Raw genomic sequence first — 70,356 nt, forward strand, 5'->3', positions numbered from 1 at the left:
GGCATCAGTTGCTATGTCAAATTTTTGTCTGCAGTGGTCATATCATTCTTCATGGATGAACCTTTTGAATATGTTTTTTGATATATCCTCCACTTGGACAGACTTATGCTATTTGTGTGAATCTTATTTATATATGCATCCCATTCTCTAAACTTTTAGCTCCTCATTCGTAATACCAGGTTTTCTTTATAATTGAGTTTAATAATTTTATGCTTTCTGGTTTGCAGGCTTCTCATCTTTGTCCGCATGGCTGTTCTTGCCCTGTTTCTTGCATGGAGAATTAAACACAAAAACGAGGATGCAGTTTGGCTGTGGGGGATGTCTGTTGTCTGTGAGCTGTGGTTTGCATTCTCCTGGCTATTGGATCAACTCCCTAAGCTCGCCCCAGTAAACCGTGCTGCAGACCTTGCTGTTTTAAAGGAAAAGTTTGAGACTCCTACAGCTACCAACCCTAGTGGAAAGTCTGATCTTCCAGGCGTTGATGTCTTTGTTTCCACAGCTGACCCTGAGAAAGAACCTCCACTTGTAACTGCAAACACCATACTCTCCATCCTTGCTGCTGATTACCCTGTTGAAAAGCTAGCATGCTATGTCTCAGATGATGGTGGTGCCCTTCTGACTTTTGAAGCAATGGCTGAGGCTGCTAGCTTTGCAAATATATGGGTCCCTTTCTGCCGTAAACATGGTGTTGAGCCCAGAAATCCTGAAAGTTACTTTAACTTGAAGAAGGATCCTTACAAGAACAAAGTGCGACCTGACTTTGTCAAGGACCGAAGGCGGGTAAAGAGAGAGTATGATGAATTCAAGGTTCGGATCAATGGGTTGCCTGATTCAATCCGACGGCGATCTGATGCTTACCATGCACGTGAGGAGATCAAAGCAATGAAACGACAAAGGGAGGTTGCTGGTGATGATCTGGTAGAATCTGTAAAGATTCCTAAAGCAACATGGATGGCTGATGGTACCCATTGGCCTGGAACTTGGATGAACCCCTCATCGGAGCATACGCGGGGTGATCATGCTGGAATCATTCAGGTATTATTTTGCACTTTTTTCTAAATACTAGTTTATTTTCACAAATAATCTGGTCAGTTGGTCTTGCATAGAGTTGTTTTCTGTCTGCTTTTAGGGTTCAGTAGCCTGTAAAATTGCAACAATGCCTTCAGTCTATGATGAAGGATGCTGTTGTTTCAAGTCATTTTTCCCCATGTGTTGGTAAAATATGCAAAAAACATAGTTACCACCACAAAATTAAGGTTTCTTTATTGCATATACTGCTGCATTGGCATTCAGAATTTTCAAATTAATGATCTATTCTGCAAAGCTGCATTCTTTTTCTTTAGACTGTCATTCTTGCATCTTCCTCTTGATCATAATGGAAAATTCTAGCACCCAAGAATTGTTTGTCACAAGTTCTTATCCTTTTTTTCATTGTATTAACCTCTTCCCTTGGAGCTCTTCGTCAGCGTCACATTTTGGTAACTATTGGATTCAGTCTGTTATTCTTCTGTAACGTCAAGTCAGATTACTGTTACCCGAGTTTAGTACAATGCTTTTATGTGGTGAGGCCTCAAGCTTCAGTTCCGTTATTTTCTAACTGTCTTATTCTTGTGGAACTTAAGGGAACAGGAAGACAAACTACAAGGTAGAAATCACTGGAATCATGTATCTGTTTTTGTCTGCAGGTAATGTTGAAGCCTCCAAGTCATGAACCATTATTTGGAAATAATGAAGAGGGTGGACCGCTTGATTTCACTGTTGTAGACATTCGTCTGCCCATGCTGGTCTATGTATCTCGTGAGAAGCGCCCAGGCTATGACCACAACAAGAAAGCTGGGGCTATGAATGCTCTTGTTCGTGCCTCTGCAATTATGTCAAATGGTCCTTTTATTCTCAACCTTGATTGTGACCACTACGTCTATAACTCGCAGGCCCTCCGAGAGGGCATGTGCTTTATGATGGATCGTGGGGGTGACCGCATTTGCTATGTCCAGTTTCCGCAGCGGTTTGAGGGCATTGATCCCTCCGACCGTTATGCGAACAACAACACTGTCTTTTTTGATGTCAACATGCGAGCCCTCGATGGTCTTCAAGGGCCAGTTTATGTTGGTACTGGCTGCCTATTTCGACGGATTGCTCTCTATGGCTTTGATCCTCCTCGATCCAAAGAACGCCATGGAAGTTGCTGCAGCTGCTGTTTTCCCCAAAAGCGCAAGACACACGCAGCCGTGGCATCTGAGGAGACTCGAGCTCTTCGCATGGGAGACTCTGACGATGATGAGATGGCCATCTCTACCTTTCCTAAGAAATTTGGAAACTCAACCTTTCTGATCGACTCCATTCCTATTGCTGAGCTCCAAGGCCGCCCTCTTGCTGATCATCCTGCTGTTAAAAATGGCCGCGCGCCTGGTCTCCTTACTGCTCCTCGTGACCTTCTTGATGCATCCACCGTAGCTGAAGCAATCAGTGCCATCTCATGCTGGTATGAGGATAAGACTGAGTGGGGACAGCGCGTTGGATGGATCTATGGGTCTGTCACTGAAGATGTTGTTACTGGCTACAGGATGCACAATAGAGGGTGGAAGTCAGTCTACTGTGTAACTAAACCTGATGCCTTCCGTGGGACTGCTCCAATTAACCTGACCGATCGGCTCCACCAAGTTCTCAGGTGGGCTACAGGCTCTGTCGAGATCTTCTTCTCCCGTAACAATGCATTGCTTGCAAGTCCAAGAATGAAGATTCTTCAGAGGATTGCGTATCTCAATGTCGGGATCTACCCATTTACCTCCATCTTCCTTATTGTCTACTGCTTCCTACCTGCACTTTCTCTCTTCACTGGGCAGTTCATTGTGCAGACCCTCAATGTGACCTTCCTCACGTACCTTCTCATCATCACAGTAACATTATGCATGCTCGCAGTTCTTGAGATCAAGTGGTCTGGTATCGAACTTGAAGAATGGTGGCGAAATGAACAGTTCTGGTTAATTGGAGGAACCAGTGCTCATCTTGCTGCTGTGCTCCAGGGATTGCTGAAGGTGATTGCTGGGATTGAGATCTCATTCACCCTTACTTCAAAATCAGCAGGTGATGATGAGAATGATGAATTTGCTGATCTCTACATAGTGAAGTGGACCTCACTGATGATACCACCCATCACCATCATGATGGTGAATTTGATAGCAATAGCTGTTGGATTTAGCCGCACTATATATAGTACGATACCACAGTGGAGCAAGCTGTTGGGTGGGGTGTTCTTCAGCTTCTGGGTGTTGGCACATCTGTACCCATTCGCAAAAGGTCTAATGGGACGGAGAGGAAGGACGCCAACCATTGTTTTCGTGTGGTCTGGGCTCATTGCTATAACTATTTCACTGCTTTGGGTTGCAATCAATCCCCCATCTGGTAGTAACTCACAGATTGGTGGCTCCTTCACGTTCCCTTGATTCATTATAATGTTGCAGTCTTGAGGTATTGGCAAGATGGTTGTTGTGATGGTAAAACAGTTTTGGCATGTTGCTGGTTCTGCTCTGAGCTCTTTATAGGAATCCCAGAAGAGCAACCTCAGAAAGAGCAGCAGAATGCTAGTCAGTTCTACTCTAATTTTGGGGGAGTTTTTATTCACTTTTATAATTTTTTATTAATTTGGACATCTATGGTTCACAGGTGAGAAGGGGAGAGTCTGCATATGATGGGAGGTAATGTGTTGGGCATATCTGTTTGTACTTGGAAGATGTGATTTTGCAGCCATCTGCTTGTTATCTTTCGTAATTATCAAGTGTGGACTTTTAAGCAGTTTTTACTATGTAGGCATCATTTTAAAGCAATCTGTTCATGTATGTTCTTTGGAACTCTGGACTTGGCACTCGAGCACATGTTTGGTCGATATTGGCAAGTTAATTGATGATGATCACAATGCGACGAGCTAGTAGTAGCATGATACCTATTCTCATGCTTGAGTTCTACCTATTAATGATTTGGCAGATATAGAAGTACATGGTTCATGTCATTTGGTTAGAAATTGTTTAGAAGATGTAGCAAGTATCCTGTTCAATGATAGAGAACTCTCTGATAGATAACTTCATTTGAACCAGCAGAACTGGCATTTTGATTTCACTTAGGGTTTATAGTTATGAATCAGCAGCCTATGCACCCACATCACAGATTTCCTTCTTTCTTGTCTTATCAGTTTACTTTGCTGCCTCTTATGCATAACTTTCTACTCATCTACTACTTTAGTTTGTTTTATTTCTTACCTGCTTTGTAGTTTTCTTTTCATCTGGTTAGTAGTTGAAAAAAAGAGAACCATTGATGATAACATGTTTGAAAATTCTACACCCTGGTTTGCTGATTCATTATTTCAGCTTAGGATGATCTGGTTGAATGGACCTTACCATTTTTTAAGTTGAATCTATTCTTCTTGACATGATTTCACCATGGCAGATTGCATTTCATTTTTCAAAGTGACCTGTGGTTTAGGTGTAGTCATGATCCATCTTGTATGTTGTTCATATAACCTAACTTGGCATGATCAAACAGCCCTGATGAATATAGCTTGATAATAACCAGATTTGTAATACCGCCAGGTGTGATATGATATCAGTGGTATTATTGGTCCAACAGTCTCAATATGTAAATATGGTGGTTTTTGTGTTCATAATCAATTTTAAAGGATCTTTTTGAAACTCAATACATACCTACCGGTATATCATATCGGTATATCGACACTTACATTTATCGCATTCACATAGCCACTCTTATTTTTCTTTATTATGAAGAGAGACATTAGAGATAGTTCAAATCAGTAAGATAGTTTGAATCGAAATTGATTCGGAGCTATTTAATCGAATCAATTCAAAACTGATTAATCTAGTTCAGTTAATCTGATTATAATTTTAAGTATATATATATATATATATATATGTATATATTCTATTCAATTCAATTGAATGGAACCCAATTGGATGATACAATAAGATTTATGAAATTGATCTTATATCATTTGTAAAATTGAGTTTTTGGATTGGTTTAATTAATCGGTTTAGGATATTGAACTCAATCCTTTAAATCATAATCGATTTGATTTGGTTTAAACCAATTAATTAAATTAAAAAAATATTTTTAAATCAGAATAGTTTATAATATTCAAAATTAAATTGGATTGATTCAAATCAAATCGGTTCGATCCGATCTTCGGATTCGATTTGAACATAACAAGAAAGATTTTTTGAAGCTCTCTTTGTAGTGTGAAGACGCAACGGATCTCCAATAAAATCCTGTCGAGAGTGGCTCATTTTACAACCATGAGCTAATGATCCACCAACTCAATTAGAGAGGCTATCGATCGCATCGTCCCCACTGACTGATTGATGTGATCTGCCATGTTTGACTTTTATTCCCGGACGTGAACTTCAAGCAACACAGCTACGGGGTACGGAAATGCTCATTTTGACTTTTTCATGCGTTGACCGATGGAAAGTAAAAGCTGCGACTGTTGGGATACGAAAGGAAGCCTTTCCTGTTCTACCCAGTTCTTGCCGAGGTTCTAATCCTAGTAGCTCCTATGGTGTCACAATCTATCAATCACAGGGTTGATTTTATCGTATAAAAGTTTTGATTATTATATTAATTATATTAATATGTTTATATGTAAAAAATATTAATGTATCTTTTAGTTTTTTGTTAGTATCATTTTTTATCTTTTCGTTCAATAATCATGAATATAATTCTTATTTATAATGGATAAGTGGTGAAGACGATAATTTACCTTACTATATTTTAGATATATCGATCTTACCTAATGAGATTAACACACGACGAGATTAATACCTACGTACCAGTCAATATATTTTTTTAGGATGAATTCTCGGAATTTTTTTATTTTTTATTTTGAGAAGAACTCTTCATTTTCAGAATTCTCTAACAGCATCACTTGCTTATCTAATACCTATAATATTTTTTATTTGATAGTCAATAATATTATGTTACAAAGTTTTAAGCAACGCTAGAAAAATATATAGCATTTTATAAAAACATGATATTTATAATTTTTTTTACACTACATTACAGTGTTTTTATATTCCTTTTATAATATTTTTTTAGTATTATTAAAAATATTATAATATATAGATTGATTCACCCTAGAAAGATAAAAAGGTATTAGGGAAAAAAAAAGGATGCTGTCAAGAAATTCTTAAAAAAAATTCTAAAAAAAATTAAATTTTCTTGAGAGTTTGTATTATTTTTTAAGTATATATTTGTATAAAGAGATTCCAAGTATTATGAAGAGAGAAAGATAAGAGGTATTCCAAGTATTAGGAAAAAAGAAAAAAAGAGAGAATGTTATTAGGAAATTCTAAAATAAAAAAAAACTTTCTTAAAAAAATTAATTTTCCTTGAGAGTTTGTTTTATTTTTTTTTTAAGTATATATTTGTGTAAAAGAGATTTCAAATCATCAACATTTGATAAAATGAGGTCCAATACACTATGATAAATTTATTATGAGTTGAGTCAAAGGCATTTATGGACATCTCATGGTTAATATGATAATCCAGTCAAATAAGGTGAATGGGGCAGTTGATGGTGGTGGTAGTACTTTTGGGTGAGTTGGAAATCCAAGGATGGTGTGGGACCCTCTCTGAGACGCATCACATTCACGCCCTGACCACAGTAGTAAATGATGGATGATCCGAGTAATAGTATATAGGATATTAACTACCCCATTGACTACCCAACACAGCACCCCCTCATCATTGCGGACCCGACTACTCTTTGTGCACGGATCCGCTGCTCCGACACGGAACACCAAACAGCTCATTTTCCAGCTCGGTTCCCCGTCCCACCGCCTTTGATTTCGTTTCATCCTCTCCCCCAGGAGCTGTTTATGAACTAGATTTTCTTCCCAGGCTCGATTTCTAGGGCTTTGACCCGCAGTTTCCCTTCTCTATCAGCGGACAAGTTCAAGTTTTCGATCCAATTCGTCAGAAAGGTGGAGCTTTGTTCTGGGTCTGGTGCAACGATCCAGGGTTACCCTCTCCAACCAGGGCTTTTTCGGGTTTACAGCCGTGGATCCCTTTGGGCGGCGAAAAGGTGTGCTTTTGATACTGTTCTCCCCGTTTTCTTCCGCTTCCGAGACCTTTTGGTCTGGTCCACAGGCCGCTTTGTCCAAGAAAAGCCTCCAGATTCTTTGGCACGGCGTAAGGTTGTGTGTTTTCCGCCTACTCGAGGCTATCGCTGCGAAGTTTGCTCCTTGGAGCTTTCAAGATTGGATCTTGTGCGGGGGGGGGACTTGGTTGTGGTTCTTCATCCGGGCCGTGGTAAGAGTGACCAGCGGAAAGCGTTCGGCTTGATTGCTGTGATTGCTGAGCTTGGAGAAATGACGGACACTATGGATGCGAGTAGCTGGCAGGAGATGCTACGGAGGATATTGCCTCCAGGCACCCCCATACCGGAGGCACCGGCCAACCTCGACTACTCCATCGCCATCGAGTACGATGGCCCGCCGGTGTCGTACGAGCTTCCGAGGGTTGACCCGGTCGATTTGATCCCGACGGCTGAGACTGCCCCTGGTTCACATAGCTCGGTGAATGGCACCACTCCCCCCGTAGTCGATCCAATTCCTTTGCCTGTTTCTCGGATTGCTCGCTGTGCTGACCCCCCACCCCGAAGTTCCCAGACCTCAGGAAGCTCTGAGTCTGTAGATTCAGTCTTGCAGAACGAAGAATTCTCGGATGCCTCCCGCTCGGATTCTCCAGTGTCCACCCATAGCGTGCCGAATGGGCAGCCTAGCCAACCAGTGAACGAGGAAAGGAGGACGTCGGTGGTCACTTTTGAGGAGAAATCAGAAAGCAAGGAGCTTTACAGTGATTTGTCTGGTTCCACTCGAGATGTTGGTGTCACCAGGAGGGAAAAGAGGAAAAGAGTGTGTTATAGATGTGGCAAGAGGAAGTGGGAGAGCAAAGAAGTTTGTCTGGTCTGCGATGCCAGGTATTGCAGCTACTGTGTGCTCAGAGCCATGGGATCAATGCCAGAGGGGCGGAAGTGTGTTAGTTGCATTGGCCAGCCAATTGATGAGTCAAAGCGCTTGAGACTAGGAAAGAGTTCGAGGACATTGTCACGGCTTCTCAGTCCACTGGAGGTCAGACAAATCTTGAAAGCTGAGAAGGAATGTCCTGCAAACCAACTCCGCCCGAAACAGCTCATTGTGAATGGATTCCCACTTAGGCCAGAAGAGATGGCAGAGTTGCTCAGTTGCCCAATACCACCGCAAAAGTTGAAGCCTGGAAAATATTGGTACGACAAAGAATCAGGCCTCTGGGGAAAGGCAAGTGCATCAGCTTTTTCCGAACCCTGCCATCTTGCTTGTTAAGACATGCTAATCTTTTGCCTATGCTTCTTCATTTTGCAGGAGGGGGAGAAACCCAATAGAATCATTAGTTCCAACTTGAATTTTACTGGGAAGCTTCATGCTGATGCAAGCAATGGGAATACTGAAGTTTATATTAATGGCAGAGAAATTACAAAAATTGAATTAAAGGTGCTTAAGGTAGAAACTGTTGCACTCAAAAGCCACCTTTTTGTTGTCAAGCAGCTACCTTCTAATACTTCTTTTTCCCTTTGAGTTAGTTTTCAGTTTAAGTTGTTTCTTTAGCGCTTTAGGGTCATCAGTGCATCCAGACTCGTCACTTTAGATATTTTGATCAGCAATAGCAGTTCAATGTGCAGTTCTACAGGAAAATTGTTGTGATTCATCTAATGAAAATATGCCTGAGGTGCCAGAAGAATTGAGAACTGATTCAAAGTTCCTCACTTAATTCATGCTAAGAGCTACACAAAGAAAAGTAAAAAGTAGGAAAAGAGGACTCAGAAGTTAGTTAATCTTCATGTCCGTGATAGTTAAAAGTGATGCATGCTCCTTCATCCAAGTTTCTAACATTCAAATGTTTGCTTGCTTATACGGCCAGAAGAGATTTTTTTCCCCAATGTGCCCACGCACTGTTTCTTGCTCAGCATTGTGGACATCACTTTTAGTTTGACTTTGTATTCTAACACACAATGAACTTGCCATAGGATATGTAGGTCCTGTGCACCATGGTTCAAGTTCAACTTCTGTGGTGTGCATGGACCCTTACATTTTCATATCTTTTTGTGATGTTCCAAAATCGTTGATTTGTTAAAGTTCATGCCGAGCTGTATTTTGGTACATCCTAGTTACTTCTTGTTGTCATTTTTGTTGCATTCAGAGTTGTGCATTGAGCTTTGTAATGAAGAATTGAAGATATGTAACAGTATTTCCTGAGAGGATAGACACTAAAAAATAAACATATATTTTAAAGCTACACCAAGTTTCACTGAATTTTTTCACTTTTATTTTGCCCTTCTGAATATTTGGTAGTTGTCTTAATCAAGGTATGCAATACCGTACCGTACCGGTGTTTCGAGGTTGACTCGGTATGGCATGGTACCATACCGTGTACCGAGCGGCACACCTAATTTAGGTGTAAAACCCTCTGAAAATACCTGAAAATAAAAAAAAAAGTTAGGATAGGGTTTTTAAGTTAGAAATAAATATAGTAATAGTATAAGTTTAGCAAAATCAATATAAATTAGGTAAGAATAGTATCACATATCTTTTTCAGGCTTTGAAGAATATCTTGTGCAAGGTTCGTATTTTAGTCCATTACGGATTGTCCTTATGTAAACATACTTCTTGATTAGAAAGTTCTTCTTCTTAATCTTCTCAAATTAGCCTCGATTCAATTCATAAATCGTTGTTTTGTAGAGTTTAGGAGAGCACAAATATGAGAAAAAAAGAGTTTGAGATAGTTTAAGAGAATATGAGAATGTAATGGAGTGAAATAGGGGAGAAGAATGGTTTAAATACTATGAGAAAGGGCTCCAACAGTCAATTTGACCGTTGGAGCACTGTATCACTGTTACCGAGCGGTTTTAAATATTTTTTTTACTTTTACTGTAGCACTGTCGCACGTTCCGTCCGGTAACGGGCGGTCCACGTATCGGTATGTCGTCAGACCGGTACATACCGCCCGTACCGGGCGGTACGATTCGAAATTGCATACCTTGGTCTTAATAACTTTATGGTTTGTCCTTTGAAAATAACACCAAATACTGCAGTTATACAGGCAATTCCCAGTTAGTTCCAGTCATTGCCTGATGGAATCACATGGTATTCAATCATTTTCTTTTCACCTGGCTGAAACTATTTGTCCTTTCACTAATTAGGGTATTTTGGCTTCGTATTCTATTTTTTTCTCTACATCATTGGTCTGAATGAACTATTTTCTTGCATATTTACCAAGTCACTTATTGTAGCTTTGAGGGTGAGAAATTTAGAAAACAGGAATCAGACATTGACATATCAGTCCTTTTAATTGAATTGAAAACTTTCTTTTTTCATTTGTTTCCATGTCTCATTTGCTATCATTATTTGCAAAGCTTTTGTCATTCCCATCGTGGTTCTCCAATAATTCACTTTTTGAATGCATGCCAATTTTGCAGCTTGCTAATGTGCAATGTCCACGTGATACACATTTCTGGGTATACGATGATGGCCGTTATGAGGAGGAAGGTCAAAATAATATAAGGGGAAATATCTGGGAATCGGTGTGTATAATAATTTAAGATTCACTTTTTGTACAAATTTGACTGAATTTGTATTCTCTTATGTCACAACTGATATTTGGGATAATAGTCACCTTAATGTTGTGCTTGTGTTGTTGCCTGACAGACATTGACAAGATTGGCATGTTCTTTGTTTTCTTTACCTGTACCACATCCAGTTCCAAATGATCATAAAAATGTGGCTCCCTATGTAGCCAGACCTGTACCTGATTACCTTGAGCAGAGAATTCAAAAGCTTTTGCTACTTGGACCACAGGGGTCTGGCACAAGCACTATCTTTAAACAGGTATGATATATCAGCAAACTGTTCTAGTTGAACATTTAAGAGGATTGTGATTACTGATTGTCTGGATATCTTTTGATCTTATGCATAATCTTGATCCAAATAAGATCTGTAAAGATAATTAGCATCAATTATGTGCTATACTGGAATGCTACTATCCATACATTCATGCAGATCATGCTGTTAGCTCAAATGGTGTAGCAATTTGGCTGTCTATGTTTTAGGTTTTTAAAAGCTTAACTATATTAGATACTAAGGACCAGGGTTTTGAATACCGGTCCGTATCGGCGTACCGAGCTCTGCTCGATATAGTATGTACCGGTATATATTGTCGATACGCTAGGGCGTACCGATAGTACACCCTAAAACCTTAAAAATACTTTCACCTACTATGTCAGGGCGTATCGATTGGTATGCCTCGGTAACGGTCGAAATCCAGGGCGGTACCGATCGATACACCTCAGTACCGGTCAAAACACTGGCACTGCCCGGTAGAGGACGGTTCGCGTACCGGTATCCTCTTACGGGCGGTACACATTGAAATTGGGAACCCTGCTAAGGACTGTTACGTTTTTCATATATCAAATGTGTTCAAACTTTCTTCATAACGTACAATTTGTATGCCTGATTTTTGTGCAGATGTTGCTATTAGTTAAGTGGTGTAGCCATTGTATGTTTGATTTTGTCATTTATGATACATTGTTACTCTTCAAGTTTATGGAAATTTGTTGCTACATTGGTTCCTAAAAATGGCTTAATTATACTTGCCAAATCTGTTACTATATCTTTCTAGTTGAATATTTATCATTCTTGTTTGTATTTTTGCTTTTGTGACGGAGTTCTCTTTCTGCAAACAGTGGTCATTTGTCCCTTGTCTAGCGCGATTTTAGTTTGAGAAGAAGTTTAATTTTCTTTTCTATTTAATTTTGAGATTCATACGGAGCAGTTTACCTGTGATGCCATAGAAAATTTAGAAGCACCCTTTAGCTTTCTGATATTTCATCTCCCTCTCACTGTCCTACTTTCCCTTATTGGTCCTTTATTCATCCTCTTCTACACAATAGCTTCTCCTTTTCATTAATTTTAGATGTATTGTAAGTCAATTCATGGCATTGTGCTGTTCTTGCATTGATTTCAAGTGATGTAAATATGTCAGGAACTCTAGGGCATCTATTTTCAAAGCCAAAAATACTCCAAAAATATAATCGATTATTTATGAATATACTAAACCCGAAAGTTCCAGAGTCCATATATTGCTTAAAAAGAGAATTATCATGAAGTTCAGTCATCTGAACACATCTCTCGAGCTCACCATGAAGTTGATAGCCTGATGTAAGATGTTTATATCACTTTTCGATTTATGCTGCTTAGTCTGGACTTCCATTTGATGGCTCAGTGTTTCTGTTAGGCAAAATTTTTGTATAAAAACAAGTTCTCTTTGATTCATTGCGACCCATATTCTTTTGTGGTTCTTTTTTACATCATGAATACACCATTTAGACTGGACTTCTATTTGATGGCTTAATGTTTTGAACAGGCAAAGTTTTTGTATGGAAATAAGTTCTCTCAAGAAGAATTGGAGAATATCAAACTAATGATACAAAGCAATATGTACAAATATCTAAGTATTTTACTTGAGGGACGAGAACGCTTTGAGGAGGAGGCTTTAGCTAGGTTGGAAGGGACAGGTTCACACGATCAACATCCCAGTGACGGTAACATGCATATAGGTTTCACTTTTCATTTGTCACAGACCACTGTCTAATTGTTGCTTGTGTATTAGTTGTTTGTTTTTTTTCATTTTTAATGACATGTGCAACACCTATATACATACACATATAAAGCACTAACATGTTTTCTATTTTGGCTGCCTTTGTGGTACGCTAGAGGTCATTTGTTAATTGACAGATTGACATGACATGCTTGTAGAAATCGTTTTCAGTAAACTAACAAAAAGAGGTGACATCTTGTCTTGCATCAATTAATACAAGTTTAATTATATCGAATATGATATCCTCATAATACATGTAGTATGTGTAATTTCTTGTTTCTGTGTTAGTAGTTAGTGTGAATCAGTTGCATGACATTGTGAAATGGCTCTCTGGAATATGTTCAATTATTATAACCGGTATAATGTCATTTATGTATATACTGGTCTTATACAGTGATTTAAAAAGCGGTAGGCGCCAAGGTCTAAAAACGCCTGAGGCGTTAGGCGCTCGCCCAGGCGCTCGCGCGAGCGAAACAAGGCTCAAAAATATAAAAATATATAATATAATTAATAAATATAATTATTTAAAATTTTAAATAAAAATATGCTATTAAATTAAGAAAATCTAAGATACAAAATCAAAATAATATATTATTAATCAAATAAATACGCATACTATTATTAGTATACTGTTAACAGCTACTCAAATCAGAGCAACCAGGCGTTGCCCGAGATTATAGTTTTGATTAAAGATTGGAAGGTGTAAGTTGTAGATGAGCTCTCGAAATGGAACTAGCGAACACAGAAGCATAGGATAGGATCTTATTGCAGGAAATTGATCATTTTAGTGCGTTGAAGCAACTTGACTCAACCTACTTAACTCCACTTTCTTACTTAGACACAAGCAATACAATCACTTCTCGAGTCGCCAACACCTTGATACCCCGACTTGAGACCCCCTAACCGTTAACAGTATACAGAAGGAGAAGAAGGAAGAGGAAGCGGCAGCGGGAGCGGGAGTGTAAGGAGGCAGCGGCGAGCAGCGACAACGGCAAGCAGCGGGAGTGGGAGCAGGAGTGGCGAGCAGCGGGAGCGGCGACAGCGGCAACGAGCAGGGTTAGGGTTGGGCAGCGACAGCTGATATCGGTTTTAGTTGGTTCGATTGAACCAACTAAAGCACCAAGACTGAACCAGACCTAAAATCCTGGTTCGGTTGCCTGGTTTAACCCAGGCGCTCAGGCGAGCGCCCAGGCGGTGCCTCTTTGAAGCGCGCCACCTGGAAGTGAAGCGAGGTGCTCAGGCCTCTCCTCGCCTAGGCAAGCGCCGGAGCGCCTTTTTAAATCACTGGTCTTATGTTTAAAGTGGTTCCTGGCATTCTACAATATAGGCAAGAATTTTCTCTTTTTGACTCCTTTTGAAGCTAAGCAAATGACAGAGCATCCTTGTTAGAATTGAGCTTTCTTTTCTCTTATTTTGACTTGAATTTCCTTTGACTATTATCTTCTAAAAGCTAATCTGAACCCTAGGTGCCCTTCAAGTACACTAGTAGTTAAGACCAGGTTCTTTAAGGGGACCATCTAAAGGGTGGTCCGGTGGCTCCCACCAATGTGGGATCTAGAAAGAATCAATGCACTCTTTAAAGAGCACATATAGATCCTGAATCAAGTAGACAATGCTAAGGTCATTGTCTTTCGCTCATCTAAAGGATAAACCTATTGCAATTAACCTGTTTCTTAAGTTCTGGTCCTGACTCTACCCATTAGAAATCATTTGTTTTATTCAAATTTTTAACATTTTAACGCTGTAGAAGGTAGTTGAATCACTATGAAGTAAGAACAATGATTAATTATTATTCATCCTACTAAATCATTGGATTGTGTCACCAAAATTCTTGTATCTCTCGTCCCTAAACACAGCCTTAAGATTTGATTTAAGGGCTCCCATTAAATTACAGAATTTGGGTAGGGTTAATATAAGCAGTCTTACCCCTGCAAGTAGAGACTATTTTCATGATACAAATTCTAGTTACTCTGCTCACAAGAAGTATCCTTACCATGATGCCAAGGCTAATCGTCCATATCCTTAAAATTTCATGCCAAAATAGTTACTTTGCACAATTTGTCATGCTTTGTATTTCCCAACATTGACTTTGGCCTACTTTTGTCATGTGTCTTCACATGTCCACCATCCATCAAGTGATTTTATTAAGAAAATCTTTGTGCAATTTGTGACACATTGTCTTGCATGCCTAAAATCATTTGGAAGGCTCGACATAGGCGGCCACTCAAATTTGTTTCCTCTTTGCACTTGTTTCTTTGTCCGTTTCGTTAATGCATGAGGTGCTTTACTTGGTTTTTGTTCACACTGACTATGATGTTGTATATCATTAGTGGATTCTCAAATTTGATTTGTCCTTGTCAGTCCTTTGCACATTATTCCTTTCTCTGGATGCTTGTGTTAGAGAAGCTATTTGAGTCTCATAAAATGATTGGAACAATTCATTTTGCAGGGGTTTCAGGCCAACATAAAAGTGAAGCTAGTCAGCCAAATCTCTGTATTTACTCGATTAATGGAAGGTTAAAGCAGTTTTCTGACTGGCTTTTAGACATTGTGGCCATGGGGGACTTGGATGCTTTTTTCCCTGCTGCAACACGTGAGTATGCTCCATTGGTTGATGAGATGTGGAGGGAGCCAGCCATACAGGAAACATATAAGAGAAGAAACGAGCTCCATTATCTTCCAGATATTGCTGGATACTTTTTGAGCAAGGTATTGATCTACAAAATTGTTAAGTTGCTTTCTTTAATCCTAAAATACATAGAATTTAGTATCAGTTTAGGTACAAAGTAATGCATCTGTCCTGTGATTCCTGTTTTATTATTTACAATATCAAATTGTTAATTTTAATTGATTGTTGTTCTAGTACTCCTAGGAAATAATGTCCTTTATCCATGATAGAATGACAGATTATCAGTTTTGCATTCTTCGGGTTAAAATTTTCTTTTATTCTCTGATATTTCTAGTTTCTTCAGACTTCAGAGCATTAGTGTTTAAAAAAAATTCCCCTCGTGCATATGAGATTACAGAAATAAAATATCGTTGAATATTCACTTGGAGCCAACTCTTAGCTGTGATATTTCATCCTGAACTTTTTGCTGTTTTCTGAGTTACTTCAATCCTTGTCTATGATAACCTTCATCTTTAGTAATACTTCCATGCTTCTTCCAAACCATTTTTTTTAACGATCCATGGTTTTGTCTCAACAATTTTTGTGGATTTCATATTAGCTAAGATACTGGTAGTGATTTATCAAATTTCATGGAATAATTGGTCTTCCTAAGTGGAATGACTTTTTTCTTCTGGTATTCATGAGATCAAGTAAAGAATCTGAATGATCTTTATTTTCGAATGCCTATAGGCCTTTCTTAGTTCATTTTTTCTTGAACATTCATACCATACATAAATGATGTCATTGAATTGAATTCAAAAGTAGGCTTTTTATGTAATTCCTTGCCTTGTAGATTTATTATAACACTTCCTTCATAAACGCCAGCTTATGCCATTTGCTAATGTGGGGGCAAAGAGAGGGGTTATTGTTAATTTTCAACATGGGGGGTTGTATCCAAAAAACCTTAATCATATTTTCTCTGGTCTATGATAAAAGAACTTTTCACCATTTCTTTTCATCTCTGATATATTTTTATTATAACTACTTTTTAGTTTTCTATATGTCCATAATGGAAGTAGCTGAAACTTACCCTGAAACTGTTCAGAACTTCTGCTCTGGCTTCATTTAAAAGGAAACCTATAAATATTCTGCAACCATTTGTAAACAGTAGACTAGTAAAACCATGTCAAGTTCACAGTTGAGTCAATAAGACAAGTAGATAACTAAAATCTGATCTAAACAAAATTTTTGAAGTACTTTAAATGCTTGTACAAGCTGGGACTTCTTTGAGACTTGAATTTGTGACATTGTGCATGAAGACTCTTTGTCATGATTGTTTAAGATGTGATTTAGTGTATCACTTTGATTTGCCCATCTCCTTGAGCCGTTGTCAGTAATTACCTTTCGTGGTTGTTGCGCTTACAACTTGAGGAAAAAGAAATGTTTCTTTAAAGTTATACTTTTGTTTAAAAATACATGATCCAAGTGTTCTGCATTGCTTCTACAGAACCTAACCTGTAAAACAAAAATATGCTTTGGAGATAGCATGCAGTAGAAAGATGAGGTGAGACAGAGTTTTCTGTTCTTGTAATCAATGTTTTCTAGATTAAAAATGTTCTGACATGAGTCAAAAGATAGCAAAGAAAAGGTAAGGTAGAATTGAACTCAAAATACAAATTTCCAAATTCTCTGGTATTTATTTTTAGTAAACTGGTTTTAATAGAACTGAAAACATTGTTTCCACATAACATCAATAAATTTATTTTGAGTCAACTTATTTTGAGAACTTTGCTAGGATTATAGTGTATATTAATGTCAATATTTTGTTGCAGGCAATTGAGGTGTCAAGCAATGAGTATGAACCTTCAGAGAAAGATATACTCTACGCAGAAGGAGTAACTCAAGGAAATGGGTTGGCTTGTATAGAGTTCTCACTTGATGACCACAGTCCAATGTCTGAACCCTATAATGACAATCATGATGCTTACTCCCAACCACTTACCAAGTAATTTCTCTATCATTTATTCTTGCTTCTATATTTATCTGCCAACTTAGGAGGAACCATACTTTATTTGACTGAACCATGGTTATAACCAGTAAATATTACTAAAAATAAGGTATTTACATAAATTGGGCATAACACAAACATAAACAAGTTAATAAAGAGAATTAAGCAAAAGGCATGCTTTGCCTCTGATTATTAATCTTTCTGACAATTAGTGATGTCATTAATTAGCAACATGCTGCTGGAATGGACAATAAATGATAAAAAGATGAGAAGCTTGGTTGCCACACTAGAAAATCACAGAACTGCGCCTGGCAAAACATATGCTTTATACAATCAACAAATGGATTATCTTGATGTTCAATTCATATGTCCTCATATATTAGCAATCAGATCCCATATTCAAAATAGATCTCTGTCCTCAACACTTTCTGTTTAAAGGTCCTATCACTTGTGTAGTGCTAAAAATCTTGCATATTGTTGGTCTCTGTGTTATTGTTATTCGAGTCTGATCTTTTGCTTTCTTCTTCTTTTGTTTGTTTGTGTTTCTATATTGCAGTTTTCTTATCTTCGGCTCATGTTGTTCATCTTTTCTTTATCAGATACCAACTGATTAGAGTAAGCGTCAAGGGGATGAATGAGGGCTGCAAATGGGTGGAAATGTTTGAAGATGTCCGTCTGGTGATCTTCTGTGTTTCACTTGGTGACTATGACCAGTTGGCAGCTGATGTTAATGACAGTAGTAAACCTCTCCGGAATAAGATGATGCAGAGCAAGGAGTTATTCGAGGCGACAGTCAGGTGCTACTTCACTTTCTAAATAATTCTTATATCTGTTTCTTGAGATGTTATCTGGAATCTGCAGTTAAAAGCTAAGTCCCTATTGGTAAACGAATTGAGATGCTATCATTTCTTAGTGATTATAAATGCATATAAAGTTTAAGGGTTTGATCAATGGAATTATTTTCTCCAAATTAGTTTCGAGAGTAAAAGGTAGGAGAATAGTGATGGCACCCCATAATTGTTATCATACAGAGTTCATAGTTATAATCATTACTTGCAGTCATGTTTGACTCTCAGGTTATTTTAACCAGGCAACCATGCTTCCAAGATACCCCATTTGTGCTCGTGCTCAACAAGTATGACTTATTTGAAGAGAAGATAAACCGTGTGCCTTTATCGGCCTGCGAGTGGCTCAATGAATTCTCCCCAGTGAAGACTAACCAGAACAGCCAGAGTCTAGCCCACCAGGCTTACTATTACATTGCCATGAAGTTTAAGGATCTCTACTTATCCATCACTAATCGGAAGTTGTTCGTTTGGCAAGCTCGGGCACGAGATCGTCCAACAGTGGACGAAGCCTTCAAGTACATGAGAGAGGTGCTTAAGTGGGCTAATGAGAGAGACGAGAATTGTATTGAGGACTCATTTTACAGCACCACAGAGATGAGTTCCTCACCATTTATCAGGCAGGAATGATCAAACTCAGAGCCTCCCAGCTTGAACTACTGTGTATATTATCGGTCTTGCAGCCATTTAGTCCTTGTGTTTCAGACCCCTATGTATTTCTGAAGTCTATTCTTGACTATTAATCTTATTCTGCTTTGTTCTTCTTTGTAATACTAATGGATCTTTGGGTGATGAATCATGAACTGTAATAAAAATTGTAGATCATTTGGTGAAGCACTTGAAACTTGAGGTCTACAAGGAAGAGAGCCTCGTCTTCTCCAAGCTTAAATTTGTGATATTGAGGACAGGATGGATGAAACCCATGTGTCTTGTCTCTCTTCTTACAATTAAGTATTCTAAAGCATTGTTATGATCTGAATAATTTTCTTTTTGCCTTTTAACATTTTAAAGTTTGTTTCAGATTAGCTATGCCTTGTGGTCTTAAAAGAACAAAATTGTATACATATGTCCCTCTGAAGTTATATCCTGTAAAACTTAGTTTAGCACTAATTAGAGTTTTAATTAACAGTCTAATTGACATTAATATCCTTTGAAAGTTTTATTATATTATGAATATGGAAGGTTTTAAGAATTTTCTTTTATGTTTATTTTGTTAGACTCAAAGAAGCTATTGGTATTGACTAGATGGCCCAAAAGAAGGCCCATTGCGAGCCCACTACTATCACGTGATCAGCATGTGCACAAAACCCCTAATCCCCTTCGCCGCGATATTTTACCGACCTCCTCGGCCTCTTCCCGACGACCCCTCTCTCTCTCTCTCTCTCCCTCGCGCGCGCGCGGAAAGCCTAACCATAGCCAATGGATTGCCTCAGAAGCCCTTTCCTATCCCCTTTCACTTCTCCTCCACAAAACCCGTTCGGTCTGCCGCCGCCCAGGCCCCGCTCCAAGCTTCTCAATTCCAATCCTCCCGTCCGCTCCTCCAATGCCTCTGACCCGTGGAGCCTCAGCGACGGAAACTCTGGCAGGCCCCGGCCCCGACCCTACCGCCGGAACCCACGAAAGCCCCTTTCCGACGACGACGCCCGCCGCATCATCCACGCCAAGGCCCAGTACCTCAGCCGCCTCCGCCGCAACCAGGGGAGCGGCGCCCAGACTCCCCGGTGGATCCGCCGCACACCGGAGCAGATGTCGCAGTTGATCGAGGACGACAGGGACGGGCACCTGTACGGGAAACACGTGGTAGCGGCGATTCGGAAGGTTCGGGCGCTGGCTGGGAGGCCGGAGGGGTCGTATGACATGAGGGAGGTTATGGCGTCGTTCGTGACGAAACTGAGCTTCCGGGAGATGTGTGTTGTGCTAAAGGAGCAACGCGGGTGGCGGCAGGTCAGAGACTTCTTTGCCTGGATGAAGCTGCAGGTGGGTCGAAATGACTTCCTTTTCATCCTGTTGTCTGCCTTCTCCATGTTTGGTCGTATGTGTCGTCGTATTGCATGTTGGAATCATGTATGTTCTTTTTTTTTTCCAGTAATCAGTTTCTGTCTGCGTTGCATGCTTCGTTCTACACCGATTTTGAGTCATCTAGTTTGAATCATTGCATCTTAAAGAAAAGAAAAGGCTTGTTTCTGGGGAACCCTTCAGTAAGATGGTCATGGGGGTTGGCGGAAATGGATCGATAGGTAGGTTGATTCCGTTTGAACTCTGAGAAATAGCAAACGAGTCAAACATATACATAAGTGTTTTGTCAATTAGACTGTTGCAGGTTAATTCACAGAGGTGTTAAATTACTAGTGATTTGTTCCAATTTTTTGTCCACCCTATTGCCATTTTATTAGGCAGATAGATGTAATTAGTTTGTTTCCCTTGGTTTTATTGTACTTGATGGCTCTCTCTAGGTGTGTAATTAACTCATGGTGATTATTTTGTATATTTTTGACTCTCTTTTTTCACAAATTGGGAGACCATAGAACAAGTCAGTCTATTATTGAAGAGATATACTGCTTGTCAGAAAGGCCTTAATCCTGGTATCTTGATTTCTTAAGTTCTAAGTTGGACAACTTCACCAGTTCTTTGTGTTCAGACTACTAAATTGATCCATGAATCTGTTATCTTATTGACAATTACAGAATTCTGACAAAGAAAACCAACATGTGGTTTTAAGATCTTGCCTATATCACACAAACTTGTTTTTTTTTCGGTTTTAGGTGTAGAGTTTTACTTCATGGTTTGGTTAATAACACGAACCTCGCATGTGCTGCAATAGTTCACTAAGATGCTTTTGTACGGTCCCATTATATAAAAGGTGCACTTTTAGTAAAAAGTTTGTTACATCAACTGGGATGCATTGTGCTCACACGTGTTTTTGAACAATGATCATTATTACTGTTGTTGCACATTGCAGCTGTGCTACAGACCTAGTGTTATTGTCTACACTATTGTTCTAAGAATATATGGCCAAGTTGGAAAGATCAAACTTGCTGAACAAATTTTCTTGGAGATGCTTGAAGCAGGTTGTGAACCAGATGAAGTTGCTTGTGGAACTATGCTTTGTGCATATGCTAGGTGGGGACGGCATAAAGACATGATGTTGTTTTATTCTGCTGTGCGTAGAAGGGATATTTTACCCTCTGTTGCAGTTTTTAATTTCATGATTTCATCCTTGCAAAAGCAGAAGCTGCATGAAAAGGTTATTGAGCTCTGGAAACAGATGTTGGATGATGCAGTAGAGCCTAATCGATTTACTTATACAATCATTATTAGTTCATATGCCAAGGAAGACCTGGTTGATGATGCTTTTGATGCATTTAGAAAAATGAAAAAATCTGGCTTCACTCCTGAGGAGGCTACATACAGCTTGCTTATTACTTTAAGTGTTAAACATGGTAAGGGAGATGATGCATTGCAACTTTATGAAGAGATGAAAGCTTTGGCGATCATTCCAAGTAACTACACTTTAGCTTCACTTTTGACGTTGCACTGCAAGAATGCCAATTACTCCAAAGCTTTGGCACTCTTTACAGAGATGGAAAGAAACAAAATTGTCCCTGATGAGGTTATATATGGAATTCTCATAAGGATATATGGAAAACTTGGACTATATGAGGATGCACTGAAAATGTTTGAAGAAATTGAAAAAATAGGTCTTCTTAATGATGAAAAGACATATGTGGCTATGGCTAATGTCCATCTTAATGTAGGAAATTATGAGGAAGCTGTAGGAATTATTGAACTTATGAGATCAAGAAATGTGGAGCTGTCAAATTTTGCACATAATGTTTTGCTTCGCTGTTATGTTGCCAAGGAAGATGTGGCTTCTGCTGAACTAACATTCCAGATGCTATCCAAAACGGGGCTTCCTGATGCAGGCTGCTGTAATGACTTGCTTAGACTTTATGCAAAATTGGGACTCTTCGAAAAGGCCAAAGTATTAATTTCACAGGTAAGGCACGGTGAAATTAAGCTTGATGAAGGCCTATATAAGACTGTTTTGGAAGTGTATTGCAAAAAGGGGATGATAGATGATGCTGAAATTTTGATGGAGGAGATGGAAAATGTTGGCTTGGCCATAGATAAATTCACAAAGACATCATTAATGGCGATGTATGGTGCAGCTGGAGGGCTTCAGAAAGCAGAGAATCTGTTGAAGAACTTGGAGCAACCAGATGCTACAGCCTTCAGTGTAATGCTTTGCTTGTATCTGGAAAATGGTGACACTGAAAAGGCCAAAGAAATTCTGAAATCCTTGTGTCAGACAAATGGTGGTTTATCTACAGCAAGCCAGCTGATTAGCAAATATGCTAGGGAAGGCAAGCCACTTGTATAGCTGATATTATATTATTCTCCTTATCTGCACTTAACAGATTTCATATGACTCTTTAGTCCCTACTCAATACACATCCTGGAAATTTTAAGCAAAGATAATTCTTTTTTGCTTATTTATCAACAATGTCAGTTTAAAAAATGCCCTCATTATTTAGCAGATATTAATGGTTGTTCTCTGTGCTGCAGGGAGTATAGTTGAAGTTGAAACCTTGTATAGGCAGATTTTGGATCTAGGATTTATACCTGAAGATTCAGTTGTTGCTTCTATGATTACTCTCTACGGTCGTTGCCACCAATTAAAACAAGCCCAAGAAGTATTTGCCTCTGTATCACACTCTTCAAAACCTGCAGAGGCTGCTTACAACTCAATGATAGGTGTTTGTTGCAAATGTGGAGATGTTGATGAAGCAATTCGGCTGTATAAAGAAATGATTAATCGAGCATACACTCAGGATGCTGTTACCATCAGCATACTTGTCAATACTTTAACTAAGAATGGTGTGTATTTGATGTTCTCTCTGCATATACATATCCTATTTTAAGCCAATACTACTAGCACAAGTAACAAAGTCACTAGGATACACTGCATATCTTAAACCATTAGGAAGAATATGGATACAGCTAATATCTCTTTAGTACTTTATTGGATTTAAACAAATTAAAGTTAATAAATTTAGTATTCATATGACATTTACATGCTTAGTAGGTAAATCTGGATAATTACATTAATATACCAAAATCAAAAATCAAAATTTACCACTAACTGGGGTCTTATCTTCATGAAATTATTCTTGTTGAGAATATAAGAACAATTTTCTCCTTGGGAGGCTGGTGGTTGTTGTAAGTGCCTGAGGAACACAGAGAATCAGAAGTATAATTGGATCGTTGTTTACTTTTCATAGCAGTAAGTGGTTGGACAAGTATGGATTTGGTTTTATCATGCATAATTGTGAAGAATTAGTTCAATTGTTCAATTTTTACAGTACTTTCCTCCTAATGGGTAGTTCCTTTGTTTATACATTTTAGGCTTCCACAAATAACTTGTTATATTTTTAGCCACAAATAAATTGTCATTTACCTTCTCTATTTTTTTCAGGAAAATATATGGAAGCAGAAAGAATAATTTATGACAGTTTTAATTCTAATATGGAGCTCGATACTGTAGCCTACAACACTTATATCAAGTCAATGCTAGAAGCAGGTTAGGAATTATCCTCCAAAAATGCCCATTATTTGAGTGGAACTAACTGAAAAACTAACAAGATAAATGCAGGTAAATTACACTCTGCTGTCAGCATATATGATCATATGATTTCATCTGGTGTACCTCCATCCCTTCAGACATACAACACTATGATAAGGTAGAGTCCATGTTCAAAAGAGGTGGAATTTTGCTTGGGATAATTGTCTCACTATCTGTCAATATCTGCTTATTTTTTATGTAAATGATGCTTTTTTCATATCAAATAATGCAGTGTACATGGTCAACGGGGGAAGTTGGAGAAAGCTATTGAGATGTTCAATACTGCACAAGGTTTGGGTTTGTCAATAGATGAAAAGGCATATACCAACATGATTAGTTACTATGGAAAAGCTGGTATGACATTCATCCTTTAGTCATAACAACTGTTACTGCATATCATTTTCATTTGATATTTTCGACCACTTAATGCATCATAGGTTCATCTTACTGTTTAGGTTGTCCAACCACAGCATGAAAAATCGAGCCTGAGATGTAGTTTTGCCTAGAAATCAGCTAACTGGTACATGCGATTGGCCCTGCAGGTAGGACTGAAAAGGCGTCTCTACTCTTTAGTAAAATGATGGAAGTTGGAATACTACCTGGAAGGGTATGCATTTAAGCTAACAAATACTGTAGTATGTTTTGACAGCTAATCTTATCTTTCTTGAGATCTTGATTTTGAATTTGGCATGCATGGTTTTCAGATATTATTGTTACGGGTTATTTGACCAATGAGCAAATGCATAAAATTATCCTTAAATTCTTAAGATATTTTATGGAAAATTGATTTGCAGCTTAATACAAATTAATATTGCTTGTCTGTTGATGTGATGGACACATTTTCTGCTAATGAATGTTTAGTATTTTCTATGCTTGTTAGTTGCTACTTCTTGACATTGCTGGTTTATGAGGTTCACTTGGTACAGATGCATTAAGATTATTTATATTAATATAATAGAAAAGCTTTTGGTTCAGTTACAAAACTAGGACAGAATATCGGGGCTGGTTTTCCTGACATTGTCATTCTGAACTGCCTAAATTAAGTTCTCTCAAAAGTGTTCGTGGTGCTATTAGCTTATTTTGGCGACTCACTGGAGATGAATCGAGACAAAAGAAGTGTGCAATTTGTAAAATGATGCTTGTGCCTAGGAGTCAGATACTAAATTGTACCAACTGTTTTAAGCAATATTCACTAGTCTAATTAAGTGCTGGTGTATGGTTTACATACTACACTGAATCAATACTCAGTGAAGATGATTCAAGACAAAAGCAGTCTGCAACTTGTAAAAAGATGCTTGTCCCATGGAATCAGATACCAAATTGTACCAACTGTTTTAAGTATTTACTAGTCCTGGCTTTACATGCTTTATTAAATCAATACTGACATGGCATACCAGTCCAATAGTTCAATGATATTCATAATAACCAGTGTCTAAGTCAATTGGTTTGTCACTTGTACATTTGTTGGCCATTTCATTGTTGTGATGTTGTAGATTTTTTCATATAGGGACATATTTGCATATTTTATAAACTTCTACCTTTCGTTTGCTGTACTCACTAGTATAGAACAAAGTTGCACCTGCTAACACCCCTAGGTTAGTGTTACATTAGATGTGGGATGGGAATTAAGAATTGGTTTATAGACCTAAGATATGTCTACTTTCATTGGCTTAGCTTTAATTGTTTGGCTCATTAATTAGCCAGTTCTTTCATTGGGTCAGATTGTGATATATGGTATTAGAGCATATCCAGTATTGGGCATGTATGAGGTTTTGATTCTAAGCTATGAGCATGAAATGGGCTTTGATGAGGACGTTAATCCTTAAGGTTGGGGGAGACTGTGACAGTTTATTGTAGGCCCACATCAGATATGGGAGGAAAATTGAGCTTGTTTGCTAACATTAAGATGAGAATAAGTATTTTGAGCTATTGGTTCAAGTCTATCAAGTTTATAGGTTAGTTATCCCATTGGATTGGACCGTGACAGCATACCTTGTTGCTAGAAGTTGACATGGTAACACATGTCAAGCAGGCTAGCTTTCTTTTTTCCCAGGTTTGTGCTTAAAGGAAGGAGTGCACGCATATCCAATTAACTTGACGTACTCTGATAACATTGATTATTGGCTTTAGATATCGATGTATGTTTTTGTGCACTCATATTAGTGTGATAAAAGCTGCATGACATGTATATGAATGTGTCACTTTTCTGGGTTTATGGCATCTCTTGAAAATTCCACAATTTGATTGTTAGGGTTGACTTTGGTTTATTGATCATGTATTGTCGAGAAATTGATATTTTCCTTTTTGGCACAGAAAATTATCTTTCTTACTAAGAAGCAAGAATGCGTCTCCACATTTATAACCAATGCTTAAACATTTTTCTGTTTTGTTTGATACAGTGTTTGTTGTTGTCATTTATGTACTTGCAGATCAGTTACAACACGATGATTAATGTTTATGCCACGTCCGGACTTCATCGTGAAGCAGAGGATCTTTTCCAAGACATGCAAAGAATCGGACATTTTCCAGATTCCCATACATATCTTGCACTAGTTAGAGCTTTTACAGAAAGCAAGAAATATTCAGAGGCAGAGAAAACTATTCGCAGAATGATAGGTGACGGAATCGCTCCCTCATCTGCTCATTTCAACCATTTAATCTTTGCCTTCACCAAGGAAGGATTCATTTTTGAGGCAGAAAGAGTCATTAGAGAAATGAGAGAAACAGGCTTGGATCCTGATTTAGCATGCTGTAGAACTATGATGCGAGCATACATGGACTATGGGCTTGTCGAGAAAGGTCTTTCGTTCTTTGAAACCATTAATAAGTTCCTAAAGCCTGATGGGTTTATATTAAGTGCTGCTGCCCATCTTTATGAGTTTGCTGGCAAAGAATCTGAGGCTGGGGACATTCTAGATGCAATAAATCTGAATGGACTCTTGTTTCTGAGAAACCTGAGAGTGGGGTCAAAGGTTCGAGCTTAATGCATTACCTGATGATGCTATGGAGGCTGATCAAGAGGTGGGGATTAAACCTCTCTCGAAGCTGCCAAAGAGAAATAATACAGTCAGCAGTGTCCATGAAATGTTGTCATGGTGAATTTGTGGTGAAAAAGATCACATCAAGATGGAGTGATGGGTTAATATGATATCTAAGATTGTACACAGTGACATCATTTACTGGATTCCGCATTTGTGGATTGCTATTGACAGGATACAAGAGATCCTTCTGGCCAGGTCACCCCATAAAGAAGTGTTTCCAGAGCAGTGCTCATCTATTTTGTTGAGGATGTCTAACCGCAAGCACTATGGGAACTTCAGAATTCCTCCCGCTGATGCAGATCAACTCCAACCACATTTGGTGAGAACAGTTGATTGGTGAAAGAAATATATTAACAAGAACAACAAATGGAAATGTTTTGAAAGAATTTTTTGACTTGTATGCTTGGAAAATCAAGTTGAAACGCAGGTAGGTTCGAAGAAATACCATGACGTTCAGTATTATGTTGATCTTTAACTTTTCGGATGTACCATTAACTGGCATAGATTTGCAATGCGACGCCCGGTCAGGGCACTTGTAAACAGACTCCAAAAGAGAGAATTCTTGTGCAGATGGAGGATGTTTTTCTTCTAATTTTCTTTTCGAGGATTTACTAGGATCTGCATGTTTGCAGAATGCCGAGTCACCATGCACGGTTGTGGGAGTGATCACCTTTCCTCAGTGGCTCGTTACCCTGGTCCAGGCAAGTTCGTTGTTTCTTGTTTGTGAATGCTTAAGCTTCTATAATGTTGTTTCTTGTTTGTGAATACTTGAGCTTCTATAATATGATGTGATAAATGAAGCGAAGCCATTAATCTGCTCAAGTTTGAGATCAACCCCTTGGAATTCCATCTCACTTCATGTAAGAATTACAGCATTTGAGTTTATAACCACTGTTTGTTACATCAGAAAACATTCCAGAGACACAACATCTTTTCAACAAAACATAATGAATGATAGGGAGGGATACTATAAGCACTAGAAACGAGAGAAATATTAGTGTCGCCACAGAAGAACACAAACACAAACCTACTTTCGCACGGCAATCATCCTCCGAGAATGCGTCTGATGGCTGCACGCTGCTCCGGTGCCAATCTCGAAGGGAACTTGACATCAAACTTGATCACCAGATTCCCCTTCTTCCGGGGCTCTCTTGCGACCGGCATCCCTTCGCTTTGGATCACCAGCTCATAGCTAGGCTTCACCACATCAGTCATCTCGATCACCAAGTCGCGCCCGTCGAGAGTCTTGAGGTTGATCCTGGTCCCTGTTAGTGCATCCACCAACGAGATCTTGTGGTGGACGACGAGGTCATTGCCATCCCTCTTGTAAACATCATGAGGCTTCTCGTCGATCACAATGACTATATCTGCAGCGAGTCTGTCGTTCCCCTTGTTTGGAAACGTTATCTTGGTTCCCCTCTTCCACCCTGGTTTCACTTCGACCGTCAACACCTCGTTCTCTGGGACCGTACGTCTGCGTTGTACCGACAGGAAGAAGAGTCAGTAAACTTGCATGTAATGTAATGAACTTGCACAAGTTATTTCTAGATCTGCAGCCAAACGAACAACTCAAACAGAGAGACAATAGATCCTACTATTCATATCATAGCAGACGACGACATATATGAAGACTGGAATTGGCAGCGAAGAATAAGGTTCGATTACGATGCTAGCTAGCTAGGTAGTTTATTCCATTTGGAAGAAGCTTATACCCGTTAGGTTGCATGACATTTCTAGAGATGTTCATCTTCTTCTCTGTGCCATGGTAGAGCTCCTCGAGGCTGCACGCCAGCTTTCTCTCCACGGCAGGTGCTTTCCATGGCCGGGCAGCGGGAGCAGCAGAGCCACTACCATCTGCTTGAAACCTCGTAGACTTTGCACGGTTCATGGACTCGAAACCAAAAGGATTAGTGCTTCCAAAGATTTCGGTAAATATGTCCTCGGCATCTCGAGGCACGCCCTTCGGCTCCTCCTCTTCTCCGTGTTGATCGTATATTGCCCGTCTTTGAGGATCACTTAGTACCTGAACCAAACAGTCTTGAAAGGTAAGAACATTCCCAGCTTGATCTCTATTTCTTGTTGATGGAATCATCTTCCTGAGGCATCGTAAACAATATACAGAGTTACTCCTCTCTCTCAGACAGGGAAAAAGGTCAGCTTTCCCAAAATTTCACAGTCAGCCGTCAGGATTCTGACTTTGGACAGAAAAATGCTCTACGAGAGCATGTCGAAGCTCAAATTGCCTCTGAGAGGATTACACTAATGCAGAAGACATCTTTATCGAATTTATATCTTAAACCAAATGAGTCGCCTCTTAATCGTTTCCTGTGATCAAAATAAGGAATCATGCCTACCGAAACAACGAAATGTTGATCCCAAAAGGAATCTCCGCACTAGTCCGCGGCTAATCATAAGAAAACTCAGTAAAAGCAATCAGAGAAAGGGATATGTCGATGCAACTTGCCTCGTAGGCTTCAGAGATTTGCTTGAACTTGGCCTCGGCCTCCTCTTCGTTACTTGGGTTCTTGTCCGGGTGCCATCGAATCGCCAGCCTCCGGTAAGACTTCTTGAGATCCTCATCGGTGGCACTTCGATTCACCTTCAGTATGTCGTAGTAATCGAACCCCATGTCGATCCAAACACCGAACAAGCCTATGAACAGCCCATAATTCTCATCGACTCGAGCAAAAACCAAATTCGACCACCACCACCACCACCACCTATAATACCATGGCTCCCATCTTGCAAAGATTCGACCTTTCACCCACCACCAACCGGATCGACACCAACTAATTCTTGGAGAAAAAACGAAAGAGGCGTCAACTTCAATAATCCCTTCAAAACTCGGATGAAGAATTACCCGAAAGGAAACGAATCAACTATGAATTGAGAAAAGAAACGAATCAAATTCAAGCCATGATTCACAGGAAAGTAAGGGTATGGGGGAGAGAGAGAGAGAGAGAGAGAGAGAGATGCGGCAGAAGGCGAGGCCTCCGGCACTCGGCGGAGGAACGGAAAAACCCGTCCCGAGATTTGAATTATACGGAACGAAAACTATAAAACTATTATTTGAAGGATTGCCGCCGCATATAAACAATATGCGGTCATAATTCATCCACCGCCCAATCATTGTTTCACGAATATTAAAGCAACGACGGTTCACGCTTTGACAATCGTGCATATATGTATCCAACGGTAGGGGAGGGCTATTCGCAGACCATTTCATCTGCGGTATTCGTTGCGATCTCGTTCCCCTCATTTAAAATCAAATATAAAGAAGTCGGAGGACCTTTTTAGAAAAAAGAAACGATGGTTATGCGAGCCACGAATAAGAAGCGATTTTGAATACCATCGGATAAAGGGACTCGACGCAAAGGCACCCACCCCTTACCCTGGCGAAGTTGACGCTATAAATAAATCTGCTGTTGGTCCCATGACAACGTGTCGGCTTTGAGATGTGCATACGTCATAGAATAATAATAATAATATATCATCCCAAATTCTATCCACTCAATAATAACATTAAAAAAAAGGATTTATATCCAAATCCAACGTGTTTAAGAAAGATGCAAGTCAAATCATATTAAGGATATGAACTCCGGTTATACAACCTCATCGACCAAATTGGCTCGAATCAAAATCTCGAAACTGAACGATTTAAAATCTAAACCTGCAAAATCGGAGATGTTCTTGCGAGACAAAGAGAAATTGTGCTTATATATGGGTCGTCAAACGAGGGGTCAAAGCTGTCATATTTAGAATAACGAATGTTGACCCAACCTAATCTTGTTGTTCATAAGATATACCACTTTATCGGTTCCCTCCTGTTTGATTCCCCAATCAAATTAAAGCTATAGAGTTAAAGCCAACACACAATTAGGTAAATACTCGTAATAACATAACTATAAATATTCGTTTTTACGAAGGTTTATAGAAATAGGGAGATGGAGAGTCTCAATCCAGAGGGGGGGCGTCTTTGTAAATATGAAAAATTATAAGGGTAAATACCGGTGAAAATATAACTCAAAATATTCCGTCCCGTTCTGTGCTCCGGTCACGTCTTGGACACGCGTCGACAGATGACTCGTCGCGACACGCGTAATAGAATTCGGGCGGATACTCCCAAGTTTTTATGCGTCGCTCGGATCCCTGCGACCGCTCTCGTTTCCCATCGGTCGTCAGCCCTTTCTAACCTTCGCCTCCTCTGGTCGATACTGATCCCTTCTTTGCGAGCGATGGTCTAGTGTTCTTCGTTGAATTTATACCCTTGGTTCTATTCAGTTGTTCGGATCCGCATATTTAATCGCTCTGTAAGTTGTTATTACTTGTATTTTTTGATCGATTTGTGTATTTCTGGATGCTGATGATGGGAAAAACGCAAGTTGGGGATTTTTGGTTGATTCGCAAGTGACGGATGATTTGTCACTGAAATTGAGGTTTTTATAATTACTCTGTTTAGGAATTTGATTTTGGGTTGGTATTAGGGATCTGACGTGGTTTGGCATCGTTCGTTTGGTCCAAACGAAGGCCCAGATGATATATAAGTTGCGCATCTCGTAGTTTATATGCATGAGAATTTTTTCTTTCTTGGAGAAATTGCAACTTTTGTTTCTCGAAGACCATGTTTCTACTGCTGGTTCTGCGGTTCGTTATTTAGACTTTTTTTGTGTTCGGATTTGGTTATTATCTTCTTTTTGTCCTTCCGTAGAGACACTATCTTATCATGTAATTGTCGTGGCAGCTTCTTGGAAAATGATGAGGCTCGAAACTTATGCTGGATTTAGTTTCTTGGCTACCATTAGCGCGATCTACTATGCATTTAGCAGCAGAGGGCAGTTCTATCCTGCCCTGGTCTACCTCTCCACCTCGAAGATATGCTTTGTGCTTCTTTTGAACATGTGCCTGGTCATCATGTGCATAATGTGGCAGTTGGTCAAGCGTTTGTTTCTTGGTTCTCTCAGAGAAGCAGAAGTCGAAAGGCTCAATGAACAATCATGGAGGGAGGTCATGGATATACTATTTGCAATCACCATATTCCGGCAAGACTTTTCTGTTACTTTCCTAGCGATGGTTACAGCTCTTCTCTTGATCAAAGCCTTGCATTGGTTGGCCCAGAAGAGAGTCGAATATATTGAGACAACGCCCTCTGTTTCTCCGCTGTCCCATATGCGGATAGTTTCGTTCATGATTTTCCTCTTAATCCTCGACTGTCTTTTCTTGTACAATTCTTTGAGGTCTCTGATTCAAACTCGGCAAGCATCGGTCGCACTCTTCTTTTCATTTGAGTAAGTTAATAAAATCAGATATTGTCTGCAGCAAAAGCTTTACATACTTTGTTTACATTTCGCACTCTTCTTTTCATTTTAGTAAGTTAATCAAATCAGATATTGTCTGCAGCAAAAGCTTTACATACTTTGTTTACATTTCGCACTCTTCTTTTCATTTGAGTTAGTTAATCAAATCAGATATTGTCTGCAGCAAAAGATTTACATACTTTGTTTGCATTTCTTTGCCGGCTTCTTTAATTTAATTATGCTGTATATTTAGTGCTTATTATAAACCAACACAATGACAACCTAGACCGAGTTGTGGCATGTTACGTTAAAGCCGAATAATTGAATTTTATTTCACATTTGATCTAAAATTTACAAGAGGATTCTTTTCTTATTACCTGTTGGCATATGTACAAATTATTGACTGTTAAGCCATGATAATATCTTATGCACTTACAAATCTTGTATGGTAACAAGCCTAAGTATCTATGTTGATTTGAAGCTTGAGTATGGAAAATCCCTGATAAAAGAATTATTTTAAATGGTCTTTTTGTACTCTGTTAAATGTGGATGAAGATTATGACCTGCAAGAATATGGTGAGAAGAATGATATCTTATGATATGGTTTCTTTCATCTTTGGGATGGGTGATATCTTACGATATCGTTTCTTACATCTTTGGGATGGCAATGTCACATATTTTGTGCAAGAAGTGACACGATAGAAAGGAATACCAAAGAAGACCCATTGTCACCAACAAGAAAGCTTGTGATGATCTGAGGAATGTTGTTGGGGGCACCTTCTAGTAAGATGAAGTGTTGGGAAATATCAACAAAGTAGAACATATATAGAGATAGAACTTAGAAGGGTTGTTGTTTTTGTTTGTAGTCTTTGGAACCTCATCACGTTCATTATGAAACAAATGAGATTCTCAATGATGGAATTAACTACACTAAAGCAGGTTTGCTCATACTATTTATTTTTCATCAATAAAGAAAACAAATGATTTGCTAATCACATTTAATAATGATTTTGATCTATACGGCGAAAGGAGAGGTTTTCCTTGAAATTTAAGGGTTGAGAAGTAGGACAAACTGAGGTTTAATTTCTTGTAATGCTTTATCATATAATGGAAATAACACCAGCAGTTCGAGAGCATACAGTAATAATACCTTCTGGAATGGTGATAGTTTTTCATGGTTTCAATTTTTACTAAGATGCAACTGAATTATTACCTGAATTCAAGGATCTGGCATGAATTTGTTGTTTTCCACTGAAAAAGTAGGGCAAAGCTTGACGACTGTTAAGTAAACAGTTCGCATTTTGTTAGAATCCTGCTATTATTTGAGTCTCGGTGAACTACATTTCAAACTGTTCGACAAATAGGCTTTAGTAAACTGCATGTTTTTCTCTTAAATTCATGCATCTTTTGATAAAATAGGGTTTCTATCCTATTAGAGATGTATAATCTTTGACTGATATTGGCTTTGTATCCGACTCATTTATCCATCCATATTCTAGCAACATCTTTTAGTAGCTGCCACAGAGAGTTCTATCTGTTGGTGACCAACAAACTGCCAGCTGTTTGAATTTTAAATTCAATTGAAATCTTGCATTTTGTTTGTGGCGTATGTACCTATGATTATTGTAATGGTATTCCAGATACACAATCCTAGCGACAACAACCGTATCTACATTTGTGAAGTATATTTTCTATGTAAGTGACATGCTTATGGAAGGCCAATGGGAGAGAAAGGCTGTTTATACATTTTATCTCGAGCTTGTACGGGACCTTCTTCACCTGTCTTTATACATATTTTTCTTCCTAGTCATCTTTCTGTAAGTACTTTCTTAAACTTAATTTCATGTATGACTGTGCTGGAGAACATATTTTTTAGTTCCCAACTCTAAGTTGACTAAAGCATTAAATAATTTGTCTCTTCTTTCTCACTGCACATAAATGACTCCATTACTTATCTGATCTGTTTTCCCTTTTTTGTGATATTATCGTTTGCTTTTGTAGTTAACAGTGTTGAACATTTTTCCTCACACTGTTTATTTGTCTTACTTGCCCATAGAAACATTGGTCAAGGTTTACATTATGAACACTAACATGAAATACTTTAAAACCTCATCAGCATTGTCAATATACATGCTGATCATCATCAAACCCCAGTGTACATTGTATATGCCTTTGTCATTGCGTGGTGTAACATGCTGATCTTTTGGTTTTGTATCATAGGAATAATACTTTAGCAAGCACCTACAAACTGTGCAAGTAGCTTGATGGCACTGATTTGCATGGTCTGAGCATGTGATCAACTGTATATGATTTCAGTTGTGGTTCATTGGCATGCACCCATGAACTGCATGCTAATATTATGGTTGCATCCTAACTCTTTCTATTTGTGAATGTGGAAGTTAACATTATGATTGCCAAAAATTATCTTAGAACAAGTGCTTGAACTCTGGTTGCGGCTGAAGGAGATCAATCTTACAAGTTCAGTAAATTGACTTACTGTACACAACTTAAGGAACTAATTAATTTTATCTATCTCTTCATTTTTCTTTTCATTTGTGTTTGCTTTTCGAAGGCAATCAATTCTATACTTTCAGCTACAACAAATTTGTGCTTGTTTACTATATTCAACTTGCTTTCATTTATGTGTTATGAAATCCTTGCTCATTCTAGGAGCAATGCAAAACACAACCTGGTTACTAAAAGGAATTTTGTGCATATGACTACTCTTCTGCTTTTCCCTAGAGTGCCATAACTAATATCAATTGTAACCAAGTTTTACTAAATCTATGTTGCTTTTTAGAAAGTACTTCTAACTTGCTTTTCATAAATGCTGTCATACAGTTGTTTTTTTGTGGTTGAATTGTACTTTTTTGTTGGTAATAGGAGTTATGGTATTCCATTGCACTTGATCCGTGAGCTGTATGAGACATTTCGCAGTTTCCGAATGCGTGTTGCTGATTATGTTCGTTATCGCAAAATTACATCAAATATGAATGAGCGTTTCCCTGATGCAACACAAGAAGAACTTAATGCGTAAGCAATTTACTCCACATATTCTTAAATTGTTTACAAAACTTTTTTGGCTATTTTTTCTTATTTAGTGCCTTCCATTACCTTAATACAGAACTGATGCAACATGCATTATATGTCGTGAGGAGATGGTTACAGCCAAGAAATTGCTATGTGGACATCTTTTCCATGTGCATTGTCTAAGGTCATGGCTAGAGCGACAACATACTTGCCCTACTTGCCGAGCTTTGGTTGTCCCTCCTGAAAATGGGCAAGTTGGATCAGCTAGGCATCATGGAACTCCATCAGAATCTAATCAACCTGGTAATGTTTCTGAGCTTGCTTGCCTCAGATATCCATGTTACTCTTTTACTTCCATGTACAAATTGAGCTGCATGCAACCATAAAAATGGAGACATTCTTCTGAGAAGGAATGAAGTCATTTTATACTTTTTTTTTTCAGAACTTGAAGGACCAATGTTTTCTTTTCTTTTGCTTGTGATTTGACCGAAAAAGTGGACAAAGCATAATTGTAGACATAAACCACATGTGGACTAATTGCATACTTTATAGAGATTTGGCCTCTCATTGTAGGAGTAAGTCAAATTGCAGATGGATTGCTTCTTTGATTATGTCATGTCTCTTAGCAAAGGAATATGCCATATTACAGATGCAAGGCTGCTTTAAATATGCTGTATGTAGTTATCACTTTATGTTTGTCTGTTCAAAGTTCAAGCCATATTCACATCTGGTTTCCTATCTAAAAGTCCATTGGTCTTGGTATCTTTTGTATATTCTATAGACAATCGACTACTCTGTTCACTGGACCTTTTCTGAAGAATTATCAGCCAATCTGTTAAAATGATGACTTTGTGAATTTTGTAAATATTTGTCACTTTTGACGGTGAAAATAGTCCCCCACACCTTTCCACCTCCCCCTCGTCGTTCTGCTAGGCTATTTCTTTATTTTCAGGGGAGCATGCATCTGAGTTACCTAATTTAAACTGGATTCCTACCAATAATTGTTGAGATATTAGTCATAATGTGGGCAGCAACAATTAAGTGAACTTTTTTTTTGTTTCCAAGTCTTAGGTAAGCATTTTCACCTTTTTTTTATTTGACCAACCATTTTTAGCAACTTGCTCACCCATCTGCAATGATAATTGAAAAGGGCATCCAATTGTCTATGATATGGTTTTGCCAATTCTTCCTGGCATTTTTGCTTCCATCTAGGTTCAAAAACTTAATATGCCCTTCAGCTGGTTCCTTTGTGTAGGTTGACATTATATTTCACTTTACTTTAAATCTGCTTGTGGTACCCCAAATCAAAGTTGAAACAGTGAAAGAAGCTTTGGGACTGAAGCTTTAATACCAATGGATGTACAACTGATGACTCCAGAGGTTATGGAAGCATAAATTAAATTTTTAAGAATCAATATGCTTTAGTGTGAGATATGAAGAGTGAGAATACTAAAGCAGAAAACGGAGAGAAAAAAAAATGGAGATATACAATTTTTATATCTACTGATTTGCTAATTCCAGGAAAGTCCTCACTAAATATAATACTTAATAAGATGGAACTTGGACCATGCTAGGACTCTGATGATGCAATATGAAAAAGGATCTTTTCTGAAGTACCAGTCCAGTTAGGACTGGTATATATGGTATGTTCTGTTGAATTTTAGTCACCATGAATGATAAATAGTAGGTATTAATGTCCATTATCTGATAATTATTTGACTATTTAAGCATCCAATCAGTGCACGATTGACTCCAAACTGCTGGATTAGTACAGTTCAAACAGAACTAGATCCACCCTTACAAAAAATAAAACTAGATTAAAAGGACAATTTCAATTCTTAGTTTGCAGCTGATACAGTTGGAGTTGACATGTATTTTTTATCTAATCACGACCATTAGTTGCATGACAAGTATGGTGCTTTTACTAACTTCCTTATTTTATTGTTGTTAACAGACATGAACCATCTCCTAGATTGTATTATTCTCATGGAAAAAGTTACATTGCTAGTACTTATTTTTAAGTTCACCAGGTGTGATTTTTGCCGCTATTGCTTTGGTGGTGCTTAGTTGACCTGTGGTTATCTTATTCTCATTGTAGTTGGATCAGCAACGGAAGGCACATCATCACAAGGTCCCAGTGATGGTGCAGGAGGTGCTAATCTAAGCCGGCATCAGGCAAGGCTTCAAGCTGCTGCCATGGCTGCTTCCTTATATGAGAAATCATTTAGTTATCTTCCAGCAAGTTCCTTCTGGTATGCATCTACGAACCAGCTTAAAGCCAGTGGAATCATGTGTTTGCCTTCAATCAGAATATATGCAATATTAGACAGAATCTTCTGTAGTAGTACCTCTATTAAGCAATCCTAGATGCTTGCGTTTAAATTACAATAAGTGCTAACATTGAAATGTTCTCACAAGAAGTTATTTTACTAGTTTGTAGGAAAATAGCAAGTTCCTTCTGGTATGCATCTACGAACCAGCTTAAAGCCAGTGGAATCATGTGTTTGCCTTCAATCAGAATATATGCAATATTAGACAGAATCTTCTGTAGTAGTACCTCTATTAAGCAATCCTAGATGCTTGCGTTTAAATTAGAATAAGTGCTAACTTTGAAATGTTCTCACAAGAAGTTATTTTACTAGTTTGTAGGAAATTAGGGTAATGCATCTGTTTTTGTTCTACGTGATTATACAAACTAGTGACATGTTTTATGTGATAATTGTGAAACTGATTTGAGTATATTAACAAAGTAATACTTTGCTACGTTGCTTGGAACTAGTAATATCAGAATTAATAAACATAATCATAGTATTTTGAGAAAACAACCGTGGTCAAGCGAGACCCCTAAAATGGATGGTATTGCCTGAAATTTGGTCCTACCAAATATTAATTTCATCAAGCTAGATCCAAATTTAGCACCATTATTCTAGAACCATAACTAATTAGAATGCATGAGTTGTCTTGATTAACATGCCATTAATGTAAATTCAGTTTAATCAAATTATATTTTTCTGGAGAGAAGAATGTTCTTGGTTATGGTATGGGTGCATGTATATGTTTTGCCAGTTAGTTTGGTTTGTTTTACATGAGCTCTGGGCCTGTTGGTTCAATATTCTTTGATTTTATGCTTTAAATTGACTTCGTCCATCCATTATTACATTAGTTTAAGATATTGTATTCTTGTTGTATCCTTTGAGATACATATTCTGTGGAAAAGTTTATTAGTAATGCAACAATTGTAGTGTTTCTTTCATTAATTGAATATACATGAATGCACAGTTGAAAATTAGCACACCTTGTAATTTGTTAAGCAACTTGTGAGAAAATTTTGGTCAAGAAAGGTATGTGTGCATGTAGAAAAAATAAACATGACAATGGAGAAAATGCAAATAATAGGTTAAGAATATGGAAGCTAAGAATTTAAGACCTCTGTTGGATTTAGCGCTATGAGGATAATCAATTCAACAATTTGACACTTGATGGCCCATGTATTTGTTCTACCAAAAACATGGCTTCCTTCCCATGCAATTTTAAGTTCATACAATAAAATGTGCTGGCTTACATAGGCATAGTCTACTTGGTTGTTTGCTCCTGGACAAAGCTTGCCTTGTTTCAGATGCACGATATTGAGTGGGTCAAGATCCTCTTTCCCTCAATATGGGTCCATTGCAGGTTCCATCTGTCCATATGGGTGGCACCACTCCAGTGAATAGGTGGAATGAACTGAAACGAAAATGGCAGAACGGGGAGGATCCTATACCATTTAAAGTGGCGTATATGTGAACTTTTGAAGGATTCTATTCAGAAAGTCTTTTATTTCAGCATTTCATGGTAGTTGAATAGCTCAGGAGATTATACTTATTATATGCTTTCAGGCCTTCAGGTTATGCATCAAATCACATGGAAAATCCTCATTTGGAGGCATTTAGTGGTGTGATGAAACAGCCTACCGGAGAAGCAGTGGCTTCTGGGCCATCGCTGCAATTCAATACACATCCTAGATCTATTCCTTTTCCGGCTTCTGATTCCAGCATTGCCTCCAGCCAGACATCCTCCAGCAATCAAGATGTGCAGCTTTCGCTATTGAAGGCACATGAAGATGTTATCCGTAGCCAGATTCAGGTATATTTACATTCTGGGATTCGCTACATAGTCCAACAACTTTGATGTTCCACAACTTGAGCTTACTCCCAACATGAAAAAAAAAGGTCATAGCATGTATCGTGTATTGCTCTTCAACATTTTTTTGCTGATGTAACACAATCCTATATCAAAAGATGTGGCAACCACACCATTAGGTTTGTGTCACCGCTGGAAGAATTTTCTATTATAGTGCAGAACTATATCATGCCATGAACTTAACTAGTTGGTTTTATTGTAGAAATACAATTTGCAAAAATCTGCAGTAGTTTTTTTTTTTGTCGCTTAGATAATTATATGATTGCTCATAATGGTTTTAAAACCTTCTCTTCGTTGGACATTTTGCCAGTTTCTACAGACACAGTTGCAGGCTTTAGAGCAGCAGGCGGCATACCAGTCTGAGACGTCATCCGGAGATGTAGTTCCTGCCGTCGCTGATCTCAAGGGAAAATCGGTCATCACATCTGATGCTGCCACATCTAAACCTGATGGTGCTCATCAAGAGGAGTCTGAAAAAGTTTAAGACCTATCAAGACTCTGTAGGTCAAGAAAGGGGTGAGGTGAAATTTCACAATGTTCATTCACTAATTGTACGATACTCAGCATTTACCAGATGATAGATAAGTACATCTGAACTGTGTTGTGCATGACTAGCTTCGCTGGTTTGGGTGCTTTCTGTAGCAAAATTTGTTGATAATGTCCAATGCTAATAGTTGCTCCTCTCGGTTAAGCCCATTTAATCACTGCATATGAAGTGTTTGTTAACGTAAATTTGATGACTGTATCTCTATTCTTTCTATAGTTTTTGGGAGCAAATATTCCTTCTAGACTCGTGGCTGTTCGTTTGGTCGGTAGTAACTGCTGTAGCAAGCCACAGGCGATGTTCGAGTGTCTCTTCAGTGGTTTCATTACCCAGAGTAAATGTATGTGAGCCGATGTTAAGCAGTGTTATAGGACTCAATCCATTAGGATGCAGACCGCAGTTGATTAACTCTGCTTTCCATTTGCGGCGACAGACCTCATAATAATTTTGGTAAATGTTAAGTGATATATATATATCACAGAATTTTACGACAAGATTTTTTCTTAGATTACTTTGTATATATATATATATATATATATATATATATATATATATTTTTTTTTTTTTTACAAAGGGATAAGTGACGATGAGTTTGTTTAGATGGTTAGTTACCTTTAGACGTATGCTTACACTTATGATGACATCACAAATTAAAATTCTTTTTTTTTTAGTTCATATTTTTCGAATTTAAAATTTTTAAGTTTCCTCCCACCCAAACTAGGAATTGAGGTCGGAAGCACATGCGAACGCATCGGACGTGTGTCCGTCCTCCTCCCACCAAATGAGCCGTTGGATTCGCAGGCAGTGGCACATGCGATCGCATGTACCCCCCCTCGTCTAAATCCCGATCAGTGAGGACAGCGACGATGTGCCCTCCCGCGACAGGCTCCGGTCAACTGCCAACACCGTGACTTATTTCGATTCTTTTGTTTCAAGACCTCCTCCCTCCGTTAGTCTTTGCTTCCGTCACAGTCAAACCGAAGCCGGCCTACTTCCCCAACAACACCACCAACTTCTCTTCCCCTCTCGCTCTCTCACCATTCGGCAGATGATCGAGCCTTTCTGAGATACAGGAACATCGGAGAGAGAGATAGAGAGAGGGGTAAATAGGAAGGAAGTAGAGGAAAAGGGCAGGTCGTGCGCCATGGGACAAGCCTTCCGCAAGCTCTTCGACAGATTCTTCGGCCCCGTCGAAATGAGGGTATTCCCCTTTCCCTCTTTTCCTCTCAGCTTTTCCAACTCGATTTGCTCCTGAACAGATGAACATATCACGTGCCTGTACCTTTCCTAGCATATTCTTCAATGTTTTTCTCCTTTGGTTGGTCCCTTCGAAATCATAATAAATATTCCTATATAAATTTCGATTTATCCGAAAAACCAAAAAGTTGAAGTTTCTAAACACATATATCATGATACTTAGAAAAGGGATTTTCTTCGAATACATTAGGATGATTACGTATATGTATGATGGAACGATTCCTCGTATGAGGGCAATGGGGACGTGAATCAAGCGAGCACTCGATCGATGCGAGGTCAATCAAGGGCCAACTCAAGTCTTGACTTTTTCATTATTGTATGGATATACATTTATTGGTGATAAAAGTATCTTGACTTATGAGATTAGAGTGGGAAAATTCTGAATTAAAATTACCGAGAAAAACTTTGGAATCCAGTGCTAAGACTGAAAAATGTAGTGGAAGTTTTGTAATAAGGAGCAAGTAGCTAATGTTTTGTTTAAATAAATACTCAGAAGCTATCTTTTGATACGTTGGTTCTATAATTAGGGTATATCGAAGAAGAGTTTGTTATAAAAAAAAAACCAGAAGATTTTTTTACAATCTCCACCCTCTTTGATTGGAAGGAAAGTTTTATGGAAGGTCTTCCATTTTTTTGGCACCTAAATATTAGACAGTTCATAGACTCAAAAGTTTGTTGTACATTGACATGGATGTTTGGTGTTATCAAAAGGGATAAGAATTTATTATTATATTTGTTAGAATTCATGGGTGGTACTAATCATGTATAAAAGCAATGGTTTAATATAGCCCTCCAAGAGTAGTTCAAAGCAACAGTTTGTTTTTGTGTTCAATGATGCCTGTGTATTTGAAACATCACAACCTTCACCGGACTCCTTAACTAGATGAAGTTTTTTCTCTTCTTATGTAGGTAATATGTTCATAAGAACTTCTGTTTATTTTGATGAATAAGTGCAACAATCCATCGATGACATCTTTTGTACTTAACCTATTGTAGGTTGCAATGCTTGGATTGGATGCAGCTGGTAAGACAACTATCTTGTACAAGTTGCACATTGGGGAAGTTTTGTCAACGGTTCCAACTATTGGTAAGCCTCCTGTAATTCACTTCCAAATAGAAAAGGTATTCTGTAGAACTAACTCTCTGGAACTATCTTAGTTTGTTAAAATTTGATTGAGAAGGGGTTGAAAAAGAATTCTATTGCATTTACTTGTTCAGATGAGGATGTAGAAACACTAGGAGTGAAGAAGAATTCAATGCTGGGTAGGGCATTAGTATCCACATAGTCAGTGGATACCAATACAGATGCAGATGGTGGATGCTAAATTTTGAAAACATTAATATTTCTTATAATGGTTATGGATCAGATGTTCACTGGGAACATCTAGATAACTGATATTGAGTATATGTTGGAAGAATATGAATACTATCTGCTTTTGGAAGGATACAAATAAGATCCTGATCTAGTGTGGATATAGGTTAAGGTAGATGTTGATGACAATTAGATATAGCCAGCATGCATAGGAGGTCAAGAAAGTGGTTATGGCTGAAAGAAGTTCCATTACCTGCATGTGTATATAAATGTATGCAAGTAATAGTGGTTTATCACAAAGAGAAAAATCATGTGAAGCTTCAACAAGTATGTGTATATTGCTTCACCGGGAACATTCTCTTTGTGTAAGTTCACTGATATAATATGTGAATATAAATTGGACACATAACCTATTTTCACATGGATATACAAATCCAGATCCAAAATTTAATAAATATCTGATGCATACTCTTATACAGCAAAAATGCATTCATATCAAAGCTGAAACTAAATCTGGGTCATTTGGCTAGTATTCAAATGGAATATCTGTACCCAACTCTGTCCAAACACATCCGCATTTGGATATTATCACAATCTTTCTTTCATTCCTGAGAGACATTGAACATATAGTGGAACCATTGACTTTTTATCAATCAGTTTCAGAGTTTGCAAATCGTCATCATTGAAATTTTCTCGTTTTCTTTTGCTTTTGAGGAAGAAGTCTCCTTCAGTAGGATCAGTAATTTCTTCTCTAAGCATACTTTTTTTCTCAGTCAGTGGGCCCTGCATTTTCAGTGTTTGTAATGTCAATGTAATGTTCGGTCCATTGTTCCTGACAATAATTTGAAGGAGATGCCCTACGGATTGTGATCAATCATTTGCTCGATGCAAATCATTGAATGTTTTTGAAACAAATAAAGGAGAGGAAAAGAAAATTCCTCCCCTACTCTAAAACCTTAGAACAATTCTCTCTGTAATTTCTGCTTCACATTATTGATCTTTAGCATGTAACTTGGTCCATTCCTCGCTTCATACTTTGGCTTGAACATTTTAGAGACTTTATGAAACATCTCTAACCGAATTTTGGTAGCAATCTGAGATTGTATTTTGGTATGTTTTTAAAAGTTAAGGTTGCAAGGAGTAGATAAGTTTAACATGCCAAGTGGATATGGATCTGGGAGAAGATAGCATTCATGATTCTGCTGTTTCTATTAAATTATTTGTTCATTTTTTTAATATGTTGGTCCTTTGATGCAGAAAATGGCTTGTACTTTATATGATTTTCCTTGGTTCATGAATAGTTTATTTAGAAGCTATATTTTGACAAACTATGATCTTTATTGTATTTTCTGCCTCATTGTTGATCTGGTATACATATTTCTGTGTTCGCGAATTGCTTATATATAACCCGTATTTTGACAACTGTGATTATTTGATCCTCTTACCTCAATGTTGATCACAACCCTTCTACCTTATATTTTGTTCTAGGTTTCAATGTAGAGAAAGTCCAATATAAAAATGTGGTATTTACAGTCTGGGACGTCGGTGGACAAGAAAAATTGAGACCCTTATGGAGGCATTACTTTTGCAATACTGATGCTCTGGTAACTTGTTGTTTCTACATGTTTGATCTTTATATTTGGTATGTTGGTGACCTTTTACTCTTCAATGACATGGTTTTTTCAGTTTCAAGTAACCTTTAATTTTGAGTCAAAATTTGGATGATTCTTTTCTTCTGGTGAATTCCAGCTGGCTGAAGTCTTAACACGCATCCTTTATAATCAGTTCTCAAGTTGCTTGTTCTCTAGCCTCTGAATCCCTTCCTTCAGGGATCAACAAAGTGCTGAAATATACTTCTGATCATCAAGTCAACAAATTTTGATAAGCAGTTGAATCCATGTGTCTCTATGTTACTTTATAAGCTTACAGATTTTTCTTCCTGCTGACTAATTGATAAGTAATATGAATTCCTAGTGAGGTAGAGTGAAGAGTTTAAAATGTCTATTTTCACAAGTTTTCCTGTCATCTTATGGTAAGTTCATGAATTAAGAACCCTCAATGTTCTCACAGAAAAAAGAAAGGTTTGGAATTCTCAATCATCACCACCATTTTAATTCATAGTTCCATTCCTGTACAGATCTGCATCATTAGACTTGATCTAAATTGACTCTTTTTAAGTCCCATATTGGTGGGAAGCCTGTCCACTGGCTGTATTTTCTAGTCTTAAAGCTTGCACACTTATTCCTTTGTAGCTTTCAATTTCTGATATTGTTTATTGATCTCTTGTTTTCAGATATATGTTGTTGATTCCTTAGACAGAGAAAGAATTGGGAATGCCAAAGAAGAGTTTCAGGTTTAGAATTAAATGATGTCATTTTAATTTAGCTCTTTTTCTTCTTCTGAAAATTCTTATCAGTAATTTCAATTGTATAATGCTTCTTTCAGGCTATCATCAGGGATCCTTTCATGCTCAACAGTATCATATTGGTATTTGCTAATAAACAGGATTTGGTATGTTAGTAACCTATATTTATCTCATAATGCTATTACAATTATGTGGTGTCGTCCTTAATTGAAATTACTTTATTATAAATATGGGCTTATAATTACTTGCTTTATTGTACATATGAGCTTGGATTTATTTTCTTTTTTTTTTGGGGGGAAAAAAAAGGTGGTAGCTCCACCTGTTTACATATTATCATATATAAATAAGGTATCAGATAGCTTGGTTGGTAAGGACTTTAATAGTATGTCGCAAGTTCTTAGATTTGAATCCCATCATCGCCACTTACCCTTTGCAAAAAAAATAAAAAAATAAAAATTATATATATATATAAAAGAAAAGGGACTTTGGTGAAACATAGTCAATATTTATTTCAACTATATAAAAATTTCTTATGAAATAGCCAAAGCCATAAACTGATAGCTTTCTGTTATCTCTTTTGATTAAAGCGAAGCTTGATTTCTGACTGTCCCATCCTTTTTTCCCCTTAGGACTACTCATCCTCATAAATGAAACATAAACCAGGGAGCTGTATACATCCTCCTCACTTGGAAAAATGTACAAGATTAAAATTAGACCTTGATGTATGCATGTTTACTATTACTCTATTTGTTTCCAATCAGTTGCACAATCTGAAGAAGAACTATTTCTTCCTTGTTCAGAGAGGGGTGATGACTCCAATGGAGATATCTGAAGGGCTGGGTCTCTACGATCTGAGGAACCGTACTTGGCATGTTCAGGGAACCTGTGCCCTCACCGGTGATGGCCTCTACGAGGGACTCGACTGGCTAGTGACAGCCCTGAAGGAGTTGCAAGACTCAGGAAGACATTGAGCTGGCATCTCCTCCTCCTGTTTACAAACGTTCAGATGACCTGAAGCTGAAGAGTTGTGTGTATATTTCCTTTCTTCTTCTCCTCAATGCCTTTGGATTTGTTGGGGATGGCATCTTGACTGATTTATTCTGAGATGTGAGTAAGCTGTTCTCAGTGTCAGTTCACAATGGCTTGTGTATGATGTTGAAAGTTGTCTTTTGATTGTATCTAACACAAATGCTGCCGCATGATATCAGAACTTGTCATGATTCATCAATTTCTGTGATGACGCAAATGATGCAACTCTGTTGTGGTTATTATTATTGATTCTATTGGGCATAGAAATTGATGTGATCGACTCTTTACTACTCACTTAGAACATTACAAAAGTTTTATGGCGACATTGTTTTGGTCACTTGGAGCAAACGTATGGAAATTTTAATCTGGCATCGATATACTATATATGTTTTTATATATTTGCATTAAATAATCCGAGTTTTTTGTTTTATTTTTGGATGGTTAGTGATACAACAGAACATGTACAGAGAATCCAAATAATTAGATGGTAATATATGCTATACCAAATTTATAATAATAATAATAATAATAATAATGGCCGTCTATAGACATTTTAATTCCAACCAATTATAATTAATGTCATGTTAACCTCGTCCGCATTGGAATCGTTTCGCACGTGATAGAGCCATAGGTGGACACGTATCCGTTCCCTGGGTCGTGTGGGAACGGCGGTTGCCCCGTTTGGACTGGCTCTCCCTTCTCCCCGAGAGACGCAGATCTGCTTATCATTCGGTGAGATGGTACTCAACTTATCTGCGATGCCTCGGCGGACACCGCGCTCTAGGAAAGCGACAGCCTCGCGGTGACGTGAAAGGATCCCATTAAAGACGATTACTAATCCCACGCCCTCTTTCGACATATCAACCCCTTTGGCGCCCACGGCCCAAGGGCAGAAAGGCAAAACAAAGCGCGCACACCCAGCAAAAAAGGGGAGGATGTTATCGTCTCGGAAACAGAGGACTTAAATTGGAGTGAGTACGAGAAAGGATGACGCCGCGGGGTAGGCAGCAAAACGACAAAATGACTAAATTACCCTTTATTGAAATTAATTGTCTTCTCCAAATAGACATCGGGCTTTGTTTCCAAGAATGCCCTTCCCGACGTGACCAGCAGCGACGCGCTTTTTACCAACCGCCCCCACCACCATGGGTGCGGTAATCTGGTGGTTTCCTAAATATTGGGGGTCTTTTAGGCAACAGGTTTTCCTTACCTATAAAAGCCTCAGGGGGAATGATAGGAACCGGACGGGGTGGGGGGGCTATAAAAGGCGACAAAGATGGGGAGGAGTGGGGAGAAGGAACAGGTGAAGGGAGGGGAAGCGAGTGCAAGAAGCCGTAAGGAAGGAGAAGAGCCGTTCGAAGCCCTAGAAACTTTGGAGGCGATTCGAATCGGGCTTGCTTACACAAAGATATTTTTGCATTTGGCGGTTTCTTGAAGGATCCGACTCCAGATCAAAGACTCTGTTGCGGGATCATCGCAAGGGAGCACGACGGTGGCGGTTCAGATTGCTATTGCATCGCCATCTTGTGCCTTTCTCTCCGCCCTGGTGACGGCCTGGTAGGGTTTTCTTTCGTTTCTTTTGAATCTTGAAGGTGGAACTGTTTGGGGTTAGGCAGGGTTGGGACAGGGAACTATTTGGCGTTTCGTTCTCGTACTGGTGTTTCCCAAGTATCAGTTAGGTAGGCTTTCGGGGTCCTCAGGTCACGTCTTTGGATTGCGAGCTAGTGGGCGGGAGGTCGTCGTTCGTGTTCTTTCTATTACGTTTGGGAAGGGATTGATGTGACATTGCATCTTTGAGCCTGGCCATGGCGTCTTGGATCTTTGTGACGAATGTGATTTGTGTCTTTCTTTCTTCTAGTAACTCGATCGTTCGTCGTGGAGCATTCGAGAATTAGTGGCCGGCAAGTTATGACAGCCTTGAAAGAGGAACTGATTTTTCTGATACTGCAGTACTTGAATGAAAAGAAGTACAAGGAAGCAGTTCACAAGTAAGTTGTCTTAATTTCTTCAGCAATTTTAATTCTATAATCTGTCTGTAAAAGTTATGACCGGAGCAAAATGGTTGGATGATAGGTTGGAACAAGAGTCGGGCTGCTACTTCAACATGAAATATTTCGGGGATCTGGTTCAGGAAGGAAACTGGGATGAAGCTGAAAAGTACCTTGGTAGTTTCACCAAGCTCGAAGATAATCGGCATTCTGTGAAAATTTACTTTGAGATTAGGAAGCAGAAGTACCTGGAAGCACTTGACATGTGAGATGTTTTGGAAGCTTATAATTCCTTTTTTTTTTTTTTTTTGGTTTTGGCAGATTTATTGTTCATGTCTAAAATGCTCTGTTTTTGTTTGGTCTTCATCTTATATAATAGGTCAGATAGAGGGAAAGCCATCGATATACTTAGGAAGGATCTCAAGGTTTTTGCTTCCTTCAATGAGGAGCTTTACAAGGAGATGGTTCAGCTGCTTGCTTTGGAGAATTTCAGGTAATCCGGTTTGGCTTTTTGTAATTAAGAGAGAGTGATGCACAAATTATTCTCATGACGACGAGACATCCTTTTTTTTTTTTTTTTATCCACCACCGAATATGAAGGCAAAACCAGCAGCTTTCCAAGTACGGTGACGTAAAATCTGCGAGAAATAACATGTGGGTGGAGCTGAAGAAGCTCTTCGAAGCTAATCCTGTGTTTCGTGATAAGCTAAAGTTTCCACCTTGCGAATCTCGGCTCGAGTCTTTAATCAAGCAAAGGTATGGTATGGTATGGTATGGTATTTCCTCTGTTTTCTTTCTTTCTTTTTTTTATTTATTTATTGTACGTACGTTCGGGTATTCTTTAATTATCCATTAACTTGAATAGTATTTTTTTTTTTTACTACTACTACTACTATTGGCAATCATTCCATTCCAAACTTAGTTGATGAGTCTCTTTCTATAAAAAATGAAATAGCAGTTAATTGTTTAGTAGGTAGCACAGAGTAGTAACAAGACTCACAGTTACTTGAGCATATGAATCATCATCATATGAATCATCATCGGTCAGGAGCGTGTGTTTCTATTCCGACGTTTGAGATTCACACATTTTCTTTTACAGTCTGCGTTGGCAGCACCAACAGTGCCCGAATCCACGCCCCAGCCCAACTTTCCACACGCTTTATACTGATCACACATGTCCTACTGATGGAGCCCGTGGACCCGCCCCAAGAAATGTCCAGCTCATGGGGCCGCCTAATCCTAGGGCTGAAACATTGCCTCCGATGGATTCTCATACTGTAAGAGGACTTCTCCTTCTCTTTGCTCCTTGTTATCGATCGACTAATGTTGAATTACCATTTTTTTTTTATATATATATTTGATTCAGCCACTCCCATTGGTTATCTCTCCGTCTGCAAGTGCCACTCAGAGATGGATGGCAATTGCTAACCCACCATTACCGCATGATGCTGCTGCTGCTGCTGCTGCTGCGCAAGTCCCTTCAGGTCTGCTTCAGCCTCAAAGTGCAGGTGCTCCTCGAATGCCCCTTTTTTTTTTTTTTTAATTTTCTGGTGACTGAGAAGATTGCAGGGACTATACTTAATAAATTTCACTGCCGTAGCTGCTTTCTTTAAGCACCCAAGGACTCCGACAAATGCTCATCCTGGTGGGGGGGATAACCAAACTGTGGAGTCTGAACGCGTGTGGAAGAGATTACGCATGGCCCAAACAGATGAGGTATTAAACAGCTAACACCTGCCAAAGACTTGCGGTAACAATCTCCTTGTCTGTAGCTTGGTTCAGTATAAAGAAACTGCTCATGGCCGAAACTTGTGCTTCAGGCGTCCTTCTCCGGTGCAAGTCATCCGCCCAATATTCGCCCTCAAGATGATATTCCGAAAACTGTGGTGCGGACTCTTAACCAGGGTTCGAATGTCATGAGTTTGGATTTCCACCCGATCCACCAAACAATTCTTCTAGGTTGGCGCGCTTGAATTATCGAGTAGCATATGGATGTGTTTTTTTTTTTTTTTGTTTCTATAAAAATTGTGTCATCTTGATTTATTTTGTAGTTGGAACAAATGTTGGTGACGTTGACATATGGGAAGTCGGGTCTAAAGAGAGGATAGCGCACAAGACCTTCAAGGTTTGGGATGTGGGATCTTGTTCTATGCCTCTGCAGGTGCTCTCTCCCTTGGGCTTAAAAGTTGATATTTGGTCCGTCTGTCGTGTAAAATAATATGATTCACGGGTGTGTGTTACCTCATTTATTCATTCATCCAGCAGTCGTCGCTCGTTAAAGATGCTACCATATCTGTCAACAGATGCCTATGGAGCCCAGATGGTTCTATTCTCGGTACTACGATTCAACTTAAGTCGATAGTTTTTATTTTTAGATATTAATGTATGTTCTGATGTAGGTGTTGCGTTTTCAAAGCATCTTGTTCAGACATATGCTTTCAGCTTAAATGCTGAGTTGGGACAACTGTTGGAGGTAAGCTAAATGTTTTATTATTCTTATATTTTATATTCATCCTCGTACAAGTTTATGTGCCTGACCGGTTTGTTTTATATATATGTGTTATGTAGATCGATGCTCATGTGGGTAGTGTTAATGATATTGCCTTCTCCCATCCCGACAAGAGCTTATCCATAGTCACATGCGGTGAAGACAAGACGATTAAAGTGAGCAGCACACGATAGATGTGCTTTGACCTATCTATTTTATAAGAAGAAATTGCATGAGCTTATGATTTTTCTGTTGCACCGACCGACGACAGGTATGGGATGCTACCACAGGGCAGAAGCGGTACACCTTCGAGGGCCACGACGCACCTGTTTATTCTGTGTGCGCTCGCCATATTGAGTCCATCGAGGTTCGTTCGGTGTTGGTGTTGGTGTTGTCGTACTCGTTAGCCGGTGTAACCATCCGAAAAAGCTTGCTCGGTTAGTGATCTCACTTTTGGCTTGATTGATGCAGTTTATATTCTCGACGGGTAGTGATGGGAAAATCAAAGCATGGTTCTACGATGGTTCGGGTCCCAAAGTTGAGTATGACGCTCCCGGTCACGGGTGCACGACGATGGCTTATGGTGCAAATGGGACAAGGTGAGAACTCCGTCTTTCCGTTGTCACCATCCCGTTGCTCTTTATATGTCAGCAGCCTTGGTGCTGCAACCTGTCGTCGATGCCTTCCTTTTTAGTTATTACAATTAGAAAACTCTCTCTCTCTCTCTCTCTCTCTCTCTCTCTTTGCTTTGATATATTTTCGGTCTCACGAATCATCATTGAAATTTACTACTACATATCTTCAATCCGCCGCCGCCGCCGCCGCAGGCTTTTCTCTTGTGGGACCAGCAAAGACGGTGAAACTCATCTGGTCGAGTGGAATGAAACCAACGGCAGAATCAAGACGACGTATTCGGGGTTCAGAAACCGGCCATTCGGAGTTGTCCAGTTCGATACGTCTAGGAACCTCTTGGCAGCCGGAGATGAAAATCTGATAAAGTTTTGGGATATGGACCGTGCTTATATGCTAACATCTACTGATGCAGATGGTGGATTGCCTGTTAGTAGTTTTTATTTTTTTTTATTATTAATTTTTTGTTCCCACTGTGACGTACTGAAACATTTAGTTTATCCTATTTCTTCTTCTTCCTTACACGCAGGCAAGCCCTCGGTTGAGACTCAACGGAGAAGGTTCACTGCTTGCGGTGGCAACAAGCGACGATGGAATTAAGATCCTAGCAAACACAGACGGGAAAAGGTCGTTAACGACGAGGGAGAAGAGGCCATCTGAGGAGGTATAAGGTTTATTTATTTTTTATTTTTTATAACTTACTAATGTTTGGATAAAATGATTATACGAACGAATTTTGTGCAACCGGTTGCGGTGGTCTGTCTGTCTGAATAAAGTAAATATAAGTTTTTTTTTTTTTTTTTTTTCTTTTTCCTTCCCTTCAAATTTCGAATATATTCGGAGCAGGGATTATGACGACACGGTAAAACGAATTGTGCAGGTCACGGTGGACGGTACGACTGCCGCTGATGTCAAGCTAAGAACTCCAGGAGATACCGGATGGAAGTCATCCGACATTGTTGACTCCGCTCGTCTCAGAGCCTTGCGGTTGCCGGATTCCACGACGGCAAGCGAGGTGGTGCAGTTGTTATACACCAACTCCGGGATAGCCGTGTTGGGTCTCGGCTCCAATGGCGTCCATAAGCTGTGGACGTGGGCACGTGTCGACCACAATCCATCCGGCAAGGTAACCGACTGAATTTTATCTATTGCTTGCATATATATATCTTTCGTGATGGTGGTTTTTCTTCTTCTTCTTCTTCTTTCTTCTTCTTCTTCTTCTTCTTCTTCTTCTTCTTCTTCTTCTTCTTCTTCTTCTTCGGGTTTCAGTCGAATGCATCTGTCGCTCCTCGGCTGTGGCAACCATCGAATGGTGCCGTCATGATCAATGACACGACCGGAGCTAATCCAGAAGAAGGAACTTCCTGTATGGCTTTGTCAAACAATGACTCCTACGTTATATCTGCGTCCGGCGGCAATGTCTCTTTGTTCAGTTTGGTGGCGTCCAAGGTTCCGAGTTTTCTTTCTTCCTTAAATCCATTGTTTGCCTGACATGCTTCCGCTATGGTTGTACTCGGGAGTCTCGAAAGATATTATTACGTTTCATGTTTTTATCTCGCAGCTGATGACGACCTTATTGTCGCCTCCACCTGTGCCGACCTTTCTAGCATTTCATCCTCAAAATAACAATATGATAGCCATCGGAACCGAGGATTCTAGTATTCTAATATACAATGCGCAAACCGCGACGGTTAGCACCTCTCCTCCTACTCGATTGTGTTTTATGAGAAGCCAAATTTAATCTTGGCATCTGCTGGAAACTTTGCAGGTCACGGCCGATCTCAAGGGTCACCAGAAAAAAATCACTGGCCTTGCATTTTCCCGGTCACTAGATGTGCTGCTCTCTTCCGGAGCCGATGCTCAGGTGTGTACATTTGGCCTAAGCATGCCGGCCGGCTTTTTTGGCTTTTTTTTTTTTTTTTTTTTTGAATCAAAATATATGCTCGATTTTGACGTCGTCCGTCCGACTTATCTCGAAAGTGATTAGCGTGATTAAAACTCACCATGTTTTGACACAGTTTCATTTGGTCTTTGTTTGTAGCTGTCGTCCAAACTGATTGGTGTCGGTATTCCTACTTACTGATGAGGTTGATTTAATTGCAGCTATGCATGTGGAGTATCGATGGATGGGAGAAGAAGATGTCACGATTTATCCAGGCACCAGCTTCCCACGCAGCAGCAGCAGCAGCAGCAGCAGCAGCAGCAGCAGCCCCTTTAGATGGGGACACCAAAGTTCAGTTCCACAAGAATCATCCACATCTCTTGGTCGTCCACGCGAGCCAACTATCCATCTACGACAGCAAGCTGGAGTGTATGCATTCGGTTAGTTCTTTTTCTGATAGAGTTAGATAGATTTGATAAGAAGAGAACGATACGTAGGTTCCTCGGGGTTGCAGTGGTCTCTCCGGCTGACGGGTTTGTTTTCTTTCTCGGTTGCAGTGGTCTCCTAGAGATGCGCTTGCTGCATCGATTTCGAGTGCAACATATTCTTGCGATGGTTTGTTGGTACATGCTGGATTCAGGGACGGGGCTGTCGGAATTTTCGAAGCGGACGGGTTGAAGCTTCGTTGTCGAATTGCACCCTCTGCATATTTATCACCATCCATTCAGAAGAGGTAACAACTCCATTTGATTCATTTACATAAATATTTTAATAAATCATTAAAATTATTCAGATCATCGATTCAAAAACAAATTAATTCAATCCCAGTTAGTATAAATCGACTTATAATTTATTTTTTTTTTATTTTTATTTTTCAAATGAATTGATTAAATTAATAATTTTAGAACACCCCCCCTAACAAACATTTAATCTTAAATTTAAAAAAGAAAAAAGCTCTGTCTGTCAGCTATATAAATTATAAAGCCTAAATTAATAAATTAATCTCGTCGATGCAGCCGTGAAGCTGCTGTTGTATATCCTGTGGTGATTGCTGCCCACCCATCCGCACCAAACCAGATAGCACTGGGAATGAGCGATGGCGCCGTTCATGTGCTGGAGCCCTCCGATGCTGTGCCTCCCAAGGAAAAAGCCGCTCTCCCATCCATCCGTCTCCAATCCTAATCCTGCTCCCAAGTGATCACCAGACATCAGGACCACCCCTTTCTTCTTCCTTGTTCCTATACAACAACTGTGCAAAAAGGGCAACGAACGAACTGATTCTTCTTTCTTTCTTTCTTTCTTTTATTATTCTTCCTGATTGTTCTATACGTGGTGGTCTGGCTGGGGTGGGGGGGGGTGGTGGGTAGGATTTTGCATAGTATGTAACAGATATACATGCTGTTTGTTGTGTGTGATCTCTAGTAGTTCTTCCCCATTTGCAAAACTATATAACATAACACCAGTAGCAGAACATAGCATTCATTCTCTGTAGGAAAAGTTACCTCACAAAGGAATAATGATGTACGACATTTAATATACTGCATTATGGAGTTAGCTAAAATTCATTGTTTTCTGAAGCCAATCAATCCCCCTTCATTTTGTAAAAATTAAGAACAACAAAACAACAATAATAATAATAATAATAATAATAATAATAATAATAATAATAATAAAGAAGCAATATTTTGTAGAAAAGGGGTAATGAAAAATTAAAACAAAAGCCAAAAGTTCGAGAATATGAATATAAAAGAATGTTTGAGCAACCAAAACAAAAGATTAATCTAATAAGAACAGATTAAAGTAGATCAACACGAGAAGAATGGTCTATGAATATTAATATAAATGGATGAATAGTCTATGAAAATTAATATAAATGGATGAATGGTCTATGAATATTAATATAAATGGATTCTAGTGACTACGAAAGAGAGCATGCAAGTAAAAAATATCCTTTCATGGGCTAAATTTTGATGCAATCTGCTGTTGTTTAAATCTTTATTGTTTAAAACAAGACTAATATATTTTTGGCGCTCGACCGACAAAGGGCGGCGGATGACGAGGTAGAGCGACTTTTAGTGGCAGGATTCATCACTGAAGCAAGATATCCTCGATGACTCTCGAATGTAGTTCTCGTTAAAAAGCCTATTGGAAGTTGGAGAATATGTGTTGACAACATCGATCTTAATCGAGCATGCCCGAAGGATTGCTATCCACTCCCAACGATCGACCAGCTAGTCGACGCAACTTCGAGGCACGAGCTCCTCACGTTCCTGGACACATTCTCAGGGTACAACCAAATCAAGATGGCAACAGAGGATAAGGAACACATTGCTTTCATCACTAGCTGAGGTGTCTACTTCTATAAGGTCATGTCGTTCAAGCTGAAGAATGCCCGAGCAACCTACCAAAGAATGATGAACAAGATGTTCACCCACCAGATCGAGAGAAATATGGAGGTGTACGTCGATGACATGATCATAAAAAGCAACATCGCCCGAACACACCTAGCGAATCTCGCCAAAACATTTAGGACATTGTGGAAGTTCGGCATGCGCCTCAACCCTACAAAGTGCACCTTCGGAGTCAGCTCGGAAAAATTCTTCGACTTTATCATCCACATGAGAGGGATAGATGCGAACCCCAAGAAGCTGAAAGCCATCATCGACATGCAACCTCCTCGCTCGATAAAAGAGACGCAGCGCTTAACTGGGAGGCTCACTGCCCTGGCCTGGTTCCTCTCCCGATCGGGGGACAAATGCCTCCTCTTTTTCCGGAGAATCCAAAGGACTTTATATGGACCTCGGAATGTGAAGAGGCCTTTGAGCAGCTCAAGGAGCACTTGGCCCGGCTACCTCGACTCGCTGTAGTCTCCTCAGGTGAGCCGCTCAGTCTCCACCTAGCGGCTTCGGAGCACGCAGTCAGTTCTGTGTTGACTCGGGAAGATTCTGGAGTGCAACAACCGGTCTACTACGTGAGCCACGTCCTCAGCGGCCCCGAGATGCGATACTAGCCGGTGGAAAAGCTAGCTTTGGCGCTCGTCCAGATGGCCCGGAAGCTACGTCTCTTTTTCCAGGCCCATCCTATCAGAGTGGTGACCGACCAACCGTTACGACAAATCTTGTCGAAGTTCGACATATCCAGATGAATGCTCAAATGGTCGGTCGAGTTGGGAGAATTTGACATACAATACGTCCCAAGGACCGCCATCAAAGCTCAGGTTGTCGCCGACTTCATCTTAGAATTAACTCCTCTTAAAGGCGATACCTGTGGACATATCGAGCAACGGTTGGGCCTGCATGTGGATGGTTCGGCAAACGCCAAAAGGGGTAGGGTCGATCTTGTTCTCGAAGGTCCTGATGGCCAATCGTTTAGACATGCGCTCCGCTTCGGATTCAAAGCCACCAACAATGAGGCCAAGTACGAAGCACTCTTGTCCGGACTTAAGTTGGCCCTCGAACTCCAAGTCAAGAACATTGAGGTTTTCACCGATTCTCAACTAGTAGTCGATCATATCAACAGAGATTATAAGGCTTGGGATGCTACCATGTCAAAGTACATGTCCAAGGAAAAGAAGCTCGTTAGCTGCTTCCAACACTTCACTATAACAAGGGTACCATGACCGCAGAATGCTAAAGCAGATGCCTTGGCAAAACTCGCTTAGGGTGCAGGCACCAAATTGCCCTAGGAAGTCAAGCAGCTTCCCTGCCGGACCATCGCAACCAAAGAGGTGGCCACGGCCGACACAGCCCCGACTTGGGTGGAAGAGATCCTCCGCTACAAAAGAGATGAGACGTTGCCGGCAAACAAAGTGGCCTCCTGACGGCTCCGATGCACACAGGCATGGTATTGCGACATGAATGGACGACTCTATCGGAGGTCGTTCACCCAACTGCTCCTACGTTGCTTGGATCCCACGGAGGCCCAGACAGTTTTAGCTGAGTTTCACGAGGGGATCTACGGGGAGCACATCTGCGATCGGACCTTAGTCTCCAAAGTCCTCCGATAAGGGTATCATTGGTCAACCATGCATCAAGATGCTATGGCATACGCACAACGATGCCAGTAGTGTCAAAAGCATTCCCGAGCATATCATCAACCCGCAGTTCTATTGACCCCCCTTGATAGCGCATGGCCCTTCGCGCAATGAGGAATGGACCTCCTCGGCCCATTCCCACCGGCCTCGGGGCAACGAAGATTCCTCATCGTCGGAGTGGATTACTTCACCAAATGGGTGGAGGCCGAGCCACAAGCATCCATCACCGAGAAGCAAGTAGAAGGATTTGTATAGAAGAACACCATTACTCGTTTCGACATCCCCAAAGTCATCATCACCGACAATGGCGCCTAGTCTAACAACGAAAAGTTCAAAAGATTTTGCTCGGGCTATGGGATACAGTTGAGGTTTAGCTCGATGGCCCACCCCCAAACTAACGGCCTGGCCGTGGTAACCAACCGGGCAATATTGGAAGGCCTGAAGAGAAGAGTCACAAGAGCTCACGACACCTGGGTCCATAAACTCCCGAGCATACTGTGAGCTTCCCGAACAACACCGAAGACCGACATGGGGGAATCACCCTTTAGCTTGGCGTTCGGTACCGAGGCGGTGCTTCCGCCCGAGGTAGTCTTTCCGACACCTTGGGTTGACAACATCGATGATGTCATGTCAAAAAATGGACTCCAAGTCGGCTTAGATCTCATCGAAGAATGAAGAGCCGACGCGCACCTCCGAGCCCTCTCTTATAGAAGAGTCGTCACAAGACTCTACAACCGCAGGGTGCGCCCTCGGCCAATCGAGCTCGGTGATTTAATCCTACAGAAGATCGAGGTCAGCAACCTGACTCGCTCCCGAGGTAAGCTGGCCCTGAGCTGGGAAGGCCTTTACCGGGCAACGACGGTAGTACGGGATGGTACTTACCGCTTAACGACACAGGAAGGACGACAATTATCGAGGATATGACACATATCAAATTTGAAGAAGTTTTATGTCTGAAAAGTCTGTCGGGCCAGATAAAAGCTCTCGTCGCCAGGAAAAAAAAAAGAGAGAACATGCAAGATTGCGGAAAAGAGTTCCATTGATAAAGAAAGGTTACACTACTCGACCGGTTGTGGCATACAAGACAAAATAGCGCTTAACTGGCCACAAAAAAGAGAGGACATAGCCTAAGCCTCGGGAGGATCCGTGCTATCATTAAAAGGACCTTCGTCGGGCATCTGCACGCTGTCATCTTCATGAAGATAGGAGAAGGGATCTTATTCAAACTGAAGGTCGGGATACCGAGCCCAAAACTGCGACACGGCGACTCAATATCTGTATTCATATGTAACCTGCCCCGACCTCTGCAACCCGAGCTAAAACCCGCGAGACTCCTTGTATTCTTCGATGAGTTTTTTGTTCTTTTCAGGGGCCGCTCGGGTCTCCTCCGCGAGAGCCTCCTCAGCCTTCTTCGTCGACGCTTGAGCCGCCTCTACGTTCCGAGACAGGTCCAGCAGTTCATCTTCCATCGAGCGAACCTGCCTACGGGACTCCTTCAACTATTCCCGTAGGCCTGCCTGTTGTTGCTCGGCATTCTCGAGCCCCAACTTCAGTCGTGCAACCTCCCCCTCCAAGTCGATCACTCACTACTCGGTCGCCGCAATGGCCTCCGGCCCCGCTTTCAGCTCTTCGATTTGGCCGCGAAGCTCGGTAATTTTGTCACCCAAACCATTGATTATCCGACCACTGTCCTGTACTCAATCTATGAGTGTCATATGGTAGTGCTGGTTCTGTGCAGCAAGACAGTCAGAGACAGAAAAGGAAGCCTAAAACAAAAGCGAGGAAAATACGAGCCATCCCTACCCAAACTAAAGACTTGGCTGCTTTCTCGATCAACACCTTAGACGGTGAACTATACACCTGTCTGGCAATATCGGGGATGAGTGTGCCCCGCACGTAGGCCATAGAAGCCGTGTCGTTCGTCCAGACCCGCCTCCCCAGGGTCAACCCCGACCAGCGTGCTTCAAGGGGATCGGTTGTTTCCCCGTTAGGAAGCTCCCCCATAGAAAGAGCTTGGAAGGGCTCGTTCTTAGTATGGGCTCGGGTGCGGCAGAGCTCACGCACTAAGACAGGCCTGCTCGTTTTAATGGAGCCCGCCTTCCCAGTACACTCCTTGCTGTGTGCATTCCCTGTATCCTCGTCGGGCTGGGCGATTCCGTGAGGACGCCCCCCCCGGGACACCGCCAGCTTGGGTAGCGGCCTCTCGGGCCACAGTAGACTCAGACATTTTGGATGTCCCGATCTTCGGCTTCTTGCGCGGGCGGTCAGGCTCTGAATTCCCCGGCCGATCCAAGTCCTCCGAGGTTGGTGCGGCAGGTTGACGAGGCCAAGGAGCTGAAGAGGCGCAGGGCATGCCCCTCAAATCCTTAAGGTTCACCATATCTGCTTAAGAAACTAAGGAATGGTTAGCAACGTAAAGTGATCGTGCTACAACTGTAGAATGAAAGGGGGGATTGGCCCGAGCCATACCCCGAGGAGTCAAACTAAGACCTGCCTCGACCAACCACTCCTCTGTCATGTCCCTAACAGCTCGGGAAGTAGAAAGAATCTCCTTTACTCGCCTGAGCTGCTCGTACTCATCATTAGACAACCCAGGACAGCTATTATTGATCACCCGAGCTGACCATCAGAAGCTAAACCCCCACCCCCGACTACAACTAACAAAAAAGTAGCGACTTTTCCACCCTTTATTATTGGAAGGCGCTCCGATCAACCTAAAACCACCACAAGACGATAGAAAATAGCTGTCCGGCCCCTTAGAAAGATGGAAGCAGGACAAAAAAAGGGATCGGGTCGGGGTGATGCCTGCCCCTCGGCATTCTCCGAGGAAGGCCACCATATATCTCCACAAGTTCGGGGCCATCAGAGATGGCGAGATACGCCACCAAGAGAGACAAGCCTCGATCACTAGGTGTAGAGGAAACACGAGCTCGGCCTCGAGGGCATCAAGAGTTAGTCCAAATCCATCCAGGAACGGATCATGGGCCCATTGTCCAGATCGAGGGGCATATAGCTCATATTCGGTCGGGATGCTGTACCAATCCCTGACACGACCGAGCAACGTTGCGGTCACAACGGAGTCAAAGTCGTGCAAGGATTTCATGACTTCGAGGGCTCGAGCGGCCTTCTCGTTCACAGGAGACGCCCCACCCGACAATAGACCACTACTCGAGGTCGACGTTGCAACCCCAAATCCCAACCTACCAGACGAAGAAGATGAGGAGGAAGAAGAAGAGGAAGAGGAAGAAGACATCTTGACTGACCTGAGACGTTTATCGACCAAAGAGGACAATGGGAAAGGAGAGTCGGAGCGCAGGAATAGATTTAGCAAGGACCGGTAGAAGGGAGAAGGGACTTTTATAAGGCAAGATTCTGCCAACCGAGGTGACCCTTCACCTCCCCCAGAAGGCGAGTGATTGCCCACCTTGCCATAATGACTCATAAAAAATGCACGAGTTCCAAAGCAAGGTGTTCCCGCCAGGGCGAAAATTTCCCGCCAAAACTATAAGGTGAGAAGGCTTCCACCCTGGTTAACTTTGGCCGCGGGCAAAGCAAAGTTGTCCAATGACGTCAATACTCTTTGTTGGGATATCTTGGGGGCGACATCACATGCGCAGCGGAAGAACAAGAAAACAAAATCCCCAATTCCCAAAAAGATGTTCGTCGTCGTGCGAAGATTGGTGCGCAAAACCCGCGAAACTCAAAACTGCGTATATAGTAGATTGTGTTACCTAGGGAGATCGTATATCCCTGTTTCCTTGCAGATCCTTATGAGAGGGTGAAGGAGGTCAAGCGTCCTCCTCTCTAGCGGTGATCCACACAGCAGGGTTGTGACGACGCTCCTCAAAACTCCATGCCTGCTCTGAGGTGGAGAGGGAGAGGAGAATAGGAAAGGCAAGCAAAGACTCTGGCCTATGAGGCTCTGAATCCCTCCTATTTATAGAGGTCCCCTGTCAAACCCTAATGGGTCCTCCCTTAGTGGATATTTGATTTGCATCCAATAAGACAAGGGCTCCATCGGATATCTCATATCCGAACCTCTACTCATCGCAATGCCTACCATATGTGTGTGACCCTCTAGGCCCAATATCGAGCTGGTCGTGAGTCATACCTGTCAGAACTCCTTCTAACTCAGTGAATTATTATCTCTGTAATAATTCACTTGACTCATCGACTACGAACGTACTAGGCCACTACGTCGTAGTCCCCAAACGATACAGGGGAATCCAATCCATTGGACTTGTCTATCCTCAGTTACCGTGTACCTATAGTCCCTCATTCCTCTAATATCCCAGAGACCATATATCGAGCATGGTGCTGTCATACCCATACAGTTTCTACACGAGTCTCGCTCTAATCGGATTCTCCCGGAGTCTTTCTCTCTCAACCCGAATGACCCTAGCCAGGGATTTGTCTGAGCAAGAACACATGGGATATTCCTCTTATGACGCCGAGAGTGGATGATCCTCTATCGACACTCAATAGCCCTCGTAAGGTTGACTACCACTCTCAATGACCAGTTGTACTAGATCTGGGACAGCCAAACCTATAAGTCTGGTATCAAAGAGTGGAGCACTCATACAGGACATCCTTGGTGTCTCAAGTCTAAGGACCAGATACACCACTAGGACTACGAAATCGCTGTCTGACAGTAAGGCATCATCAACCATCCAGCATTCCGTAAGCGGATCAATCAGTGAACTCATTCTCCAATGAGCACCTGTACTGTATCCCTAGTGTCCCTACACGAGCAGCTATGAGACCAGTTGCATCCATCATATGGACGGGTATACAGCACACCAGTCTGTCCGGTTATCACGATGTCCCTCTCAAGTAACCTATGACCGGGATTATTTATGATATGTGTTTAAAGGTGAATCGATCTCATTATCGTGATCTCATCACGATCCGATTCCCATTGCACAAATCCAAGGACATCACAATATATATATGCACATATGTAATAGTTATAAAATGATATACGCCAAAATATAATAAGCAAAAAGATTCTGTATCAAGTCACGCGTGCCATCACTCACGTGATTGGCTTGTTAGGCACCTATGACTATCACTCTTTTCCCGGGCCATAGTACTGTTGAGAAATCTTGGGGGCGACATCACATGTGCAGCGGAAGAACAGAAAACAAAATCCTCAATTCCTAAATATATGTTCATCATTGTGCGAAAATTAGTGCGCAAAAATCCACAGAATAGAAAACCACGTGTGAGATAGATTGTGTTACCTAGGGAGATCGTATATCCCTAATGTTGGGCTGACAGCCCACAAATTCAGCCCATAGTGGGCTTGGGCAGCCCATAGCTCACCCCCTCTTAACCTAACCCTAATTAACATTAGGGGGTGTGGTGGCTGCATTTTGGAGGCAGAAAAAGGCATAAATAGGGCAGCAACATGGGAGAAGAAACAGCCATGGGATTCCAAAGAAAAGGAGGAAAACAAGGCAGAAAAGGAAGAGAAAGAAAGGGAGGGAAGAAGACAAGGACAACGCAGAGAGGCTACTCTCAATCATCTAGCAATGTTCTCATCTCAGGTTAGATCAAATCTACAATAGACTCTTGTTGTGATTACTTGGGGAGGTTTTCGATATTGTAGGCAGTGACGTGATCCTTGTATCCCAGTTATTCTCTTGTGATTGTTGCTAGGGTTTAGGGCAAGAGATTGAGATTTGTATATTCATTTTTTTCATAGTGGATTATCTCTAGTTTGCCCCGTGATTTTTACCCTTCACATTGAAGGGGTTTTCCACGTATATCTTGGTGTTCTATTTAATTGTGGTTTCATTTAATTCCACTGCGTATTATGGTCTTCTAGTATTTGTTCATATACAAAGGTTATTCTTGTTTATATCCCCATCAACTGGTATCAGAGCAAAGGGTTTTGGTGATTTAAATTTTGTATTTGAACATGGAGGCCAGTAATGTTTCTCGTATGATTAGTTTAAATGGAAACAATTGGATGATATGGAAACCAAGAATGGAAGATCTCTTGTATTGCAAAGATTTGTATGGACCTTTATAGGGGATAGTGCAAAACCCACAACTATGACATATGATGAGTGGAAGAGGTTAGATCGAAAAACAATTGGATTTATTCGACAGTGGCTTGATGATAGTGTCTTTCACTATGTTTCTACTGAAATTTCTACATATTCTCTTTGGAAAAAGTTGGAAAGTCTCTATGAAAGAAAAACAGTTGGCAACAAAGCTTTTTTGATCAGAAAACTTGTGAACCTAAAATATAGAGAGGATGCTTCTATTGCTGAACATTTGAATGAAATGTAAAGTATTACTAACCAGTTATCCTCTAAGAAAATATCTCTTGATGATGAGTTGTAGGGATTGTTACTTCTCAGTTCATTACCAGAAAATTGGGAGACACTGGTGGTTTCCCTCAGTAATTCTGCGCTAGATGGTGTTGTCACTATGAGTCAAGTAACAAACAATTTGTTGAATGAGGAGTTGAGAAGAAAGAGTTCGACAATATCTCAGAATGATTCACAGGCACTTATCTCAGAGAACAGAGGAACGTCAAAGTCTAGAAGCAGTTCACGCATGGGTAGAAGCAAGTCAAGATCAAGAAAAGATATTGTTTGCTATAATTGTGGTGAGAAAGGACATTACAAGAACCAATGTAAGCAACCTAAGAAGAGCAAGAAAAAGGGAAAAGAAGTGGAGTCTATAGAGTCAAAAGATAATATCACAGCTACAATGCAGGGTGGTGATTATTTGATTTTGTCTCCTTCTGATGATATTTTTTCTTATATGTATCAGGATCTTGAGTGGGTGATTGACACAGGTGCTTCTTATCATGCTACACCACGGAGGGAGTTTTTTGCTACATACAGGTCTGAACATTTTGGTGTTGTCAAGATGGGCAACTATGGCACAGCAGACATCATAGGCATGGGTGATATCCATTTAAAGACCAACCTAGGCTGCAAGTTGGTGCTTAAGGATGTGAGGCATGTGGTTGACTTGAGGCCGAATTTAATTTCAGTCGGAAGGCTAGATGATGAAGACTATGATAGCAGATTTCACAAAGGGCAATGGAAGCTCAGTAAGGGTTCTCTTATTATAGCTAATGGAAAGAAATGTCATACTTTGTACAGGTTGCAGGCTAAAGCTTATGGTGAGCAGTTAAATGCTACAGAAAAAGACTTCAGCATGGAGTTATGGCATAGGCGATTGGGACACATGAGCGAGAAGGGCTGCAAGCTCTTTCCAAGAGAGAGGTATTACCAGACCTCAGAGGTATACATCTGAACCCTTGTATTGATTGTTTGGCAGGTAAACAACATAGAGTTTCATTTGCTAGTCCTACTTTGTCTAGAAAATTGCATGCCTTAGACTGTGTTTATACAGATGTATGTGGTCCTTTGAGGACAAAAACTTATGGTGGATCTGTTGATGTTCTTGATATAAGTGGTGCACTTTATTTTGTCACTTTTATAGATGATTTTTCTAGGAAAGTTTGGGCCTATGCTTTGAAGACTAAAGATCAGGTGATTAATGTCTTCAAAGAGTTTCATGCTAGGGTTGAAAGGGAGATAGAAAGGCAATTGAAATGCATAAGATCAGATAATGGTGGTGAGTATACAAGATTGTTTAATGACTATTGCAGGTCATATGAGATCCAACATGAGATGACAGTTCCTGGTACACCTCAGCATAATGCAATTGCAGAGAGGATGAATCGGACCATCATGGAAAAGATCAGATGTATGCTTTCACAAGCCAAGCTACCCAAAAGGTTTTGGGATGAGGCTTTGAGGACTGCAGTTGATGTGATCAACTTATCACCATGTACAGCCCTAGATGGTGATATTGCAGAGCATGTATGGTCAGGGAAAGATGTTTCCTACAAACATTTGAGAGTGTTTGATTATCGTGCACTTGCACATGTTCCAGATAATGAGAGGTCCAAGCTGGATGGTAAGACTACAGAATGTATTTTTCTTGGTTACTCACATGATCATTTTGGTTACAGGCTTTGGGATCCAGAAAAGCAGAAAGTGTTTAGAAGCAGAGATATAGTCTTCTTTGAGGATCAAACTTTTGAAGATTTGAAGAAGAAGGCACCAGCCAATACTTCTACAGAAGGATTAGCAGATTGTGACCCAATTACTCCTCCAGTATATCAGGGTGATGGGGGAGATGTGCAGGAAGATAGTGTAGAGCCTGATGTTGATCTACCTACAGGACATGTTGAGCAAGAAGAAGTAGGAGAGCAAGTTCCAGCAAAACCTCAGTTGAGAAGATCTTCTAGACAACGTCAACCTTCCAGAAGATACTTTACATATGAGTATGTGATGCTTACTAATGCAGGTGAATCAGAGAGTTATCAAGAAGCAATTGAAAGTGAGCAGAAAGAGAAGTGGTTAGTTGCTATGCAAGAAGAGATGGATGCTCTTCAGAAGAACCACACTTATGATTTGGTGCTACTACCAAATGGAATGAAGGCCTTGAAGAACAAGTGGGTTTTCAGGTTGAAGACTCAAGAATATTGTTCTCAACCAAAGTACAAAGCTAGATTGATTGTGAAAGGCTTTGGTCAAAAGAAAGGTATTGACTTTGAAGTGATTTTTTCTCCTGTTGTTAAAATGTCTTCTATTCGTGTTGCTCTTGGTATTGCTGCTAGTCAGGACTTGGAGGTTGAGCAGTTAGATGTGAAGACAGCTTTCCTTCATGGGGATTTGGAGAAGGAAATTTATATGGAGCAACCAAAAGGCTTCAAAGTTAAAGGTAAAGAGAACTTTGTCTGCAAATTGAAGAAGAGCTTGTATGGGCTAAAGCAAGCTCTAAGATAATGGTACAGAAAGTTTGATTCATTTATGATAGAAAATGGATACAAAAGAACGACTTCAGATCATTGTGTGTTCATCAAATGGTTTGGTGAGGATTTTATTATTCTCTTACTTTATGTTGATGACATGCATATTCTTGGAAAAGATATGTCTAAAATTGACAGAATGAAGAAGGAACTGAGTGTGTCTTTTGCGATGAAGGACATGGGGACAGCAAAGCAAATACTAGGTATGCAGATTTCCCGTGACAGGAAAAATAAGAAGATTTGATTGTCACAGGAGAAATACATCGAGAAGATATTAGAAAGATTCAGTATGAGCAATGCAAAACCAGTTGGTTCTCCTCTTGCAGGTCACTTCAAGTTGTGCTCAGAACAGAGTCCGTCAAGTGATGAGGAGAAGGAGAAAATGTAAAAGGTTCCTTATGCTTCAGCAGTTGGAAGTTTAATGTATGCAATGGTATGTACGAGGCCAGACATCGCATATGCAGTTGGTGTTATTAGCAAATTTCTTACAAATCCAGGCAAAGAGCACTGGGCAGCAGTGAAGTGGATTTTTAGATATCTCAGATGGAGCTCTAAGGTTTGTTTAAGCTTTGGATGTGGACCACATGTGTTGACAGGTTACACAGATGCAGATATGGCAAGAGATATAGATACGAGAAAGTCTACTTCAGGTTATGTACTTACTTTTGCAGGGGGAGCTGTGTCATGGCAATCCAGGTTGCAAAGGTGTATTGCTCTCTCCACCATAGAAGCAGAATATATTACTGCTACAGAGGTATGCAAAGAAATGTTATGGATGAAAGAATTCTTACAAGAATTGGGGCTGAAACAGGAAAATTATATGGTGCATTGTGACAGCCAGAGTGTCATCCATTTGTGTAAGAACTCAATGTTTCATTCCAAGTCAAAGCATATAGATGTCAGATACCACTGGATTCGAAATGTATTTGAAGAGAAGCAGTTACAGTTTCAGAAAATTCACACAGATGACAACGGAGCAGACATGTTTATAAAAACTTTACCAAAAGAAAGATAGGAGATATACCGACAGCTGGTCAGCATGGCTTCACATTGAGGAGTTATGGGACAGCCTCCCTTATGGACTGAAGGGGGAGGTTGTTGGGCTGGTAGCCCACAAATTCAGCCCATAGTGGGCTTGGGCAGCCCACAGCTCACCCCCTCTTAACCTAACCCTAATTAACAATAGGCGGGTGTGGTAGCTACGTTTTGGAGGCAGAAAAAGGCATAAATAAGGCAGCAACGTGGGAGAAGAAACAGCCACGGGATTCCAAAGAAAAGGAGGAAAATAAGGCAGAAAATGAAGAGAAAGAAAGGGAAGAAGACAAGGACAACGCAGAGAGGCTGTTCTCAATCATCTAGCAGTGTTCTCATCTCAGGTTAGATCAAATCTACAGTAGACTCTTGCTGTGATTACTTAGGGAGGTTTTCGATATTGTAGGTGTTGGGAAATCATAGGGGGGGGGGCGACATCATATGCGCAGCGGAAGAACAAGAAAACAAAAATCCCCGATTCCCAAAAAGATGTTCATCGTCGTGCGAAGATTGGTGCGCAAAATCCGCAAAAACACAAAACTGCGTATAGAGATTGTGTTACCTAGGGAGATCGTATATCCCTGTTTCCTTGCAGATCCTTAGGAGAGGGTGAAGGAGGTCAAGCGTCCTCCTCTCTAGCGGTGATCCACACAGCAGGGTTGCGACGACGCTCCTCAAAACTCCAGGCCTACTCTGAGGTGGAGAGGGAGAGGAGAATAGGAAGGGCAAGCAAAGACTCTAGCCTATGAGGCTGTGAATCCCTCCTATTTATAGAGATCCCGTGTCAAAACCCTAATGGGTCCTTTCCCTAGTGGGTATTGGATCTGCATCCAATAAGACAAGGGCTCCGTCGGATATCTCATATCCGAACCTCTACTCATCGCAATGCCTACCATATGTGTGTGACCCTCTAGGCCCAATATCGAGCTGGCCGTGAGTCATACCTGTCAGAACTCCTTCTAACTAAGTGAATTATTATCTCTGTAATAATTCACTCGACTCATCGACTACGGAAGTACTAGGCCACTACGCTGTAGTCCCTAGACGATACAGGGGAATCCAATCCATTGGACCTGTCTGTCCTCAGTTACCATGTACCTATAGTCCCTCATCCATCTAATATCCCAGAGACCGTATATCGAGCATGGTGCTGTCAGACCCATACGGTTTCTACTCGAGTCTCGCTCTAATCGGATTCTCCCGGAGAACTCTTTCTCTCTCAACCCGAATGACCCTGGCCAGGGATTTGTCTGAGCAAGAACACATGGGATATTCCTCTCATGATACCGAGAGTGGATGATCCTCTATCGACACTCAATAGCCCTCGTAAGGTCGACTACCACTCCCAATGACCAGTTGTACTAGATCTGGGAACAGCCAAACCTATAAGTCTGGTATCAAAGAGTGGAGCACTCATACAGGACATCCTTGGTGTCTCAAGTCTAAGAACCAGATACACCACTAGGACTACGGAATTGTTGTCTGACAATAAGGCATCATCAACCATCCAGCATTCCGTAAGCGGATCAATCAGTGAACTTATTCTCCAATGAGCACCTGTACTGTATCCCTAGTGTCCCTACACGAGCAGCTATGAGACCAGCTGCATCCATCATATGGACGGGTATACAGCACACCAGTCTATCCGGTTATCACGATGTCCCTCTCGAGTAACCTATGACCGGGATTATTTAGGATATGTGTTTAAAGGTGAATCGATCTCATTATCGTGATCTCATCACGATCCGATTCCCATTGCACAAATCCAAGGACATCACAATATATATGCATTTATGCAATAGTTATAAAGTGATATACGCCAAAATATAATAAGCAAAAAGATTCTGTATCAAGTCACACGTGCCATCACTCACGTGATTGGCTTGCTAGGCACTTATGACTAGCAATCTCCCACTTGACCTAAAGCCAATCACCTATGTGTCTGATCCCCATCAGACCCCTGTGACGCTCAAAGACAATCTGAGACAATGGCTTTGTTAGTGGATCTGCAATGTTATCTTCGGATGGAACTCTTTCCACTGCTACATCTCCTCGGGTCACGATCTCTCTGATAAGGTGGAACCTCCTCAGAACATGCTTAGATTTCTGATGAGACCTAGGTTTCTTCGCTTGAGCAATTGCCCCGTTGTTGTCGCAATATAGGGAAATCGGCTCCTCACTATCCGGCACGACTCCCAAATCTGTGATGAACTTCTTCAACCAGACTCCCTCCTTTGCTGCATCTGATGCAGCAATGTACTCCGCCTCTGTGGTCGAGTCAGCAGTGGTATCTTGCTTGGAACTCTTCCAGTACACTGCTCCTCCATTCAAGGTGTACACATACCCTGAATTCGACTTGCTATCATCGACATCAGACTGAAAACTTGAGTCAGTGTAGCCTTCAACCTTAAGGCTATTACCTCCATATACTAGTAAAAGATCCTTAGTCCTTCTCAAGTACTTAAGGATACACTTTACTGCTTTCCAGTGCTCCAAGCCTGGATCCACCTGATACCTGCTCGTGACACTCAGAGCATGCGCTATATCAGGCCTAGTACATAGCATGGCATACATGATAGACCCTATTGCTGAGGCATAAGGTATCATATCCATGTTTGTCCTTTCTTCTGGAGTCTTTGGGGACATACTCGTAGAAAGCGATATCCCATGTCTCATCGGTATGAGACCTCTCTTGGAATTTTCCATGCCAAACCTTTTGACAATGGTTTCTATGTACCTGGACTGGGACAAGCCAAGCATCCTCTTGGATCTATCTCTATAGATTCTAATCCCCAAGATATAGGATGCTTCCCCTAAGTCCTTTATGGAGAAGTGTCTAGATAACCAAGTCTTTACTGTGGATAGCATTCCTATGTCATTCCCAATGATGAGGATGTCATCCACATATAATACCAAAAAGCTAATAGCGCTCCCACTTACCTTTCTGTATACACAAGGCTCATCTTCGTTCTTAACGAAGTCATAAGATCTGATTGCCTCATCAAATCTTATGTTCCAACTTCGGGAAGCTTGCTTTAGTCCATAAATGGATCTAAGCAACCTACACACCTTATCTGGGCAGTTCTTGGACACGAATCCCTCAGGTTGCATCATATACACCTCCTCCTCCAGGTTCCCGTTGAGGAATGCGGTTTTCACATCCATCTGCCAGATCTCATAATCATAGTGTGCTGCAATAGCCAATAGAATTCTGATGGATTTTAGCATTGCTACGGGTGAGAAAGTTTCGTCGTAGTCAACACCTTGCCTTTGACGATACCCCTTAGCCACTAGCCTTGCTTTATAGGTCTCTACCTTTCCATCTACTCCGATCTTTTTCTTAAAGATCCACTTGCAACCGATGGGTACAATACCTTCGGGTGCATCAACTAGGTTCCAAACCTTATTGGAGTACATAGAATCCATCTCAGAATTCATGGCTTCTTTCCACTTCCCGGAGTCTATACTCATAATAGCCTCCTCGTAGGTCTGAGGATCAATATCCTCTACATCCTCTGCTCTAATATGTCCCACATATCTCTCAGGAGGATGGGATACTCTATCAGACCTGCGTAAAGTTGAAACTTGTGTATTAGATACCTGAACAGACTCGGGCTGTAGAGTGGT

General features: G+C 40.4%; 6 protein-coding genes and 1 pseudogene across 7 annotated transcripts in view; 6 read left to right on the top strand and 1 right to left on the bottom strand.

Moving 5' to 3' along the window:
- Positions 1-3,824, top strand: part of LOC135607413 (cellulose synthase-like protein D2) — a 5,908-nt gene extending 2,084 nt beyond the window's left edge. Inside the window, exons 3-4 of the mRNA XM_065099213.1 lie at positions 228-1,035; positions 1,686-3,824. Coding sequence (XP_064955285.1) covers positions 228-1,035; positions 1,686-3,443 — 2,566 coding nt within the window. The 3' untranslated portion in view covers positions 3,444-3,824. The remainder of the gene's footprint in view (positions 1-227; positions 1,036-1,685) is intronic.
- A 2,965-nt stretch (positions 3,825-6,789) lies between these two features.
- On the top strand, positions 6,790-18,988 carry LOC135580951 (extra-large guanine nucleotide-binding protein 3-like). 2 transcript variants are annotated; one of them, XM_065099215.1, is made up of 9 exons: positions 6,790-8,321; positions 8,406-8,543; positions 10,517-10,621; positions 10,746-10,925; positions 12,460-12,637; positions 15,143-15,402; positions 17,134-17,306; positions 17,909-18,106; positions 18,400-18,988. In XM_065099215.1, exons 1-9 carry the CDS (start codon positions 7,374-7,376, stop codon positions 18,782-18,784), a joined length of 2,565 nt encoding a protein of 854 aa, XP_064955287.1. In that variant the 5' UTR covers positions 6,790-7,373; the 3' UTR covers positions 18,785-18,988. The 2 variants fall into 2 exon arrangements, with proteins under 2 accessions (XP_064955287.1, XP_064955286.1); XM_065099214.1 differs by having other exon boundaries at positions 6,866-8,321; positions 12,460-12,652.
- A 522-nt stretch (positions 18,989-19,510) lies between these two features.
- Positions 19,511-27,410, top strand: LOC103973405 (pentatricopeptide repeat-containing protein At5g27270). The gene is made up of 8 exons (XM_009387961.3): positions 19,511-20,131; positions 21,114-22,518; positions 22,721-23,032; positions 23,631-23,735; positions 23,808-23,895; positions 24,010-24,131; positions 24,320-24,384; positions 26,207-27,410. Exons 1-8 carry the CDS (start codon positions 19,574-19,576, stop codon positions 26,759-26,761), a joined length of 3,210 nt encoding a protein of 1,069 aa, XP_009386236.2. The 5' UTR covers positions 19,511-19,573; the 3' UTR covers positions 26,762-27,410.
- A 231-nt stretch (positions 27,411-27,641) lies between these two features.
- On the bottom strand, positions 27,642-29,844 carry LOC135607414 (uncharacterized). Its single transcript, XM_065099218.1, has 3 exons — positions 29,283-29,844; positions 28,531-28,841; positions 27,642-28,292 (listed from the first exon to the last, which is right to left on the bottom strand). Exons 1-3 carry the CDS (start codon positions 29,445-29,447, stop codon positions 27,863-27,865), a joined length of 906 nt encoding a protein of 301 aa, XP_064955290.1. The 5' UTR covers positions 29,448-29,844; the 3' UTR covers positions 27,642-27,862.
- A 1,111-nt stretch (positions 29,845-30,955) lies between these two features.
- Positions 30,956-40,030, top strand: LOC135607415 (ERAD-associated E3 ubiquitin-protein ligase HRD1-like). Its single transcript, XM_065099219.1, has 8 exons — positions 30,956-31,128; positions 31,560-32,103; positions 33,753-33,929; positions 34,996-35,145; positions 35,237-35,445; positions 37,241-37,394; positions 39,018-39,264; positions 39,632-40,030. The coding sequence occupies exons 2-8, from the start codon at positions 31,571-31,573 to the stop codon at positions 39,803-39,805; spliced, it is 1,644 nt and encodes a 547-aa protein (XP_064955291.1). The 5' UTR covers positions 30,956-31,128; positions 31,560-31,570; the 3' UTR covers positions 39,806-40,030.
- Positions 40,031-40,764: 734 nt separating this feature from the next.
- LOC103973401 (ADP-ribosylation factor) lies at positions 40,765-46,036 on the top strand. Its single transcript, XM_009387958.3, has 6 exons — positions 40,765-41,066; positions 42,119-42,209; positions 43,923-44,038; positions 44,728-44,787; positions 44,880-44,945; positions 45,600-46,036. The coding sequence occupies exons 1-6, from the start codon at positions 41,010-41,012 to the stop codon at positions 45,768-45,770; spliced, it is 561 nt and encodes a 186-aa protein (XP_009386233.1). The 5' UTR covers positions 40,765-41,009; the 3' UTR covers positions 45,771-46,036.
- Positions 46,037-50,097: 4,061 nt separating this feature from the next.
- LOC135607539 (protein TOPLESS-RELATED PROTEIN 2-like) lies at positions 50,098-54,083 on the top strand (annotated as a pseudogene).
- Positions 54,084-70,356: the final 16,273 nt, after the last annotated feature.

Source organism: Musa acuminata, chromosome BXJ2-3 (genome assembly GCF_036884655.1).
Source record: "Musa acuminata AAA Group cultivar baxijiao chromosome BXJ2-3, Cavendish_Baxijiao_AAA, whole genome shotgun sequence".
Classification (NCBI taxonomy): Eukaryota; Viridiplantae; Streptophyta; class Magnoliopsida; order Zingiberales; family Musaceae; genus Musa; species Musa acuminata.

Coding starts and splice junctions, on each gene's coding strand:
- LOC103973401 (XM_009387958.3), top strand. CDS start 41,010: ATGGGACAAGCCTTCCGCAAGCTCTTCGACAGATTCTTCGGCCCCGTC. Junction 42,210..43,922: donor GTCAACGGTTCCAACTATTG/GTAAGCCTCCTG, acceptor ATTTTGTTCTAG/GTTTCAATGTAGAGAAAGTC. Junction 44,039..44,727: donor TTTGCAATACTGATGCTCTG/GTAACTTGTTGT, acceptor TCTTGTTTTCAG/ATATATGTTGTTGATTCCTT.
- LOC103973405 (XM_009387961.3), top strand. CDS start 19,574: ATGGATTGCCTCAGAAGCCCTTTCCTATCCCCTTTCACTTCTCCTCCA. Junction 23,033..23,630: donor CAATACTTTAACTAAGAATG/GTGTGTATTTGA, acceptor TATTTTTTTCAG/GAAAATATATGGAAGCAGAA. Junction 24,132..24,319: donor TAGTTACTATGGAAAAGCTG/GTATGACATTCA, acceptor TTGGCCCTGCAG/GTAGGACTGAAAAGGCGTCT.
- LOC135580951 (XM_065099214.1), top strand. CDS start 7,374: ATGACGGACACTATGGATGCGAGTAGCTGGCAGGAGATGCTACGGAGG. Junction 12,653..15,142: donor TGACGGTAACATGCATATAG/GTTTCACTTTTC, acceptor TTCATTTTGCAG/GGGTTTCAGGCCAACATAAA. Junction 15,403..17,133: donor CTGGATACTTTTTGAGCAAG/GTATTGATCTAC, acceptor ATTTTGTTGCAG/GCAATTGAGGTGTCAAGCAA.
- LOC135607415 (XM_065099219.1), top strand. CDS start 31,571: ATGATGAGGCTCGAAACTTATGCTGGATTTAGTTTCTTGGCTACCATT. Junction 32,104..33,752: donor GCACTCTTCTTTTCATTTGA/GTAAGTTAATAA, acceptor ATGGTATTCCAG/ATACACAATCCTAGCGACAA. Junction 39,265..39,631: donor TTATCCGTAGCCAGATTCAG/GTATATTTACAT, acceptor ACATTTTGCCAG/TTTCTACAGACACAGTTGCA.
- LOC135607414 (XM_065099218.1), bottom strand. CDS start 29,447: ATGGGGTTCGATTACTACGACATACTGAAGGTGAATCGAAGTGCCACC. Junction 28,842..29,282: donor AAATCTCTGAAGCCTACGAG/GCAAGTTGCATC, acceptor TGTTTGGTTCAG/GTACTAAGTGATCCTCAAAG. Junction 28,293..28,530: donor AATGTCATGCAACCTAACGG/GTATAAGCTTCT, acceptor GGTACAACGCAG/ACGTACGGTCCCAGAGAACG.